The sequence below is a fragment of the Dendropsophus ebraccatus genome, chromosome 5 (genome assembly GCF_027789765.1).
Source record: "Dendropsophus ebraccatus isolate aDenEbr1 chromosome 5, aDenEbr1.pat, whole genome shotgun sequence".
NCBI classification, from domain to species: Eukaryota; Metazoa; Chordata; class Amphibia; order Anura; family Hylidae; genus Dendropsophus; species Dendropsophus ebraccatus.
The window spans coordinates 45,328,364-45,400,452 of record NC_091458.1 but is presented as its reverse complement, the minus strand read 5'-3'; the positions used below and the strand labels follow the sequence as shown (position 1 = coordinate 45,400,452).

At 43.2% G+C, this 72,089-nt stretch overlaps 1 long non-coding RNA gene across 1 annotated transcript; it reads right to left on the bottom strand.

Moving 5' to 3' along the window:
* Positions 1-12,205: 12,205 nt before the first annotated feature.
* LOC138793515 (uncharacterized) lies at positions 12,206-38,010 on the bottom strand. Its single transcript, XR_011363282.1, has 3 exons — positions 37,920-38,010; positions 29,016-29,127; positions 12,206-12,563 (listed from the first exon to the last, which is right to left on the bottom strand). It is a non-coding gene; the product is annotated as an uncharacterized lncRNA (long non-coding RNA).
* Between the last annotated feature and the right edge of the window lie 34,079 nt (positions 38,011-72,089).

Genomic DNA, 72,089 nt, shown 5'->3' with positions numbered 1-72,089 from the left:
AAGGCATTGTCCCAGTCTATGTTCACAAGGTCCTCTCTTAGTTTTTGGAAATTAGCCTTCCTGAAATTTAATATTTTTGTAGCCCCTCTGCTAATTATTTTATTGAAGGATAATTGAAAACTTACTATATTATGGTCACTATTACCTAGGTGACCCCCCACCTCTATTTTTGATATTCTGTCTGGCCTATTGGTTAAGATTAGGTCAAGGAGTGCCCCCCTTGATAAGTGTACATTTCCAATTCATATCGTAGAGACATCCACTGATCACGAGATATAGCTGGTAGAAGAGCGAGCTAAGCATGTTTGTTCCCTGCTCTGCACCCCCGCTCCATCCTAATAAGTCTATGGGTCTGTCTCCTGTTGCTCACACAAAAGTAGGGGGAAAAGCAGCTCTTGGCCATACACTTCTCCATTCTGAATATCTAGACTGCCACTTATGAAAACTTTTGACATGTCTCTAGTCTTTACCACATAATACAGAGTACAACAGCACCATAAGGATTTGTCCACTGGTAGTATAGAAGGGAGGATGCGTGCTGCACCACGGACAATCCCAAGTGTCAGCATAACGGCATACAAGAACAAAAGAGTCCAACAGCATCCATCAAAGTTCAGCAAACTCACAAAGGATCATTGCATGTCCAGGAACAGAAAGCAGCGTTTCAACCTGTTTGACCTTGATAAAGAGTTTTACAGGTCAAGGCTATGTGCACACTTAGTATTACACCAGCCGTTCCGTGACCCGGCCGGTCTTATTAAAGATCATCCTGGCTGGTACTGCAATACCGGCCGGATGATCTTTTGCGCCGCTGAGTTCTGATGCGGGTGCATCAGTGTGTGGCCGCATGAGAACTCTCCATGGCACACAATGGAGCGTGAGGCCTGAGCCGTTCTCTCCACTGTGTGCACTGACAGGGTTCAGACATGTCAGTTGTTTGCGTTACCGCTACTATGTGTATACGGCGCCGTATACGATCCGGCCTTAAGCTTATACGTAGTGTGCACTGTGCGGGCGTATATCGTATACTTTCAAGCGAACGCATCAACCTCAAAACTATGTGCGTATATTCGCAGTTCGCACTACGGCCGGAAACATACGCAGTGTGAACATAGCCTTACTATGCTCACACAACAATTTCCAAAAGCCGTCATTTCATACTCAAAATAATGGCTGTTATTTTGGGTACCAAATGACGGCCTTTATTTAACATAACTGTCAGGATTGTGCAGTAACCTGGTGTGAACTGGGCCTGCTGTTGCTTTTGTGTGACACGCCCCCTTGCTTCTCAGCTTTCTGGCAATGCAGGAGTTAAGCTGAGAAGCTGCTGGGCTTGATTATTGCAGCTGATTAGTCTGTGTGAAAGACTGGTTTCTCTGCCTGTCTGGAGCCGGGAGATCAGAGCGCCGATCCAATGAGGATTCGGACCGGGCTCTTGGTCAGCATAAAAGAAAGAAGAAATACCCTGGTCCCAGCTTCCCCTGTCTGTTCCTGCGATCCCCCTCTGCTTGCTGGACTTTGTTACCTGACCCCTGACTTTGACTCTTGGTTCTGACCTTGCCTGTTCGATGATCCCATATTGTGTTTGTTTGTCTGTCTTATTCTGTGAGCAGATATCCAGCGTAGGGAACGTCATCGTTGTTGCCCGTGTCTGCCAAGGGCTGGTTGAGGCAAGTAGGTAGGGACAGTTGCTGGGTTCAGCGTCAGGGCTCACTGTCGTGTCTGGTCACTACCTGCCCCATCCTGACAATAACATTGCAATGACGGCCATGGGTGCATTATAATGATGGCCACATTCAACACCCTTTTGGGTGTGGCTATTTTTAAACATCCATTGAATTTTGTTGAAAAGACTGTGAAAGAACAACCAAAAATAAAAAATAAAAAAAATCTGTGTGTACAACTTAAAATAACGGCGGTTGTTCGTTAAATAACATTAATATGAACATTAATATGACGGCAGCTGCAAACATTGGCAATTGTTTCCATAGACTTTAATGGAAATTACCGAAGACTGAAAACAACGACCATTATTTTTACTGTAAAACCCTGACATTAGACTTCACTAGACAACAGACATTCAGCTTCTATGTGGAGCAAGTCAACAGTATATAGACCACTAACATAGACCACTGTGTATATTGCATACTAACTAAAAGAACAAATGTGGATAAAAAGTTGTCCTACATTACATGAATAAGATATCATGAAGAAATGTATTTTACTGTCACATTGAGACTCCGCTCCCCCGCTGCTCATTATGTGCACATTGATAGCTCTTTATTGCAGTAAGTGAGGTGGATCGGGGGTAATGTGTTTAATGAAGATGGCCTTTCATTGATCTCTGTTAAAATGCAGTTTATGAGATTGAATAAGTTATGTGTACATTTTTCTAGTACATCACTGTCAAACAGTGCAGTCCCCAGACAAGTGAAAGGACAATCTTTCCTCTATGCGTACATGCTATTACTGAAGGAAAAGTGAGTGAGAATACAAATAGGTATGGGGATATTTCAATGGTGAAGGGATTTAGATATGGCTGGAGCATCTGCATCTGAAAAACCCATTACAAATTGAAGGCCTATCCACAGAAAACATAGTATGACATCCGTGTGCTTACTAGGATGTATGGACAGCGACTGTGTTAATGAGATATCCCCTTTAATATCATTAACACATTAACCATTGATATGAAGTTAGTCAATGACTATTTAACGGCTTTTACTGGGTCAATTTAAACAAGTCATCATTTTCCTATATTGAATTGCAACATGTTGTGGAATGGAACAACTGATGATACGTTTAAAGGAGAAGTCAGTCTAAATGTTTTATCAATTTATTGTATTGCCCGCCAAGAGTTATACGAATCACCAATATACACTTATTATGGGAAAAGCTTAAGTGTTTTTTTCCCTGCACTTACTACTACATCAAGGCTTCACTTCCTGGATAACATGGTGATGTCACTTCCTGGATAACCTGGTGATGTCACGACTAGGGATGAGCGAACCATCTGACTTTTGGTCCGACGGCATCTTTGCTCAATTACTATGCCTGCGATCCCGGGTGCATAGTTGCGCTCCCGGGAATCTGTGGGCAGGATCTTCCAGGGAATTCAAGATACATTCCCTGGATTTCCAGGGAATGTATCTTGAATTCCCTGGAAGATCCCGGACGCAGATTCCCGGGAGCGCAACTATGCACCCAGGATCGCAGGCATTGCACTGGAGTGAGCGGCTTTCGGACCGAAAGCCCGAAAGTTCCGCTCATCTTTAGTCACGACCCGACTCCCAGAGCTGTGCGGGCTGTGGCTGCTGGAGAGGATGATGGCAGGGGGACACTGAGGGACACAGGACACTGAGCATCCCTCTGCCATCATCCTCTCCAGCAGCCACAGCCCGCACAGCTCTGGAAGTTGGGTCGTGACATCACAATGTTATCCAGGAAGTGACATCACAATGTTATCCAGGAAGTGAAGCCTTGATGCAGTAGTAAGTGCAGGGAAAAAAGCACTTTATGTGCATTTCCCGTAATAAGTGTATATTGGTGATTTGTATAACTTTTGGGGGGCAATACAATACTTTAATACAAAATTTTCGCCAGACTTCTCCTTTAATAAGTGTATTGCAAGAAAAAGAAGGTAGGATATAAAGCTGATAATACCTAAACAGCAATGGATATGTTCTGAAAATATCCAGAGCCATTTCCTGCAGGTGCAGCCACTAAAACAGAGAGCTGGACAGTCAGCTGGCACATTGCCTCTAGCTCTGTCGGCTGACGTTCCAGATACTAACAGTGCATCTAATAGAACAGGTGACCACGTGGGAAAACAGAGTAGCCGGACAATACTGTAAGATCATTTATTAATCATCCAACCGAGGACATGCACCTGCTCCTCCACTTTTTGTTTCCTCTGTTATTAGCCTTATTAGACAGCAAGAAGATGCAAAGTGGTTCTTCGCAGGCTTACTGAATACAAATGATAAAATTGTCATCTTGTATTTATAAGTATAAATATTCATTTGGTATTCATATAATAATTGCAAGGTGTGAGAAAAGTGAGAAAGTGAGAAAAGTGTTAAACCTAATAAAACTCGTATAACTTCTATGATTAGCTGAGCATGGTCAATGGAAGAACAGAACAGGAATGGTGAAAGAAAGATGTGACAGCAGCAGTGCTGGGGGAGCAGGGGAGGTAAGTATGCAGGCATTTGTTGTTTCAGTGTTTTGTAGACATGGTGCACACAGCAGAGTCCGACGCTCATAGAGAATGAATGGGGAGTCCGATGCTCCGTCATTCTCTATGGGCATCGGACTCTCCTGTGACCGCGCACCGGGCTTCGGGAGCTGATATCTCCGTGACCCGACCGCCTCAGGAAGCGGGACCCTGCTCGATTAGGTAAGTAAAGGGGGCTCTAACGGGGGGTCGGGAGCCTGTCACCCCGGCACGGGGGGTGACAGGTATCCTTTAACATCCTGTTATCTTGGAACATAACCATGTTTTATTTATATTTTTATTTATAAGCAGTTTATAGCTTGTACAGTATTGATGCGCATGAGCTGTGAGGGCTGTGTACTAAACTATCAAATCTATTGTATCCCAAATCTATAGCATGCAAATAATACATTACGCTGTGTAATATAAATATACTGTGTGATAAGTTATGTAGTGGGAATAATTTGTGGGTCAAGTTGTACTTCTAGACATCTGTCCTTGTAGTCCAGTTCAGTAAGTTATGGTCCTGAGGTGAATTATTTCTTGTTGTTGGACACACCAATCTTGGACGATCTTCAGCGATAGAAAAATCCCATAACTTTTCACTCATGAGCGAAAGTAATTGACAAACCTTCAAAGACTTATAACATGAAGCTCAGAAGTTTATTTAAGGTCCCGTTTTAATCATGTTTTCTTTCTACTTCACTGGTATACCTCAGGATACTGCCAATGAGGCAAGTCTATGTATACTGTTTCCATTGGCTTTAACAAACTAAACTTCCCCATCTATTTCTCAAACATATGTACTGTTTTAATGTGGTGCTCAAGAACACACTGGGACATGATGAGTGCTATAACATGATCAATGACGCCAACACTGTAGCGTCAAACTGCATTCTTAACCCTAAAATTGTATTCCCATTGTCAGAGTTCTCTATTCTCCATTACTTGCATCCCACTGTCTGCTATAAGGCAAGGAACAAACTGATTTCCCAGCATTGTATACTGCAGGGTGGTTGTACTCTGGCAACATCTTATCAACCTCTCTTTCCACTTCAAGATTACATCCACTTAAAACCTGCAAGCCCTACCTCCCCCCCCCCCCCCCCCACGCACACACCCTGCAGCTTTAGTGAGCTTGTAGTGAGCAATAGGAAGTCTGAGCACAGGGCTACAGTACACAGATCTGTATGAACAGACAAATAAATAGTGTAAAAGGCTTCACAATGGGAATAGACGGCTGAAGCAGGACTCTTAAACAAACATTTTTGTTCCTCTAGGCATTTGACCATATGCTCTTGTTTTACATGCATGATGACAGTACCAGGAGGGGGTGTAAGGGAAGGCTGCCTTCACATCACTCAGTCTTTTATTTGTGTTTATGTTTACATGTAGGAAATCATTTTCCTGATTCTAACACTATAGAGGATTTCTGCTCTGTATGGCACCAGAGAGCCTGCACCTAGGGCAGCAGTGCTAAGAGGGGCGGCACTTAACCCTTTAAAGCGAATGTACCAATTCGCTTACTGAATTTTTATTTTTTTGTTACACTACCTTGTTGACACCGGAATGGAGATCCTGTTGGCACGGTCAAAAGCTAGGTTCGATTGAACTCAAACCTAGCCGGACCTTCCGTATTTCAATGCTGATGTCTTCACGGTCCGTGCAGAAGGAGGAGACATCCCAGGGACTGAATCCCGGAATTTCAGGTGGTCCCCGTGATGTCTTCTCCTTCCGCACGGACTGTGAAGACACCAGCAATTAAATACGGGAGGTCCATCTAGGTTCGAGCCACATCTCGGCCACATACCACGAGCCGAGGGCCGTACCGAGCTCAAAACAGGCACAGGCATGACTGACGTCTTATAAAAGTTTTAACATCTCAAGTCTACAGAAGAGACTTGAACAATCTTTTGTTACACTTTTCATGAATCTAAAATGTTTTTCCTGCTTTGTTTGATGATTTAAAAGCCATTGCATTTATATCTATAGAATAAAGTAGTCCATAAATGATGCAAACCACTGTGGAAATTCCTTGTATGGTTAAAAAAATATGAGAAAAAATGTCCGTTCATGGGAGAAAAATTCTAAAATGTAATGTAAATAAGCAGGATTAATAATATGGAAGCAATTTATGCTGTTGGCTACAAATGTTGGGGGTTCTTATAGGAAACAATTAGGAACATGTAATTACATTTGGGACCTATAAACATAATTTAACAGAACAACATAATTTGGTGTCCGGCCAGTTCTGCCCACCACATCTTAATGGGTATTCTGGACTAAATCCAAAGTTTCTTTGAGAGAGAGAGGACTATACTATACACAAATGTATGTGGATGTGTAAATGAAAATGTCTGTTTATGAAGGAACCACTGGTTCATGAGATCATTCTAACATTTGTGAAGGTAAACAGTACACAGTTTCAGTATAATATCTAAGCAATTGGTAACGCTTGAAATGTTTTGCTGTTTATGTTACAGTAAAGCACATAGGATGGGTTCCTGATTACGTTCCTATGCGGCAGCTGGGATACTTGTAACATCATTAATAATCTGCAGTTAACAAACGCTGTAAAACAAAGCAGAGTGGCATAAATACAACAAAAAGTCAGATCAACACAATAACCTTTAAAGTAATTGTCCCCATTGAAAAACTCCCATCCATATGCTCTGTTAGGCAGATAGTACTCCAACAGTGTCATACAGTGTACAGATAGGGACATTTACTATCCATTTGTGCATTTAAAGGGGTAATCCAGCAAAAATCTTTCTTTCAAATCAACTGGCTTCAGAAAGTTATGTAGATTTGTAATTTACTTCTATATAAAAATCTCAAGTATTCGAATACTAATCAGCTGCTGTATGTCCTGCAGGAAATGTTTTTTTTTTTTTTTTTTCAGTTTGACACAGTGCTGTCTGCTGACATCTCTGTCGGGGACAGCAACTGTCCAAAGCTAGAGAGGTTTTCTATGGAGATTTGCTACTGCTCTGGGTAGTCCCTGTTTCTGACAGAGGTGGCAGCAGAGAGCACTGTGTCAGACTGGAAAGAATACACACAAAGAATAATACATTATTATGGGAGCAGTCATTTTGCCTTAGCTGCTTTTAACAGCATTTATTAATATTATTTACAGGAAGCCATATAGATAAATATACATTTAACATCTCCAGATCCCAGGGGCATAGTTAATGTCTCTTGGGCCCTGGTGGAAGGGGTCAACTTGCCCCCCCCACCCTTCCTCGACCAAGCGATGCTATTGGTATATCTCAAGACTGATATTACCAATAATACCAGTATATAAGAAATATTATCACCCTACATACATACATACATACATACATGTTACTAACCAAATCCTGTATACTGAGACCAAATTTGTCAATAATATCAATATACAAGAGGGAACTATTACCACCACACAACAACCATAACCACCATATTGTTACTGACCAAATCCAGTATACTAAATTCATGAAAACACAGTACCAGATTACAAGTAACAAATATTACCACCACATACTGACTAACACCGCCACATACTGCCTAACACCGCCACATCCTAACACCACCGCCGCTACTGAATAATCCACTGTACACATATCACTATCACCTCATCCAGTCATATAGAGGTAGCCCAACTCTACACAGGCTCTATACACCATATACATTACAGTGCAGTTATATTTAGTGACTCACAGGGGACGTCTTCTCTAATCGAGTTCCCTTTTCATTGTCTTTTTGATCCGTCCTGGACCTAGATGGCCCCCCAAGGTTATCCCCCTTATAGATGGCCCCCTTGTGTTGTCCCCCTTATAGATACCCCCGTGTTGCCCCCCCTTATAGATGGCCCCCATGTTATCCCCCTTATAGATGGCCCCCCCAGCTGACACGTGGCTCCAGGCTCTGTCCCATCCCCGGCAGCACACACACCAGTGAGCTCTGTGTGCGCCGGGGAAGTACTTCCAGTACAGAGGGCGCTTGATATTGATGCTCCTTGTGCCGGAAGTACTTCCCCGGTGCACACAGAGCTAACTGGTGTGTACTGCCGGGGATGGGACAGAGCCGGGAGCTGAGGGCGGCACGTCAGCCAGGGGCACGCATCAGTAGGGGCCAGCCTCTTGTGCTCGCAAGCAAACCACTGCTTGCGGTCACAAGAGGAAGTGGGAGGGGGACAGTGCAGTGGCAAGGGGGGGCTTCCACTGCCAGATCCTATTTATTTTGTTAGACACATTGGTAAGTGTAACATGCCCCGATTCTCCCTGCACTACAGCATCGCCTGGGTCCAGCTCCTACATGCCACCACCACCACCCTGTTTGCTCCTTTGCTGCTCATTACGTTGGTCCTGCTTCAGTCTGCACGACTCCCAGCATCAGCTTTTTTCTTCCAGCCACTGCTGCAATGTCATCTGTTTCCACTGTCATTCTCTACCTGTAACACCACACAGCACTGTATTCTCTACCTGTAACACCACACAGCACACTGTATTCTCTATCTGTAACACCACACAGCACACTGTATTCTATACCTGTAACACCACACAGCACGCTGTATTCTCTACCTGTAACACCACACAGCACGCTGTATTCTCTACCTGTAACACCACACAGCACACTGTATTCTCTACCTGTAACACCACACAGCACTGTATTCTCTACCTGTAACACCACACAGCACGCTGTATTCTCTATCTGTAACACCACACAGCACACTGTATTCTATACCTGTAACACCACACAGCACGCTGTATTCTCTACCTGTAACACCACACAGCACGCTGTATTCTCTACCTGTAACACCACAAAGCACGCTGTATTCTCTACCTGTAACACCACACAGCACTGTATTCTCTACCTGTAACACCACACAGCACGCTGTATTCTCTATCTGTAACACCACACAGCACACTGTATTCTATACCTGTAACACCACACAGCACGCTGTATTCTCTACCTGTAACACCACACAGCACGCTGTATTCTCTACCTGTAACACCACAAAGCACGCTGTATTCTCTACCTGTAACACCACACAGCACACTGTATTCTCTACCTGTAACACCAAGCAGCACACAGTATTCTCTACCTGTAACACCACACAGCACACTGTATTCTCCACCTGTAACACCACACAGCACACTGTATTCTCTTCCTGTAACACCACACAGCACACTGTATTCTCTACCTGTAACACCACACAGCACACTGTATTCTCTACCTGTAACACCACACAGCACACTGTATTCTCTACCTGTAACACCACACAGCACACTGTATTCTCTCCCTGTAACACCACACAGCACTGTATTCTCTACCTGTAACACCACACAGCATACTGTATTCTCAAACTGTAACACCACACAGCGCCCTGTATTCTGTACCTGTAATGCTGATATTGGAATAAAGTAAAGAACTTTTTGAATTTTTTTTCTTTTCATTTCCACGCACATATTATGATCAAGCATCTGTAATCTTTGAAGTTGAGCCCCACAATAAGGCTCTGATCCTCTCAGCCGTTTAGCATCATTTACTTGTGTTACTGCATCATTTTTGTGAATACGCTGCAGTACTGCAATGACACTCCAACATGTGTGAACACAGCTCTAATTTTACTGCACACTTCTGCACAATTAGAGAAATCAGTGCAACAGCTGCTTCTGGCCGGTCAGAGATGGTGGATCACTCGGGATTGGGTTAACCAGCCAAGCCTCCTGTGAGATCACGCCCTGCCCCCTGTCTGCATCATCAGCCTGATCTCAGCAAACACACACAATGTAAGACAGAGACATGGAAGATTTGTCTCCTAAGGGGGGATAGCAGAAGGAGCAGGAGACAATGTGGATTTGCACAGGGGCCATTTTCACTTCCTGGATTTCTATCAGCTACCAGTGTGGCAGAACCGTACAGGTACGGTAATACATTGTATAGACACATATATTTAACTTTTAATGTACTTTTAACCCCTTAAGGACGGAGCCAATTTCGATTTTTGCGTTTTAGTTTTTTCCTCCTTGTGCTTAAAAGGCCATAGCACTTGCATTTTTCCACCTATATACCTACATGAGCCCTTATTTTTTGCACCACTAATTGTACCGGCTGAATTTTTCATAAAGTACACTCCAGAAAAAAAATAAATTTGTGGTGAAATTGAAAAAAAAAAAAACGCATTTTGTTTATTTGTGGGTTTTTTGTTTTTACGCCATTCGCCCTGGGGTAAAACTGACTTGTTATATATGTTATATATGTATTACAACGATATATAACATGTACTGTATAACTTTTCTTTTATCTGATGGCCTGTAAAAAATTCAAACCTGTCAGGAACCGGTGACACCAGACACACAGAGACAGTGAGCCCTAAGCTCAGCCCCGCCCACTGACTCTACCTACTTGCCCCCCTAGGCTAAACCCTAGGGCAGCAACTGGGCGGCGGTCCCTGTACTGGCTTGGTGGGACAAAAAGACAAGACAGACAGACAAAACACAATAAAGAATGGTCGACAGTCCGGGTCACAACAATCGGGCAGCGCAGTACAAAAACACAATCCAAAAAGCAAGGTCAATAAACAGGCAATATGGTCAGGGGCAGGCAGCAAGCAGGGATAGTCAGAATACAAGGCAAAGTGGACAGAATAAACACAGAGCTAAACAGAGGCAGAAGCAGGCTGAGACAAGCTCAATAACCAGCAATGATATCCAAGACTGAGGTAGTTATATAGGAGGCCAGGGTTCTGATCCAGAACATAATTGGACCATCCCCCTGATCTCCAAGCACAGACAGCTGAGAACAACACAGATCCACTGGCAGGAAGACCTGTCAGTCACAGCAGAACCAAAACACAGATTAACCCTGACATGGCCAGACAGAGCCGAACAGCACGAGCCGAGGGGCGCATAATGCTCTGCAGAGATACCATCCTGACAAAACCATTGTAAACAAATATATATTCCTTAAAATCGCTCAATTCCCAGGCTTATAGTGCTTTTATCCTTTGGTCTATGGGGCTGTGTGAGGTGTAATTTTTTGCGCCATGTTGTTTACTTTCTATCGGTATCTTGACTGCGCATATACGACTTTTTGATCGCTTTTTATTACAATTTTTCTGGATTTGATGCGACCAAAACTGCACAATTTACGCCGTTTATAGTACGAGATCAGGAATGTGATTAATTAATAATTTGGGTGATTACGCACGCGGCAATACCAAACATGTTTATTTATTTATTTATTTTTATTTATAACCTGGGAAAAGGGGGTGATTCAGACTTTCATCGCCGCGCGGTCCCGTTCTGAACGCCCTTACCGACAATAGGGCGTAAATATACGCCCTTTGTCGTTAAGGGGTTAATAGAAATCAAGTTTTTCTTATCCAGGGTTCCCCTTTAAAGTCTCTCTGTTCGCTCCTCCTTGCCTGAGTGTTGTTGGATCCTTGCAAAAGTTTTTTGCTGCATTTCTCCTGATAGTCCTATATCCTGACCTGTGTCTGTATCCTTTTTCTCTCCTGTTGCCAACTCTGATTGCCTGACCTGCCTCTGAAGCCACTTGCTCTAATCCATCACCTGTCTGGTACATTTTCTCCTCATCCCTGGTACTGACTCACTCTCAATGATGACCTGGCCTGCTGACTATGATTACTCAGCCTGTCCCACCTGTCCCACAGGTACCATGATTGTGGAGTGACCAGGTGCCCCCTAGATGCAGAAATCCAGCTTTCACATCTTGGAGTGGGATAATAGGTTAAGACCTGTCTGTTTGCTATACTTGTGTTACTTTTTCCCATGGCTGTTATAGATGTTGCCCATCTGTGTTCTTAAATAAATATAGTAATAAGAACTGCTTGATGTGTTTATTCAAGTTCTTTGTATAACGTTACAAATTCTTCATTTAAGTGTACAAAAAGATACATAGAGGCGACAGACTTCACAAAATGTTACATCGGGGCTCGTCTGCACAATGTCAGCGACTTGCTAGTCGGCACATAATCCTACCTTGCAGTAATAATAGGCTGTCTTCCTAAAGATGCTAAGTACAGATGTACAGTACTGCTTTGAAGTGGCATCAACTGAGTGTCAGGAAATTTCACTTCAAGTTCTATGAAGTGTGTTATAGTGAATGCTTCAATTAATGGTACATTCTTAATGAAATTGTCAGGTAAAAATATTTGACAACTGAGTTAAAATTGCCCTATTTGTAGCACAGTATACCTACCGTAAGATTTACTCCTGCGAACGACACAAAGCATAAAACTTCCATTTACAAAAGTCGATTCTGTATTTGACACCCTGCGGTTGCTTTTGTGGATGATCTATTCATTTTCATTATAACCTCAGAATTAGACTTGAAATTTCTGAAACATTTGGAAAAGAAAAACAAAATAAAATTTGAAAGTAAATTATAGTAATATATATTATCCAAATGATTAACTACACCAGTTTTTTTCCCTTGGTCCACCAAGACACTAATATTCTCAGGCTTATCACCCACCTATAATCTGCTGTATAAACTCAACAATAAATCACTCTCTAAAGTAAATATGTAGGCACCCCCAAACTCCACCCATACTGCTGGTACCGCTGCATTGCCGTGGTGATTCCATGTGCAGTCCCGGGGTCCAAATAGCTTCTGGTACCATCCTTTTCATAAAAACAATCTTGTAATCAGGAGGAGCAGTGTCTATGGCGTGGTGGGGCCTACATCTGTGCCCTAGGCCTACAGCGCCCCTCTCTTCTTTGTGCCCACCCCAGGGGCGTAGCTAATAAGAAGAAGGACAGGCAGCAAGGAGAGAGAGATGCTGCAGGCCTAGGGCATGGACACCTCATTGACAACACTCCACCGAATTAAAAGATTGTTTTTATGAAAAGGATGGCACCAGAAGCTATTTGGACCCTTGGATCGCACAGGGAATGACTGCAGTAATGCAACAGTATTGGTGGTGGTGGTGGAGTGAGGGGTCAGAGGTGTCTACAGATCTGTTTTTAAAAAGATTCTAAACATAGAGGTTTTTTTTTTTTTTTTTTTTTTTTTTAAATGACAGAAGGGAAAAGCAGGATGGAAAAAAAACATACTCATTCCTCCAATCTGCCCAGTGGAAGTGTCCAAGTGCCCAGGGGCGCAGCTAGGATTTATAGGGCCCCACAAATCTGTGTGTGTGTGGGGGGGGGGGGTTGCGGCCGCTGTTGGAGAGCTGTCTTGAGTCTGGGTATCTTGCCAGCTTGCACAATCCTCGGCTCCACCTCCTCCAGCGAGGGATTGTCCCATTGAGCGAAGGTGCTGCTTGTTGAAGCCCGACATTGTCTCTGTTTGGGGGAAGGAGGCAGAGCGGAGGATATTGCCAGTGGCTGCCATGGGGCTGTTGTTGTTGTTGTCAGAGTGCCGGTAGGGCTGACAGTAGCTAGTATCAAGGAGACAGGTCACAAGTGTTGCCAAGGGGCCCCGGGCCCCATAGCAGCTGCGTGGTCTGCCTCCATGGTAGTTATGCTATTGTTAGTAACATCACCTTTCACTGCAGGGATCGGTACAGCCAATCACTGACCTGAAAGTGAAATAAATACCTTATTCTTTAGAAAAGAGACAGATGCGATACAACTTTTCCAAATGAGTCCGTATTCTGTAAGGCTATGTTCCCACTTTGGAAACATATTGGGAAAAGGTGGCAGCTAATAATGATCATGATCTTTATTAGCAGCCATCTACATAATGAGACGGCCTCCTTCCCCCAATATGTTCTAGGGGACATCCCCATAATCTGTCACTTACCACCAGAATGTTCTCTTTCTTCTCCTGCTTGGGGCAGGTGTTACCAATAACAAGAACATTTTCTCATAATGTCCATACTATAATTTACAATATTTTCAATACTGTGCAAATGTTTTAGGCAGCTGCACAGGAGGAATACTTAATAATAAATAAAATAGAAAATAAAAAAGTTGAAGTCAGCACCTCAGTTCAGAATAGTGTTAGTCCCACAATGTATTAGTCTATTCATTCGCACAAAGAGCATATATAAGTATACTCATAAATGGATAAACTCTACAAAACTCTTCAGCTTTGATAAAAACTTCATATATTTTCAGCATACTGTATTTGATTCTACACATGACACATTCATCCTGGGCTCCTCACAGTATATAGAACATCACAGACCATGAGAAGATGTTGTGCGTTTTGTGCTAAACTTTACCATCCAGTTATCGTACGCTGCTGCCATGAGCTTCCACACTGAAATGGGAAAAATCTCCATATGGGACTGAACATCTGTTCTACATTTTAATATGAGATGCACAGTGACATTTGACCATAGAACAGTATTTACAGATGTCCTCGTATGTGCCACATGTGCAAATAAACAGCTAGCATCCTATATGCAGCTTTTACTTCCTTACTATTTATAAGAAAGCCATGTATAAATGTGATCTGTGATAGGAGTTGTATAGTGGAGGAATCCAAATTGTCCTGATGAAATATCTAATCCGCAGCCTAATATATTACAATCTTGTGTTTCATAACACTGAAGATTCATCCCATTACTGAGCCTAACTATAGCTCATATCCTTACCAAGGTAACTCATTCTCTGTATATCTAGCCACTGATATGGTTATTGCACATCTGGCTCTTAAAAACAGTTGATATTGCCAAGGTTAGCTGTGGCTTAAGTTGGACATACACTTTAAGGCCATGTTCACACAACGCAAATGACGATCATCCGGCTGGTACTAGCACCGTCCATTTCACGCTGTGTGAACATGGCCTAAGGCTAGGTTCATACTATTTAAAAACAACGACTGTATTTTATAAAAACGACAATTGGTGCCAAATAATGACCAATCTTTCCACAATGGCTGTTGTTGGGATATTTGCCCATTGTTTTTACATAGTGTGAACATAGCCTCAATAACATTTGGCTGGCAGTTATCTTTCCGATCCCCCCCATACACACAAATGGGAAGATAAGACGCCTAACCCTACTCTCTATTATCTGTTGGGGGAGAGTCAGGAGGCCCCCATACCCTTAAGACAGTCTGGTAAACTCAGCAAAGTCTGTGGATTCAACCACCTTTAGGGTTCTATTCCATGGAGCAATAATCGGCCGAATCGGCCCCATTCGGCCGATTATCGCAGCCGATGATCGTGATTGGTAGCCCTTGCGGGCAGGATCCTCTTCCCCATGTCTGTCATCTGCCTTCATGTAATGTGTTTTGATCTTATATTGTTCTTGTTTGTTACCCCTGTCGCCTGTATAGCGCTCTGGAATTAAGTGCCCTTTATAAATAAATTAATAATAATAATCGGCTGATCGTTTTATAGAGATGAGCGAACCGGGTTCCAGTTCGAGTCTATCCGAACCCGAACGATCGGCATTTGATTAGCTGGGGCTGTTGAAGTTGGATAAAGCTCTAAGGTTGTCTGAAAAACATGGATACAGCCAATGACTATATCCATGTTTTTCACATAGCCTTAGGGCTTTATCCAAGTTCAGCAGCCACCGCTGATCAAATGCCGAAAGTTCGGGTTCGGATGGACTCGAGCATGCTCGAGGTTCTGTCACGGCCGCGGCGGCGTCCTGTGTTCCGGGCCGCCGCCGCGACCTCCTCCTGCCCCATGCAGCCGCCGGGGTCTTTGTGCAGGGACCCGGCGCTGCTGCTAGTTCGGCCCCTGGGGGCGCCTCACCTCTCCTCCGCTCCTGTCTCCGTCTGTGCCGGCCGGCGCGCGTGTCCCCGCCTCCTAGGGCGCGCGCGCGCCGGCTGTCTCAGATTTAAAGGGCCAGTCCGCCCCTAATTGGTTAGTTGCACCAATCACTCCCTATATATTCCAGCCCTGCCCCACTACAGGTGTTGGAGCCTCTACATGTTTCCCATAGCGTTTGGCCCAGCCCCCTGTTGTTCCTGATTCCTATCCGCTACCTGGTCCCTAGTCCTTGTTCCTGGCTCGTGCTCCCCTGGTCCGCACCTAATTGGTTAGTTGCACCAATCACTCCCTATATATTCCAGCCCTGCCCCACTACAGGTGTTGGAGCCTCTACATGCTTCCCATAGCGTTTGGCCCAGCCCCCTGTTGTTCCTGATTCCTATCCGCTACCTGGTCCCAAGTCCTTGTTCCTGATACCTATCCGCTACAGACCTCTGCCAGCACTATCTCCTGCCTACTGCTCCTGCCACGCCTCGCCTGCCGTCACTAGCAACCAAGCCAGGGGTAGCGACCTGGGGGTCGCCTGCCGCAGCAAGACCATCCCGCCTTGCGGCGGGCTCTGGTGAATACCAGCGGCCCCTTAGACTCCGCTCCCTGGTGAGGTTAGTGCCATCGCTGGTGACGGTCCAGTGGATCCACTACTCCAGGCGTTACAGGTTCGCTCATCTCTATTAGCGAATGAATAGTGAACGATTAACGATAATTTTAGGTTGAGATCTAAATCAACGATCAATGACATACAAACGATTTTTTGATCGTTGCCTGCAATTACACGTGACGATTATCGTTTAAATATGAACAGTATAAAGATTTTTCGCACAATAATCGTCCCATGTAATAGGCCCAAACTTAAAATCATCGGGCACCAACCGCGCATCTCTGCGTGGAATAGCGATGCGCAGCGGGCGACTGACGATTTCACAAGCACCATGCTTTATCTAAACATGTTGCAGGTCTTCTCCTTTGCCTCTTTCTTCTTTCCAGTCCAGTCCAGCTCGTTTACATTATTGATCGGGCCCCCATCGGCCCGTGGAATAGGACCCTTAGTCTAACAGCTATACTTGTCCTAACGGCTATCTGTGTCAGCGGGTTGGAAAACAACTTTCTTCCTGAACATATTCTGAATTTTACTGACAGATTTATCAACTGTTTATGTTGGGTTGTTTTTTATCTTTTATAAAGTCCAACAAAGCTGCTCAGAAATCCTAAAATGGGTCATGTCCTTTGGTTTCCAGATGTCCCAACATCTTTGCTAAGGGTTTTCTTACTTAGCGGATCAACTTTAAAGTGGTCGGTTTTCACATTAGTGGTGTGTTTGGCACAGTGTGGTGCAAAATGGTGAAAGTAGATTCACAAAGTCAATCTGGTTAAATAACTCTCCTTCCTTGAACCATGTCAGGTAAATAATAACCATTGCATACTCGCAACCCCCACAAGACTTTTGGGGTTGCTCTGGCCTAGTAATCTACACTTCATAATGTGGCCCATTTTCCTAAAAATACAGACCAAAGGGTGCTCCAAAATTAGACCAGATAATGGCCTCCTTTCTCCCCCCTACCTGCTTTATTGACATCTGGAAGTACCAAGCAGGGACAGGTATGGGTGGGTGGGAATATGGAGCTCTACATACAGCTCTATGTTTTGGAAGCCCTGACGGATACATGAACGGTACCAGGTGTCTCCTTAAACCAGCAGCTATCAGTGTCATCAGTTTGGATTGTGAATTGCAGCTGACAGATCCCCTTTAAGGTGGTGATAGATCTTTCTTGGCAAACCTTTAATGGTAAAACATTCCATTAGATAAGACATGATAAATTAAAATCACTTAGACATGCCAAACACAATTTTAAAATGTCTGACATGATTTATATAATGAGGTAAAATCTATAAAGAAATCTCTTGTGCAGAATGCTTCATCCTTTCAGATATAGCCGGAGCAAGACAATAGTCATTTTGTTATTTCGGCCGATAAGAATCAATTCTTTTTAATTTAATGTAGTATTTTAAAATGTAAGCGTTGACCACAATTGCTTTTGGAGTAACACGCAGTGTGTTCTACAACGTTCTATTAAATGATAAGACATAACAACTGAAGTGAATGAATGTTTATTTTAGATATTGGTTTTGCACTATTTTATTCACCTTTTCAGTAATGGCATATTCTTAGATGGTCAAGATCCAACCAAGATCCCTAATGCCCTTTAACTGATATCACTTGAAAATAACCCAGTATTTCGAGGATGTGAGCTCTATTTCTATTGCAGTGTAAATCCCAATGTACCTGCATGCTTTCCGTTAACAAATGTTACATTTTAAGGATACCTATTCAATGTTCAATACCAAGGGTACGTTTATACTTTAATATATTTCTAATTGAGATATTACATGGCATGATATTGAGGAGGAAGCGAGCCCCGACCTGTCAGGCTAGTGTTCGCTTTCTCCTCGTTCCCTGCTCACTGCCTGTGCTATTAAACGCAGAGACAGTGAGCGGGAGGGGGCACATGGAGCTGCAGGAGGGGCTGCCCATGGAAGTCAGCAGAGGTCTGTTGCGTTGAGTGATGCAAAGCAAATCGCCACTGTAATAATCATGGTTTTTCAACATGTTTAAAGACCACGATCAGCCAACATCATGCATGTCGGCTGATTGTGATCTTTAACATGCGCTATTACACCAAACGATTATTGGCAAGTAGTCGGCCAAGTATGGCTGGTAATCGTTTGGTGTAATAGGGCCTTAAATGTGGCCTGTGTGGCAATTTTAAATCTAAAGGTATAAGGTGTATGAGGGTAAGGCACAGTGAAAAATTACTTCCTGACCACTTTGCTCTGGGAGAGATAGGCCACAGCCAGAGCTCCCTGGCTGCGGCTCCCAGCAGAGAACACAGAAACGCTTAGCTGTGCTGAACATTGTTGTGTGTGTGTGTGGGGGGGGGGGGGGGGAGTCACAAATCCTTCTGCCTCTTTATGTATTTCCAGACAAATTAAAGAGATCAGGGGAGCTGCGTTACAGTAGGTGAGTCCATACCATGATCAGGATAAGACTTATTGGCTACACGGCTGATAGGCTGCATTAGGCAAACCACATCAGAGGGCAAATAGGAATCAAGATGGCAGATAATCTGTGCATACCACATCAACTTAAATAGCTATACACAAGGCATACACAAGAGCCTCTACATTATTCTCTAATAACCTTCATAAGCAAGATAAATAATAACAATAAAAATCCTGCGCTACTTCTTTAAAGTGATACTGTCACCCCCCCCCCCCCCCCCTGCTCTTGAATTCATTAATCAGTTAAGAGTATCACCTAGGCGTGGCTCCACACCAGTTGGGCCCCATCTCCTGGCTGAAGAGGGGGCCCAAATGTCACCAAGATCCACCTAGGGGACACTGTCCACCGATGAAATTAAGCAATTATAGAGCAGAAAGAAGACACAGAGAAGTGTTATACGGGTACAGTATATATTGAATGTGCAGCATCTAAGTTTGTGGATGGTTTGGAGAACCGCACATAGAGTAAGGGGGGGGGGGGGGTGACAATATCACTTTAAAACTTGTCTCCAGGAAAAATTGTATCCAGAGAGCAGTTTCTCTTTAACCTTATCACCTACTGTATATCATTGCTCAAGTGGGATTATCCGTACAAGCATTTGCTTGTTTATATTTGCTATGCTACGCTAAACCTTAAACCTTTGCTATAATTTTTCTTCATTTTAGCGCGATCGCCTCGCAAGGAAACTGTAAAGTGGAAATGCGTTACAGTATGTCGGGTGCTAATTACACTGCCAGGATTAATTGTAGGCTGTGATTACATACAGAGGCCCTGCATTTTATTGTGACTATTGCTCAAATATTGTTGTATTGTTTACAGTCACGTTACTTTGTGTTTTCTCAATAAAAAGTGACATTTATGGCAGCTGTTGAGACAACGCCCCATCACTGTCATTCACAATATGCACCACTTAGAAGTGAACATAATTGTAGGTTGATATCAAGTAGCTATAATATAATTACTGTATCTTTTATCCCTCAGAGATACAATTATCTCCCCAGCAGTGTTTGGTTTCGAGATCCAAGCTGACATCTACATATTTAATGCTATTTCCAAACACAGAACTCTATTGTACTAGAAACAGAAGTCTACCTAGAGAAGATAGATCACATGCATTGCTTCTACTTTATCGCTCATACGGTACCTACTGTGCAATTAAGCGTAGCAGTAATTGTAGCCAATATGAATCAAATTACTTGAAGCAAAATGTCCCTTGAGTTGTGTTAACCATGTTTTTCATTAGCGCAATTTCAATATTAATATTTCAAGTGAGATCTAATTATGGTTTCATAGAAAGTGCATGCGATCGGCGGCGGTTTAGAAAATAAAGCGCTGGCCAGACAGGGCTGTACTTTATTAAGGGTTTTCTTTCTGAGAAGTGTGAAGTAACCATAGCGCTGACATTTCCGGATGATAATGAGCAGAACACGACTGATTTTCAGCTCTTCAGACTGATGGAAATGTGAGGCTGCTAATAAAAGTGCTGATTAGTCACATCGGTTTTCAGCACAAACCTTTTACAGCTTTGTTTCAAGTGGAGCTTAACTTCGGCGCAACATAATGTAATTATAAAGAGCAATGGAAAAAGAAAGGTTCTCGCAATATATTTTAGTTTTCTATTTATAAATTGTAGTTATAGTCCATATCCAAAGCAAGAAAAAAATTCAGGTAAGGCAAGAGGAAGACTGACTGGCTTCCCCATGGGGGCTCTGATTATGTAACAGTTACCCAAGGTTTCCTGCTCTAATTGGGTGACTTTTGTCCACTTTAAGTCTATACCACGGAAGATGTTTTTGCCCTTTGGAGACAAATGTTGTCCTAATGTACACTTCTGACAGAAGGCAAAAAACAAGATATAAGAGAAGCCTAAAAACCTTCAGTAGTTGTCAAGCAAACTTTCAACATGAAATTCAACATGACTTATCTGTCTCTGCCTGGAAATCATCAGGTTGAAGAGAGTCAGGAGGCCCCATACACTTTTGCAGACCTCACTCCTCAAGAAAGACAGGCTCAACAGGCATGGCCAACTCCAATGGAATGCTTGAGTATACAGCTTATAAAAAAACAACAACTTTTATTTAAAAAGTATATTAAAACAATAAAACTAGGATACAGCACAACGCGTTTCCAGGTTGGACAGGTGCATCTGATGAAAAGGCTTTACCTGATAAAGAGGCCAGTCCGGCCTTGAAATGCGTTGTGCTGTATCTTTGTTTTATTGTTTTAATATACTTTTTGAATTAAAGGTTTTTTTTTTATAAGCTATATACTCAAGCATTCTATTGGAGTTGGCCGTCAGTTGAACCTGTCTTTCTGGAGGAGTGGAGGTCGGCATCTGTCTATATGCCCCGGTGTAGGTATACAAGAAAGGCTGCGCATCAGTGTTTTTTTCTGTACGCTTGGAGAGTTGTGCCTCAGTCTTGCACAACCACATCAGGTGGGAATCCACTGTTAAACACTGTTTAATTCCCCACTGTTAAACTTGTTCCACCTCTGTTTTTATGATCCTGCACCATGGAACGCTGTCTTCTCTGTGTTTTCCATACACTTTTGACACTTTTGAGGGGTAAACCAATCAAAAACAAAACAAAGTAGAAACATTTCTCTTGCTTGGATTTTTACTTGAATTCTCAGACTTAAAGGAGTGGTTCAGGCAAGGGCTTTTTTTTATATGTGCCCGGGGAAGGGGTGTTAAAAAATAATGAAACACACTTACCTCCCAGGCTCCTGCAGTGCTGACGGTATCTCACCTGCTCCATTTCCCTGTGCAGTGTCTGGCCTCAGCCACTAAGTGGCTGGGCGGGCCTGTAATGTCACAACAATAGACCCCCGGGTCTGTTGTTGTGACATTACAGGTCCGCCCAGCCAATCAGTGGCTGAGGCCGGACACTGCACAACAGGACAGAGAAGGTGGGATACTGGCACTGCTTCAAGAGCCAGGGAGGTAAATATGCTTTTTTTTTTATACCCCATCCCCAGGCATGTATCAAAAAATGCCCTTGCCTGGAGGACCTCTTTAAGCTGGCCATATAGTTTAGATAGCTATCTCTCCCATTCCTTAAATATACATGTATTCTAAAGGAAAAGAGGGGAGAAAACCACTGCAAGACACTCTGGCAGCAGCTTATCTACCCAAGAACTAATGGACTGGGCATGTTGAAACCCAATATGCTTGACTCTTCCCTAGCTTGACATCTGTCATTGGGGAAAAGTCAGGAGGCCCCTTAGACACATTAGATTGTCAGCTGATTCCACCAAGATCTGAACAACCTTATTGTGTAAGAACAACTTAAGGCTTTGTTCACATTGTCAACTTATTTTCAATTTATAACAGAAACAACAATACAATTCCAATTATGTCCTATGCAAAAGAGTCTGTGGAGCCTCATTTAGAAGTCTTGAAACTCAGGACTAGCCAGATATCCCTCCAGGGAAGGGCCCAGCCAAGGGGTGGCCCCCTGGGAAATACAAACATTTTAAATATGTCACATGACAGACACCAATTGCATTTGATGGACCTGCCAACCTATAATGGTGTCCGTCTGTTCTGTGGTCTTTACAAAGTGCTATTTTTTTTTTAAATGAGAGGGAATCAAATGTATTCTCTGAAGCAGTCAACTGAGGCTAAAAGTCAATTACCAGATTTTTTCCCCCTGTTTCTGATATAGTTATGTGACAAGGGCAAACAACAAAAAGATAAAGTGAGACAAGAACCCAGACTGAAAAAAAAAAAAAAATTGAACATATTTGAGTACAAGATGTTCTCCACCAAAAATCAGAAATATGACTTTGGATGAAATTGGGTCACGATGATGAAATATTAGATTGTCTCACACCAAGGTTTTTATCCAATTACTAAAAAACCCTATTGGTGAGACTTTAAAATAATATAGAGCAACCCATAGACAAGATCATATTACTGCTATACTCTGCTATTCACAGGGTTAAAGGGACTTTGTACCCACAATCTGACCCCCCCCCCCAAACCACTTGTACCTTTGGATAGCTGCTTTTAATCCAAGATCTATCCTGCGGTCCGTTCGGCAGGTGATTCAGTTATTGTCCTTAAAAACAAGTCCTGTGTCAAATTGGCGTGGCCTAGAGCATCTGTGCCCTAGGCTTGTACCGCCTCTGCATCCCTCCTCTTCGCCCTCCTCATCATTAGGAATGCCACTGGGAAGACTAAATACTGCATAGGTGCCTTAACGATCCAGCTCATGTGCAGTGTTAACACAGGTAATGAATAGAAGACATTGTTCTAGGGGCATTCCTAATGATGAAGAGGGCGGGAAGGAGGGATGGAGGGGTGTCACAATCCTAGGACATGGGTACTCTAGGCCACGCCAATTTGACACAGGGCTGCAAGTTTAAAAGTTGTTTTTTTAGGACAATAATTGCATCACCTGCCGAACGGGCCCCAGGACAGATTTTGGATTACAAGCAGCTATCAGAAGGTACAAGCAGTTTGGGGGGGGGGGTCAAATTGTGGGTACAGAGTCACTTTAAGCTGAACAACTGCACCAAACCTGTTCAATGAAAGAAAGAAGTTGTCACCACAACCAATGTGCTTCATATTGCGATGTAGCTGCAACTAGGTGTTCTGTGTGCTGGCCATAGACCTTCCTATCCTAAATGGTCACTGTTGTTTCAGCATATCCATAGTACAAGTAAATGCAAGAGATTTTGTATATTTCTTATGAGAGAAAATGCTTCTTTCTCCTCTTACCAGGCATCTTTCCTGCTTTCCCTTCCAAAATTCACTATGAAAAACAGGTACATTCTGTTTTATGGTTATAAGGATGAGGTAGCAGCTCACCGAGCCCATTAGTTGCATATTCCCCATAAAAGTCTATAGAAAGGGGAGGAGCTAGGAGGGAGATGGAAAGGGGAGAGAGGCAGAAGCAAACAGAGACTGTAAAGAGTATACAACTTTACTGTAACTGTTTGATTCCAACCCAGCACAGCTAACACTGCTCAGTACAGCACTATAATGCACCTTATGGTTCCATGCAGCTACTGTATGTAAGGGTGTACTATAGATAGTAGTAGATAGAACTGCAGAATCTTCTTTTCCGTGTGTGTGTTTGTGTGTATGTTTTTTGTGCAGTATATAGGGGACAACTAAGTACACTTTAAAGTGCCAGATCAGGATGGTGCTATCAACTGTAAGGGATGAAACCTCTCAACTTTATTTTGCCTTCAATACAATTTCCAATCCCAGGAGTTCCAGAGTGAAAGAAAAAAGTCCTGGTAGACCCCCCCACTGCCCCCCACTGCTTGCTTGCTCTTTTACCGTGTAATAGGGCTGCCTCTAGACTGCCTGGAAACCATGGATGCAGCCATAGGCCATGGGCTGTATTCTTATTTTCCAGGACTCTCTAGGGCTGCATCCAACCTCTTCAGCCACCTGTAATCAAATGCCAAGTATTGGGGTTCAGACGAGCTGCAAGAGCAGCAATATATCAAGCATTTTTAATGTCTGAGGTACTTTTTTAAAGTTTTAATATTCTATGTGTGTTTTTTTTCTCTTAAGGAAAAATGATAGTAACCCCAGATTAGTGTCCTCTACATACAATGGGGATATGGAGGACAGTGCTTGGAATTATGTGTATATGATGCCAGTATACAAAGAAGTAGGAAGCTTGCCAAAGAACCTAATTAAACTCTTCCATTTAAATGCATTATTTGTCTTTTAATCAGGTTCCCTCATGTATTTCATTAATGGTATTACAGGCTTGATTGGTGCCTGCAGATTTATTGAGTGATCAGATTAATAGAATTAGCATAAGCCATGATATGTCACATTGGCAGCAGAAGTTAGCGCTTAACTACATATAAGTATCCAGAATGTGTTTGGTGTTGTCAACAATATTATTAGAGGGGGACTTCTCCCAGCTTGTCCTTACAATTGGTTGCATTCTAAACTCTCAGACCGGACTGGACCCAGTTTACTCCTGTTTGCAATTTACACCTGTGTCTAGACGTGTGTCTGGATCACTCACATAGCACCACTGCTGCGCCACTGGACACTTTCAACAAGTGTAACCAGGGAGTCAAAGACTTCGCATTTTGTGCAGACACCTAAACACTAGAGATGATCGAACATCGGGAAATCTTAGGTTCGATCGAACTTGAATATTTTCGAATGTGCAACATTTGATTCCCGATGCCTTCCTGATCCGTGTGGAAGGAGAAGACAACCCGAGTTCTGGAATTCTGGGATACAGCCAATTACTAGAGATGAGTTAACTGCCCGGACTTTTGGTCCGAAAGCAGTTTGCTCTCTCATCATGTCGCATAGTTGCGATCCTGCGAATATGTGGCCAGGATATTCCAGGGAATCGCTGTTGAATTCCCTGGAATATCCTGGCTGCATATTTGCGGGATCGCAACTATGCGGCCGGGATCAAAGGCATGATAATAGAGCGCAGATGCCATCGGACCAACGGTCCGATGGTCCGCTCATCCCTACCAATTACCTAGGCTGTATCCCGGAATTCCAGGCGGTACTCAGGCCTCCTCCTTCCCTATGGACCGGAAAGGCATCGTGAATCAAATGCTGCATGTACGAAAATGTTCGAGTTCGATCGAACCTAAGATTTCCCGATGTTCGATCATCTCTACTAAAGACAAAGCAATGAGGTTCCACATGAGGATTTACAGGACATACATTGAAAAAAAAGGTTGAACTGATTAAAAATACAGGTTTTCTGCTCACAATTGTCCAGATACTTAGTCATATTTTATATGAATCGTGTCTTTTTAATTATATTTGATAAACATGTTTTTTATGAATTGCTGAGGTGCTGACTTTTTTTCTTGTGGATTTTTGCATAAATCCTAATAGACTTTGTCCAAGGCAGTACTACCCTCAGCTGCCCTGACTACTCCATATATTCCCATAAAGGACAACTATGTAACTCCTACATGGAGCATCATCAGGTGCAGGGAAATGAACTGCAATACCAGGCGCAATCACTACCAAAAATAAAGGAGTTGTGTCTGATAAATAATGAAGGTTACACAGTGTTATTGCTTATATGCTCCATGTAGGAGTGAAACTAGTTCTTTAGGCAATGTGTTTTTAGTTTCCTACCTTGCAGCTTATATTATGTAGCCTAGGGAGTCTACAGCTCACCTAGCACATGTGATTTTCAGTCATGTACAGTGACCTATATGACCCCATACTGTTCAGCTGCTATTGATAGAGGGATTTTAACATTTCTTTCACATTTTGGTTGAGATCACTTTATTATTAATTCATTATATTAATTTGGACTATAATAAACGTTATGTATTAATTATACAGAGATAATCAGAATCTTGTGGGCTTTTGGCCATACGCGCCGTTGTTATTGGTATTAGGCTGGGTTCACACTGCGCTTTTGCAATCCGTTTTTTTCATCCGTTTTTTGCAAAAAACGGATGAAAACGGATGGAAAAAATGGATATATTAGTGTGCATCCGTTTTGATGCGTTTTTCTATTGACTTCCATTGTAAAAAAAAAACAGATCAAAATGGATCCGCTTTTTTTAAACGGACACAAAAGTAGTGTCAGCTACGTTTTTGTGTCCGTCAAGAAAAACGGATCCCTTTTTGATCCGTTTTTTTTTTACAATGGAAGACAATGGAAAAACAGATCAAAACGGATGGACACAAATGTATCCGTTTTTTTCATCCGTTTTTTGCAAAAACCGGATTGCAAAAACGCAGTGTGAACCTAGCCTTACAGTTCAGTCCCATCCATTCCAGCTGCTCTGCGATGCTCCTCATTTGATCTGATATTAAAGGCCTATCCTAAGGATCAGCCATTAATCTTATATCTCTACTCCAAAACAGCCGTGCTGCCCGTTGGTATTATGCTTTCACCTCCCTAGGTCAACCATGTTGCCATTTACCCCCTTTAACAGTTAAGGTATTGTATATGCTGCCATCATGTATCTAGATGAAAAATATGCCTTGACCTGGAGCCCAGGTTCCTCACTACCTACAGTACAGAGTCCAGGTTCCTCACTGCCTACAGTATACAGACCAGGTGCCTCACTGCCTACAGTATACAGCCCAGGTGCCTCACCACCCACAGTACAGAGATAAGGTTCATCACGGCCTACAGTACAGAGCCCAGGTTCCTCACTGCCTAGAGTAAAGAGCCCAGGTGCCTCACTGCCTATAGTATACAGCCTAGGGGCCTCACTGCCTGTAGTAAACAGACCAGGTGCCTCACTGCCTACAGTATACAGCCGAGGTGCCTCACTGCCTACAGTATACAGCCGAGGTGCCTCACTGCCTATAGTATATAGCCTAGGGGCCTCACTGCCATTAGTAAACAGACCAGGTGCCTCACGGCCTACAGTATACAGCCCAGGTGCCTCACCACCCACAGTACAGAGCTAAGGTTCCTCACGGCCTACAGTATACAGCCCAGGTGCCTCACCACCCACAGTACAGAGCTAAGGTTCCTCACGGCCTACAGTATAGAGCCCAGGTGCCTCACCACCCACAGTACAGAGCTAAGGTTCCTCACGGCCTACAGTACAGAGCCCAGGCGCTTCACCACCCACAGTACAGAGCTTAGGTTCCTCACGGCCTACAGTACAGAGCCCAGGCGCCTCACTGCCTACAGTATACAGCCCAGGTGCCTCACCACCCACAGTACAGAGCTTAGGTTCCTCACGGCCTACAGTACAGAGCCCAGGCGCCTCACCACCCACAGTACAGAGCTTAGGTTCCTCACTACCTACAGTATACAGGCCAGGTGCCTCACTGCCTACAGTATACAGCTCAGGTGCCTCACTGCCTACAGTATACAGCCCAGGTGCCTCACCACCCACAGTACAGAGCTAAGGTTCCTCACGGCCTACAGTACAGAGCCCAGGCGCCTCACCACCCACAGTACAGAGCTTAGGTTCCTCACTACCTACAGTATACAGGCCAAGTGCCTCACTGCCTACAATATACAGCCCAGGCGCCTCACCACCCACAGTACAGAGCTTAGGTTCCTCACTACCTACAGTATACAGCCCAGGCACCTCACTGCCCACAGTATACAGCCCAGGCGCCTCACTGCCTACAGTATACAGCCCAGGTGCCTCACTGCCTACAGTATACAGCCCAGGTGCCTCACTGCCTACAGTATACAGCCCAGGTGCCTCACTGCCTACAATATACAGCCCAGGCGCCTCACCACCCACAGTACAGAGCTTAGGTTCCTCACTACCTACAGTAGACAGCCCAGGCACCTCACTGCCCACAGTATACAGCCCAGGTGCCTCACTGCCTACAGTATACAGGCCAAGTGCCTCACTGCCTACAATATACAGCCCAGGCGCCTCACCACCCACAGTACAGAGCTTAGGTTCCTCACTACCTACAGTATACAGCCCAGGCACCTCACTGCCCACAGTATACAGCCCAGGTGCCTCACTGCCTACAGTTAACAGCCCAGGTGCCTCACTGCCTACAGTATACAGCCCAGGTGCCTCACTACCTACAGTATACAGCCCAGGTGCCTCACTGCCTACAGTCAGGGCCGGACTGGGACTTAAAATCAGCTCTGGCACTCAAACCTCAGCAGCCCACATAATATATCCTCCCCAATATATGATAGATAGCAGTGTACATGCTGTAGCAAATTCTGCTCCTTACTCACTTACTTACTCACTACTTCATTAAATATATGAACCCTACCATCAACACATAAAAAACAACATAATCTGCTGTGGATTTGTTGTTGCATATTTATGTATTTCAGCTGCACCAAATCCACAATGTATCTGTGTGGTCCATACCAGGTACAAAGGTGTAGATCCCAGAATACAAATGCGGGGACAGGACCTTTAGTCTAGTATATACTTTTATAATCATCCTTTTCATTACCAGCTAAAGTGTCACAGAGGCGGAGACAAGCCACAGCTGTACCTCCCCCCGTGCCTTCCTGCTCTGACTGATTTACATACACGGCGATGCTGCGGATGTCGCTGTGACACTTGAGCTGGTAATAAAAAGGATGATTATGAAAGGAGTGCTTATAGTGCAATTACGTCCAGTGACTTACAGGAGGTGTCTTCTCTGCATGAATTGCAAGTGACGTTTTTGCTGGATTTGTTCTCTTTTTCTTGCTCGGCTATCATGAAGACTTCTGCGGCCGTGACTCCTCTCTGCAAGATCTACCAGACAAACAATTTAAGATCCGTGCTCCAGCATCATCCCAAAGTGTATTTCTTCACACAGTAACCTTGCTCCCTTTTGACCCCCTTATAAGCAGTTAGGCCCAGTCTGTGTCTCTAAATAGTAGTCCCGCCCTTCTGCACCCCTATATAGTATTATAGTATTAGGTCCCCTCTGTACCCCATATAGTAATAGGAGTCTTCTGTGCTGTGTCTCCATATAGTAATAAAACATTTTCCCCTATAGTAGTAAGGCCCCTTCTGTGCCCCATATACCCTCTCTGTGCTCCAATAGATTACAGGCCTCCTCTCTATCCCCACATAGTATTGGACCACTCTCTGCATGAAGCATAGGCCCCACTGTATTGGACCTCTCTGGGCCTCCGTATAGTATAGCCAAGGCTTTTAATGATATATTAAAAGCTGCATAGCCCTTCAACTAATTTCATTTTGCAAAGAGCGTCATCAGGAAGAAGGCTTATTTCATTTGCTCCCCTGCTTCTGATGACACTTATTTAATTTGCCCCCCCTGCTCCTGATGACACTTATTTAATTTGCCCCCCTGCTCCTGATGACACTTATTTAATTTGCCCCCCTGCTCCTGATTACACTTATTTCATTTGCCCCCCTTCCTCCTGATGACGCTTATCTCATTCGCCCCCCTTCCTCCTGATGACGCTTATGCCATTTGCCCCCCTCCTCCCGATGACGCTTATGTAATTTGATGACGCTCCTTGAGGAGAGGTTATCCAGAATTAGATAAACATGTCCGCTTTCTCCCAAAAACAGCACCACATTTGTCCTCAGTTTGGGTGCGGTACTGCAGCTTAGATCCAGGGAAGTGAATGGAGCTGAATTGTAATACCACACACAACCTGAGGACAGGGGTGGTGATGTTTTTCTAATCCTGGATAATCCTTTTAATTTTACAGTAATGGTTATAATTAGAGATGAGTGAGCCTGGCCGAGGTTTGGCTTCATACAAACCTGAGCCATCGGCCTTTGAATTCCGCTGTCTTCTCGTTCCTTGCGGCAGGTGGAGATGGCACAAGTCCCGCCTGGAAAACAGAGATACAGACTATGATCTAGGCTGTATTCCTGCTTAAAAATGCAACTTGTGCTATCTCTATGGAGCGGGAAGACAGCGGGATTCAAGGGCCAATGGTTCAGGTTTGTATGAAGCCAAACCTCGGCCAGGCTCACTCATCTCTAATTATCACCTTAAAGTCACTACATGTCTGCATAGGCAGCCATTTTAATATCAAGTTTAATTGAATGCAATAAACTGTAAAGGACCATTTAGGACTTTTTGAGCAGCTACTGTATGGCTTAAAAAAGTGTGTGTGAACATAGCCTGACAAAAGTCCAACACCTCGTACTGGTCTATTATAATTCACAGCTTTACAAGAGATCCATAATGCAAGACACCATTGTTACCAACAAATGCAGTATGTGATGGTGATGGCGTCTTGTATCAGGGATTTACTATAAAGTTGTGAATATTAATTCACTGGAAGAAAGTGCTGGACTTTTGTCTATGGAATAATTTAGTCACATTTGAATACAGATTATTGCAGTGGTGTAAGTGCTGTAGGATGTGCTGGTCACCTGCATCCACACATCACGCATTCTATACATACATCATAAACACACAACACACACTGTGCATGCATACATATAAATATACACACACACACACACACACACACTGTGCATACATACATAAATACATACATACAGACATGCACACACATTGTGCATACATACATATATCATATATACACACACAAACACACTGTGCATACATACATACATACATACATGAACACACATTGTGCCTACATACATATCTCATATATACACACACACACACACACACACACTAGAGATGTGCGGAGCGTCGGACTTTTGGTCTGACAGGATCTGCGCTCGATCGTGATGCCTGTGATCCCGGGTGCATAGTTGCGCTCCCTGGAATATGCGGCCAGGATATTCCAGGGAATTCCAGATCCATTTCCTGGAATATCCTGGCAGCATATTCCCAGGATCGCAACTATGCACCCGGGATCACAGGCATCACGATCGAGCGAACTGCTATTGGACCAAAAGTCCGCACATCTCTAACACACACACTGTGCATACATGCATACATTTACACATACAGACAGACATACACACACCGTGCATATATATATATATATATATATATATATATATATATACAGACACACTGGGGGAGATTTATCAAACATGGTGTAAAGTGAAACTGGCTGAGTTGCCCCCGGCAACCAATCAGATCCCACCTTTCATTCCTCACAGACTCTTTGGAAAATGAAAGGTGGCATCTGATTGGTTGCTAGGGGCAACTGAGCCAGTTTCACTGTACACTATGTTTGATAACTTTCCCCCATTATGCATGCATACATACATACACACACACTGTGCATACATACATACATACATACATACAGACACATTGTGCATGTATATGTATATATATATATATATATATATATATATATATATACACACACACACACTGTGCATACATATATACATACATACAGACACATTGTGCATATATATATATATATATATATATATATATATATACACACACACACACACACACACACACTGTGCATACATATATACATACAGATACATTGTGCATGTATACATATATACATACATACACACACACACTGTGCATACATATATACAGACACATTGTGCATGTATACATATATATACACACACACACACTGTGCATACATATATACATACATACAGACAGACACATTGTGCATGTATATACATATTGTAGGGATCTTCCCGGGGGATGGTGTGTTAGGACACAGTTCAGGCAGCAAACTTGGACTTAAAAACAGCTTTGGTGTTTATTTGTAGCATAAACGGTCCAGCAACGTAAATACAGCAACACCGTGCAGTGAGAATAAACAAAACAAAAAGTCCTGCCCGTCTGGGCGCTTACTAATACAACAGGTTACCTCTCTGTCACTTCACTTGGCAGGTAATATTGCAGGGTGTGCATAAGCCCCAGCTCCCAGCGAACACACCATGCAGGCTGTTCACTCCTGTCTGAGAGACTCCCCTGCACACTGAGCTCACCTTTTGCCTTCTCAGGCTGATTGGGATCAGAGCTCACCTGATCCCAAAACCCATACTGGATCGAGGGGGAGGGAATGGCAGATCCCACTACCAACCTATCCACCATTCCAGTAAATCCAGGCCCGGTAAAAATAAATAATAACTCAGCAGCATAGCACTGCTGAGCAACAGATCCCTCCTGGACTTACCACCTCACACTACGCATCAGCCTAGGTGAGATGTACACCCCCTCGAACACATCTCCAGTGACATGTCCACATATCCCCCCCCTCTTCTTCAGACCGGAGGGCTGAGCGTTTTGTCCCCACAGGCAGTGTACCCTTGATAGGGCGTCAGCATTCGCCTGTAATTTCCCTGGCCGGTGTTCTACAGTGAAATTGAAGTTTTGTAGGGACAGAAACCATCTAGTCACCCTTGCGTTTTTTTCTTTGTTAAGCTTCATCCATGTTAGGGGGGCATGGTCTGTCACTAACTTGAATCTCCTGCCTAGCAAGTAGTACTTCAGGGATTCGAGGGCCCACTTCACTGCCAGACACTCTCGCTCAACTATGGCATAGTTTTTCTCGGCCGGGGATAGCTTCCTACTTAAGTACATCACCGGGTGCTCCTCGCCATTCACGACCTGTGAGAGGACGGCACCTAACCCTGTGTTAGAGGCATCTGTCTGTACTAGAAACTCTCGCCTAAAGTCAGGGGTAACTAGCACAGGTTGTTGGCACAGGGCAGACTTAAGGCTTTGAAAAGCCTTCTCGGCCTCTGGAGTCCATGTCACCATTGCGGACTTCGCACCCTTTGTCAGGTCAGTTAGTGGGGCTGCAACTGAAGCAAAATTCGGCACAAACCTTCGGTAATAGCCCGTAATACCCAGGAAAGCTCTGACCTGTTTCTTTGTGAGGGGTTTGGGCCAATTCTGTATTGCCTCAATTTTATTTAGTTGTGGTTTCACTAACCCCCTCCCAATAATGTAGCCCAAGTATTTGGCCTCCTCTAAGGCTAGTGCACACTTCTCTGCATTGATGGTTAACCCCGCATCACTTATGGCATCTAACACCGCCTGGACCTTACAGAGGTGACTTTCCCAATCCGGGCTAAAAATGACCACATCATCGAGGTAGGCAGCGGAGTAGTCACGATGTGGTCGCAGAATCAAGTCCATCAACCTCTGAAAAGTGGCAGGGGCTCCATGTAACCCGAATGGCATCACTACGTATTGGAAGAGCCCATCAGGGGTGGAGAATGCAGTCTTCTCTCTAGCCTTAGGAGTGAGTGGGATCTGCCAGTAGCCCTTAGTGAGATCGAGGGTAGTTATGTACCTGGCATTACCCATCCTTTCTATCAACTCATCTACCCTGGGCATGGGGTAGGCATCGAACTTGGAGATCTCATTTAACTTTCTAAAATCATTACAGAACCTCCAAGTTCCATTGGGCTTTGGGATTAACACAATCGGGCTGGACCACTCGCTCTGAGACACCTCAATGACTCCTAGGTCAAGCATACGTTTTACCTCGGATGATACCGCCTCCCTCCGTGCTTCTGGTATCCTATAGGGCTTAAGGTTTACTCTGCTTCTAGGCTCAGTTTCAATATGATGACTAATGAGATGCGTACGCCCTGGTAGGTCAGAAAACTTGTTTTTATTTTTCTGCAGGAACTCCTTAGCTTCCTGCTTCTGGGATACTGACAGGGTGTCACCAATCCTGACCGGAGGGATTGGTGGTGACAGATGACCAACAGGATTTGTCGCCACCAAGGATTCCCTGTCTTTCCAGGGCTTGATCAAGTTTATGTGATAAACTTGGAAAGTCTTCCTTCTACCTGGTTGGTGTACCTTGTAGTTTACCTCACTGACTTTCTCTACAATTTCATAGGGACCCTGCCACTTTGCTAAGAATTTGCTTTCTACCGTGGGAACAAGAATGAGTACCCGGTCACCTGGGCTAAATGTCCTGATTCTTGCAGAACGATTGTAAATTCTGCTTTGGCCCTCTTGCGCCCTCTGGAGGTGTTCCCTTACTAGGGGCATTACAGTGGCTATACGGTCCTGCATTTGTGCTACATGCTCTATAACACTCTTGTATGGGGTGGACTCACTTTCCCATGTCTCTTTCGCTATATCCAACAAACCCCTAGGGTGACGACCATAGACTAATTCGAAGGGAGAGAACCCTGTGGACGCTTGGGGTACTTCCCTAATAGAAAACATCAGGTAAGGTAGTAAGTGATCCCAATCCCGACCATCTTTTTCCACTACTTTCTTTAACATATGTTTCAGGGTTTTATTAAACCTCTCCACTAACCCGTCTGTCTGTGGGTGATATACAGAGGTTCGTAGGTGTGAGATTTTAAACAGTTTGCATAGCTCTTTCATTACCTTTGACACAAATGGGGTACCTTGGTCGGTCAAGATTTCCTTGGGGATCCCCACCCTGGAAAACATATAAAACAATTCCCGTGCAATTGTTTTAGAGGCAGTGTTTCTTAGGGGTACAGCCTCAGGATAGCGGGTCGCGTAGTCCAACACAACTAGAATGTACTGGTGTCCCCTAGCCGACTTTACAATGGGGCCCACCAAGTCCATTGCGATCCGGTCAAAAGGTACCTCTATGATGGGGAGTGGGACCAAAGGACTGCGAAAATGCGACACTGGAGCGCTAAGCTGACATGTGGGGCACGACTCACAGTATTTTTTTATGTCAGCATAAATCGCAGGCCAATAAAACCTCTGGAGGACTCTCTCCTGTGTTTTATCTGTCCCCAAGTGGCCCCCAAGGACATGATTATGGGCCATGTCGAGTACCTGACGCCGGTACGACTTAGGCACCAGAAGCTGTTCCACCACCTCATCATTAATCCTAGTGACTCTATAGTAGAGATCATTAGTCATAGAAAAATGTGGAAATTTTTTCTCAGCTTCTGGCTCCTGAGGTACCCCATTCATAACAGTGACCTGCTCTCTAGCATTTTTGAGAGTGGGGTCCTGTAATTGTGCAGTACCAAAATTATCCCTAGACACCTCTAAGTCTGGAACATTCTGCGCAGTGGGAGGAGCCTCTTCCTCACCAGCCAGGACCTGCAAAGGAAAAGCATCATTTTCATCCTGTACATTTTTATCATTTACCGTGGGTAATGCAATAGACTTAGGGGTCTCCTCACTCCTTTCAGGGGATTGTTGTTTTCCCCATAGAGCCCAGAACAAAGGAAAATCACGCCCCAATATCACATTATGCATAAGGTTTTTAACCACACCCACTTCATATTGTACAGCGCCTAGTTCAGTCCCGACATTAGCCCGCACTATAGGGTAAACCTTTGTATCGCCATGTATGCACACCACACGCATATGTCTTTTTGGCACAAAGTCCCCAGTCACCAGGCTGGCATGCACCAGGGTGACAAGGCTTCCTGAGTCCAGCAACGCCTTAACAGGAAAGTCATTTACAGTAATGTTGCAGACTTGTGGTTCAGTCTCTAGTCCAGTGACTGCAACAAAAGACGGCTCCGCAAATAGCGACTGACGCCGGCTAGCGTCACACTCCATGGGCTCAGTGGTAAGAGGGCAATGGGCAGACATATGTCCCGTCTCATGGCATCTCCAGCACTGGATAGGGCCTGGTCTCCTTGGCAGGGAGTCCTTTTTAGGGCCACTTAGCCACCGGGGACCACCACCAGTCTTTTGCCCCTGGGACACCTCCTGAGCGCTCTTCCCTCTATCAGCACCCCTCCACACTCCCCCAATAGATGGAAGTCTCTTACCAGCTGAAGGCACAGGTCTGGCACTCCGGGGAGGTGACGGTGCTGCAGGAACATCACGGAGGTAGTCCTCGGTCGCCTGGAACCTCTCCACAAGGCTGACGAGTTCGTCGGCACTCCTAGGGTCGCCTTGTCCCACCAAGCGTTGCAGATCAGCAGGAAGTGCGCGGAGGTAGCGATCCATCACGACCCTCTCTAGGATCTGTGCAGGAGTAGAGGTGTCTGGCTCCAACCACTTTCTTGCCAAATGAATCAGGTCGTACATCTGGGACCTCGCTGACTTGTCCAGACTGTAGCTCCAGTTGCGGACCCTCCGGGCACGGACAGCAGCAGTAACTCCTAGTCGGGCGAGTATCTCGGCTTTTAGCCGAGGATAGTCCTTGACCTCTTGCTCACTGAGGTCATAATAGGCCTTTTGAGGTTCGCCTGTTAAATAAGGGGCAATCACTTCTGCCCACTCAGTGGAGGGTAGCTTTTCTCGCTCAGCCACACGCTCAAAGACAGTTAAATAGGCCTCAACATCGTCATCAGCAGTCATCTTTTGCAGCGCACGCTGCACGGCTCTTCTCACAGACAAAGTCTCTGGCGCGGCTGCTGCCACCAGCTGGGGATTAGCACCTGCAGACGCCTCCTGCTTTGCTATCAGGTGCTCAATAAGTCTCTGTTGTTGAGCCATCGCTTGTTCGTGGCGCAGATTAGCGGCTGCCTGATCCTGTTTAGCGGCTGCCTGAGCCTGTTGTTGTGCGGCCAATGCTTGCTCATGGCGTAGGTTAGCGTCTGTCAGAGCCTGTTGTTGCTGCATATTAGCCTGCTGCTGTTGCAGACTCACTTGCATTAATTGCTTCATCATCTCCTCCATGTTGCTTGACTGTTTTTGGAGTGAAGCCGCAGCCTTCACCCAGGACATAAGCAGCTGTAGCCAAGTTGATGCACACCGTTGCCCCTAGCAACCATTTTGCCCGCTCCGCAGCACCAATTGTAGGGATCTTCCCGGGGGATGGTGTGTTAGGACACAGTTCAGGCAGCAAACTTGGACTTAAAAACAGCTTTGGTGTTTATTTGTAGCATAAACGGTCCAGCAACGTAAATACAGCAACACCGTGCAGTGAGAATAAACAAAACAAAAAGTCCTGCCCGTCTGGGCGCTTACTAATACAACAGGTTACCTCTCTGTCACTTCACTTGGCAGGTAATATTGCAGGGTGTGCATAAGCCCCAGCTCCCAGCGAACACACCATGCAGGCTGTTCACTCCTGTCTGAGAGACTCCCCTGCACACTGAGCTCACCTTTTGCCTTCTCAGGCTGATTGGGATCAGAGCTCACCTGATCCCAAAACCCATACTGGATCGAGGGGGAGGGAATGGCAGATCCCACTACCAACCTATCCACCATTCCAGTAAATCCAGGCCCGGTAAAAATAAATAATAACTCAGCAGCATAGCACTGCTGAGCAACAGATCCCTCCTGGACTTACCACCTCACACTACGCATCAGCCTAGGTGAGATGTACACCCCCTCGAACACATCTCCAGTGACATGTCCACAATATATATAAATATACACACACACACTGTGCATACATATATACATACATACATACAGACAGACACATTGTGCATGTATATATATATATATATATATATATATATATATACACACACACACACACACTGTGCATACATATATACATACATACAGACACACACACACTGTACATACATGAATCCTATATACACACATATATACTGTACATACATGTATCATATATACACACACACTATACATACATACAGAAATCCTTTCCTCACACAATACACATACAGGGCACATTACATACTAAGACACACTATATACACACTATCACTTTGGACACACACACACCAAACAACAAGAAACAATCACTTACTGTCCATAAATCTGAGCTGCTGACAGGCCCTCTCTTCCTCACAGTCAGCATGGTGCTCCCCTGCCCCTCCGACTGCAGGAAGGAGATGATGACGTCACTGTGCGGGCTCAGGAGACTTGGTTGCCTGGTTACACAGCAGGGGGAGAGGACAGGCTCCAGCTGTAGCTTGGTGGGAAGGACAGGTTTCTCCTCACCAAGCAGTGCTCTTTAAAGGGGTTGTCCGGCGATAAAAAATTATTCACAGAATAACACACATTACAAAGTTATACAACTTTGTAATGTATGTTATGTCTGTGAATGGCCCCCTTCCCCGTGTTTCCCCCCACCCACGCTAGACCCGGAAGTGTGGTGCATTATACTCACCGCATGTCGTGTCGTCCACGGTCTCCGATCGTCAGCAGTGACGTCTTCTTCGTGAGTCCGGCGGATCTTCCCGAGTGCCGGCAACCCTCTGCAGCGTCATCCGAAGCTCAGCCGCGATTGGCTGAGCATAACTGTGCTCAGCCAATCGCGGCTGAGCGGCTGATGACGCGGCCACGTCATCAGCTGCTCAGCCGCGATTGGCTGAGCACAGTTATGCTCAGCCAATCGCGGCTGAGCTTCGGATGACGCTGCAGAGGGCGGCCGGCACTCGGGAAGATCCGCCGGACTCACGAAGAAGACGTCACTGCTGACGATCGGAGACCGTGGTCGGCACGTGAGAGGTAATGTATAGCGCACCACACTTCCGGGTACACGGGTGGGGGTGGTGGGACACGGGGAAGGGGGCCATTCACAGACATAACATACATTACAAAGTTGTATAACTTTGTAATGTGTGTTATTCTGTGAATAATTTTTTATCGCCGGACAACCCCTTTAATAGCAGCAAGGGCCCCCTCTGTGTCAGCAGCAGCCACTCTGTGCTGTAGGGGGCAGCAGCTGCTTCTCCTCTCTCCTCCAGGAAGCGGATCCTCTGCGGCAGGAAATGATGTCATCTGGCAGGTTGAAGAGTAGGTTGAAGCTGACGGTGCCTGTGCGGCACCTCCACTACACATGGGAGGGGGAGGGGGAGGGGGAATGTGCCGGCCCTGACCAATCCGGCAGAGGCTGAGGGAACAGCGCAGAGGCCAGCAGCGCTGCTCTCTCAGCCACTGCAGGGGCCGATGTAAGTGTGCAGGGGGACCAGCGGCCCCTCTGATTGGTAATCAGGCAGCCCAGCGGGCATTTGCCCGGCCTGCCAGATTACCAATCCGGGCCTGCCTACAGTATACAGCCCAGGTGCCTCACTGCCTACAGTATACAGCCCAGGTGCCTCACCACCCACAGTACAGAGCTAAGGTTCCTCACGGCCTACAGTACAGAGCCCAGGTGCCTCACTGCTCACAGTACAGAGCCCAGGTGCCTCACTGCTCACAGTACAGAGCTAAGGTTCCTCACGGCCTACAGTACAGAGCCCAGGTGCCTCACTGCTCACAGTACAGAGCCCAGGTGCCTCACTGCTCACAGTACAGAGCTAAGGTTCCTCACGGCCTACAGTACAGAGCCCAGGCGCCTCACCACCCACAGTACAGAGCTTAGGTTCCTCACTGCCTACAGTATACAGCCCAGGTGCCTCACTGCCTACAGTATACAGCCCAGGTGCCTCACTGCCTACAGTATACAGCCCAGGTGCCTCACCACCCATAGTACAGAGCTCAGGTTTCTCACTGCTCACAATACAGAGCATAAGTTCCAGACTCCCCAGTTTACAAACTACAGAGGCTTGACGTAAAGTTAGGCAATGTGTAGAAGAAAACAAGAAAACAAGTATGAGTTATGGCATACAAGTAAAAGCAGCTTTAATTTTTACCAACTTACAGATAAAAAAAAATAATTTTGTTTCACAATTTGCACAAAGCATACAGTATATCCTGAAGCTGCTACAGCGGATGAAATAAATCTTTGTATCTTTTAAACAGAAAACATGAGATGCGGATGGGTGGCGTGGTTTATAGCATACACAGTTATGGCCATAAAAAATGTCAGGTTGAATTAAATATATTGCTGGTATTACAGATGCGGAGTCTTTTATTGGACTATATATCTTGCTCCTGGTTTCTGGCACTTCCAGATATAAAACAGCATGTTTTTTACTTGCAGCAAATAAAACTTAAATGAACAACTAACATCTTCCATGTGGCTTCTCAGCGAGGGCAACATCACTTTTGTCTTTCACTGTAAAAAGTTATGTCATAGTTACAATAGACATTTGATATATCTGAACACAATAACACTTATCTAAAGCTTCAAGGTCCCTGTCATACTGAAAACCTCTGCTTTGTCTGATGTATTGTAGAGAAATGTCAAATGTAGTTAGTATTTGTCCCATCATGTGGCCTGTACTGTTCTAGGTACCAGACGGTCTTCTTTTAGGTATTATATTTCTATGTGATATGTTAGGCTGGGTTCACACTACAATTTTGCAATCCAATTTTTCAACAGTTTTTTTTTTAACGTATACAAAATAAGACCAATTACGGAAAAAGTGAATGGGAAAACGGATCAAAACAGATGCCCACAATTGCATTCATTTTCCATCATTTTTTTTTTTTAACGGATGAAAAAAAACAGATTGCAAAAACATAGGGGGACATGTATCATCCGGATGATTTTCGGCGGAAAGTGCCGATTTGCTTATTTTTTTATTTGCAAATGGCCGATTTGCGAATAAAATATTCGCAAATCTGCACTTTCTGCCGAGTACGCCGGGGGCGAGGATGGGGGGGTGTAGGGGGCGGAACGGAGGGCGCGGACTCAGAGTCCGCGCGATTCACCATCCGTTCCGCCAAAAGATACGCCGAAAACCTACTCCAGTCCTCAGCTGGCGTAGGTTTTCGGCGGTGCGCACCAGAGCGCACAGGATTTATGTATAGGCAGTCCGCCTCTACATAAATCCCCGTAGCGCCGGAGATGCAGAGACATTTATAAGTCCAGCGTAAAAAACGCCGGACTTAATAAATGTCCCCCATAGTGTGAACCTGGCCTTAGGTATATTTTTTATGATAATTAAAATGCGCGGTCTGTTTATGCATTTTTTATTGCATCTATTTGAGTGCTTAATGTGGACCAGCACTCTATGTCGAGTACCTTGCATTGCAGTTGCATTGGCAGGGGTCTGATTATTGTCCTCTGCTATCTGTGGCCACTGATATTAATTAGTTGTTCACACACCGTTTTTCTATTTTCTATTGTTTTTACTATTAAATTCAATAGTATTTTCAATTAAGCCGCATCCAAAGGCCAGTAAGTAACCCTAAACTAGAATAATGTACAAATACCAGTCATTGCACAAGGGGAGGCCAGACAGCTAAATAACTTCTGTTATTTTAGATTTAAAATGATGGACATCATTTTAGATGGAGCTAAAAAAACGTTGTGTGAACACCCTTAACCCTTTGAGGACCAGGCCCAAAATGACCCAGTGCACCGCGCAAATTTTGATCTTAGTGTTTTCTTTTTTCCCTCCTCCCCTTCTAAGAGCTCTAGCACTCTCAGTTTTCTATCTACAAGCCATGTAAGTGCTTGTTTTTTACAGGAATAGTTGTACTGTGTAATGGCGTCATTCATTCTACCATAACATGTATGATGGAATCCCAAATATATTATTTATGAAGATATAAATAGGTGAAATCGTAAAAAAGAATGCAATATGGTAACGTTTGGGGGGTTCCTGTGTCTACCTAATGCACTATATGGTAAAAGTGACATGATACTATTATTCTATAGGTCAGTCCGAACACAACCATATGCAGGTTACACAGATTCTCTAATGTTATATATATTTTTTTTTATGAAATCCTTTTTTTGGGCAATTAATTATTAATAAAATGGGCCTATTGTGACGCTTATAACAGTTTTATTTTTTCACCTACGGGGCTGTATGGGGTGTCATTTTTTCCACCATGATCTCTAGTTTTTAATAATACCATATTTGTGAAGATCGGACGTTTTGATCACTTTTTATTGATTTTTTAAAAATATATATTATGTAACATAAAATCGGTAATCCGCGCACTTTTTTCCCTCTTTTCGTGTACGCCGTTCACCGATCACAATGACGCTTGTTATATTTTAATAGATCGGACAATTATGCACGCTACGGTATATTATATGTTTATCTATTTATTTTTATATGTTTTATTTATATAATGGGAAATGGGGGGTGATTTCAACTTTCATTGGAGGAGGGGTTTTGGGGTAGTGTAATGGTGTTTTTAACTTTTTTTTTTTTACACATTTGAAGTCCCTTTGGGGGACTTGTACATACACTAGTGTGATTACACACACTGATCATTGCTATGCCATAGGCATAGCATTGATCAGTGTTATCGGCGATCTGCTCATTGAGCCTGCCTGTGCAGGCTCAGTGTAGCAGATCGCCGATCAGACCGCACGGAGGCAGGTGAGAGACCTCCGGCGGTCCGTTTCACCAATCGGGACCCCTGCAGTCACACTGCGGGGGTCCCGATCGGTAAGTGACAGGGGACTCCCCCTGTCACTCACAATTAAACGCGCCGTGGCGTTTAAGGAGTTAATGACACGCGGCAGCGCGATCGCTGCAGCGTGTCATTACCGGTGAGGTCCCGGCTGCTCACTGCAGCCGGTCCCCACCTCCTATGAAGCGCGCTCCGCTCCAGAGCGCGCTTCATAGCGGGAGAACCGCCCAGGACGTACAGTTACGTCCAGGGTCGTCTGGTGACAGACTTCCATGACGTAACTCTACGTCCTGGGTCGTCTAGGGGTTATTCATTGATACATTGTTATGTAAAGTTGCCCCTCCATTGCCAAGATATCTGTGTTTTATTAAAACTGAAACATAAAGCCCAAAGGTCGTTCCTCTGAGCTGCAAAAGCCCAGTATGGTTCAACCCCTTAACTGTCTTAGAAGGTCCCTGGTGCTTGTCAAACCTACAGTACTTTGATTAACAGCCTATTTACTGTCCCATCTCCTAAACCCCGGCTTGAAATTCCATGGAGGCGCTTTTCACCAAACACCCGGTGCATGTGCTACAGATCTTCCATAAAAGAATGTGCTGTAATCTCTCCCTCCCTGTTGCCTCTATAGATGAGTATCAGGCATGTTGTGCAAAGAGAGAGACAGCAAATAGTCTGTCAAAGTACTGTAGGTGTGGTCAAGCGGGCAGAGGAGCATCCTAAGACCAAGAAGCGTCGGAACCACACTGGGTTCTTGCACCTCAGGGGAACACCCTGTGGGCTTTATGACCTAATTTGCATTTATCGGCTAATTTATGTAAGAAAGGTACTGATGGATTCAGAATGAGTAGCTATCCTGAGCCATGTGCTTGGTTTACAGTATAACTATGCTGTCAGCATGAAATCTAGTTCCCATCAGAAACACCTCCAACTCTTTGTCTGCACCGCTGTGCCGCGTTTATTGATCTCTGTGTTTGAAGTCTGTGGATTAATGCAGTCTTCTCACAATCTTGTATGTTTTAATGAAGTTATATCCTCATCACTATAATAATAATTTACTGTATTTATATGGTATCAATATATTTAGCAGCACTGTACAGAACCTCTCATTACACAAATTGGTGTCTGTCCCTATTGGGGCTCACAATTAGTATATTAGATTGCTGAAAACATTCTATATGTTTATACAGTTGCACATTATATGCTATAATTGCCCATGTTGTGAAGGAGGAATGTGGGTGGCACAATTCATTAGTTATATATGATTTCTTGCTGTGCAGAACTATGCTGTATCAGTGTTTATCGTGGAGCTTTTTAGATGATATTCGTTTTTCTCAAAAATCAGGTTACCAGAAGAGCCCATACTGTGTGTTCTGTGAGGTTCCTGTGTATTTGTCCCAAACATGCTGTTATGAAATATCTTGCGGCTTCGACAGTAACATATTTACTACACATAATTCTTTCTGAATAATACATACACTTTAATTAAAGTCTGGGTCATAGACATCTTGCTGTGCAGCATACTGTTACTGTATGTGTTTAGTAAGTGCAGTATATAGCAGTCCAATTTACAAGGGGAAAACAGCCCTGCCACTGTGACATTTGTCCCACTGAGAGCTGTTCTGGGTTTAATAAATCTAATAACTTCCATGGGATGGTGATGACATGATCCGTCACCAGCAGTCACCAGGTCACCAGCAGTAATACAGTAAGTGGTACTGCCGCATTCTGTATTATGTACACAGCGGTCAATGTGTTATATATTGTTGTCCTGTAGCTCCATGAGCATGTAGCTACTAATTATACAGGCTGAATATAATTATCCATGGGCTGTGTTCACACTAAGTTAAAAAAGTGTCTGCTTTTTCTTTTGAGATTAATGTTCCTACCGCATTTTAATTGATGTTGATGGAATGCATTGAAGTCAATGCAAAGATAGCCGCCCAATACACATAGGGGGACATTTACTAAGGAGTAGAGATGAGCAAACCGGGTTCGGGTTAGAGTCGATCCGAACCCGAGCGTTCGGTATTTGATTAGCTGGGGCTGCTGAACTTGGATAAAGCTCTAAGGTTGTCTGGAAAACGTGGATACAGCCAATGACTATATCCATGTTTTCCACATAGCCTTAGGGCTTTATCCAAGTTCAGCGGCCACCGCTAATCAAATGCCGAAAGTTCGGGTTCGGATCGACTCGAGCATGCTCGAGGTTCACTCATCTTTACTAAGGAGTCTAATTTTTGTGATTCTTAATGAGGATTGGTGTATATTTTACTCCAATATCTTGTGGCTGAGTTAATAAAATGCAGCACTGCCATAGAGAATGTATCTAAGTAAAAAGTCCCCAGAAAAGTTGCTGAAAAAGGAAAATTTTTGCAAGCAATGGTACTGACCAGACGTAGGCCTGCACCTATTTGTGTGACTTTTTAAAAAGTTGCAAATGATAAATTGGGTGCTAATCCCAGATTATGTGAACTTTTGGTTTAATATTCAGAATAGGCAGATTAAAAAATAAATTGCATCTAAAAAATATTTGCCTGTCAAATACTGGTTCATAAATAGAACTTAGCGAACAATGCAATTATTCACCTAAAAATAGGTGGAAAGCCCTTGATAAATTTCCCCCATAGTGTGTGCGGATGTCAAATTAATGGTTATGCCAATTATTCACGGACGTTTTATGCACACAATGGATGTTATTTTTAATTTATAGTTGTTTACACACTTTTTTTTACAGTCTTTACCTTCAAAAAAGAACCACATCCAAAAGGGCCTGAACTAGAATAATGTACCAACAGCTGTCATTGTAATGACGGATGCCCAAAACGCGGAATGAATGATGTCATTCTGAACTCAAAAGACATTTTGACTTTTTTTTTTAATTAAAAAACGGAAAGCAAAAAACGGAAAGAAAAAAGCCCCACCCATAGGACACTGTTAACCAACAATAACATGCATTTTTAAGGGGAGAGACCACCAAGAAATCCTTTATACATTAAGATTAAGTTATGTCCAGAATGTAAGCTTAAAGGGAACCCGTCACCCCCCCGTGCCGGGGGGACAGGCTCCCGACCCCCTGCTAGAGCCCCCTCCGTCACGGTCCGGTGACGAAGATTTCAGCGCCCGAAGCCCGCCGCAAACGCTCCTGAGTCCGATGCCCATAGAGAATGAATGGTGAGTCCGACGCTCCATTCATTCTCTATGAGCATCGGACCCATCTCAGGAGCGCGCGTGCCGGGCTTCGGGCACTGAAATCTCAGTCACCGGACCGTATTAAGAAGCGGGACCCGGCGCAATCAGGTAAGTATAGGGGGCTCTAGCGGGGGTCGGGAGCCTGTCACCCCGTCACGGGGGGTGACAGGTCCTTTTTAGGTATGGTGCTGAGAACTCCTTATAATGAAAGGGGGGACAATATTACTTTAATGCTTACTAAACACGATGGTCATCAAGGGCACAAATCAAGGGCACTTAAAAAATAATAATAAATAATAATAATAATAATAATAATAATAATTCTCCATTCAGGAAATAGTTAAACATAAATTCAGTGCAAAGATGTTGATAGTCTTTAAGTTTTCATTACAAAAGGTAAAATATTTTGCATTACCTGTACTTTATTTTACTGACATTTTCTTGCACAATAGAGAAAAAAATGAAAAATCACAGTATGAAAGGAAAAGGGAGCAGTTCAAACTGAAGAGGTGACAACTTATTGGAACTGTCAACAATCAGACTATTCCATGTTCTGTGCACACGGCCTTTTAGAAGTAGCAGGTTTAATCTCTGTGATATGGGAAGCATGCTGTCTATGGAATAGAGCTGAGATAATGATTGCTATAGTGAAAAGGTCATTACTGAGCAAACTCATAGAAATCACTCTGAAAATCCTCCTATAGAGAAGGGAATTGATATTGTCCATTTATTCCAGAAACGGTGACCATTTCTATTTGGCAATTTCTTGCGGAAATTGCTCTGTAATAAACTAATGATATCAGTGCATTGCACTATTATTACAGCCTTTCAAGGCTTGTGCAAATGTCACTACATTATTTAGTGATTTCTGTAAAATGTAGAGAGGGAGCCCCTGTTTACATTTATAGACACCTAGGGGGAGATTTATCAAACTGGTGTAAAGTAGAATTGTCTTAGTTGCCCCTATCAACCAATCAGATTCCACCTTTCATTTTTTAAAGAATCTGTGAGGAATCAAAAGTGGCATCTGATTGGTTGCTAGGGGCAACTAAGACAATTCTACTTTACACCAGTTTGATAAATCTCCCCCATGTGTTTTATTAAAAGAATTTATGCAGCTTTCCAACCTTTTTTTCTCAAACTAATGTAAAAATAAGTAACTTTGCTTATAGTCCTGGTTAACCAAAGGAGGGCATGAGATACAGGCATGTAGGTTAAAGTGTTAATAAAAAAGAACATGGAAAGAACTCCCGCTGTGTCCTTACAGCTTTTGCCTTCTGAGATGGTTTCTGAAGTGACAGGCTGATCAGCCAATCACTGGTCAGGCAATGTTCTGTCTCGGTCAGTGATTGGCTGAGGGCACTTCAGAGACTGACTCAGAAGTTCCAGTGGCAGCTGCGGAGAGAAGCTAGAAGAACATCACCAATGATATACTGTATATACAGCCCTTGCTGCGCGATAATCGAAGATCGGCACTCACTTACATTAGTCATCAAGCCATGGAATACGCCCCTGAGAGTAGATAGAATCACTCTGCTCATTTGTATGTAGTTTTCCTCTCAGCAAAGACCTCCGCTATTATAATAATATTGAATCACACCAAAGTAATGGAACATTGCAGACCAAAGTCTTTCTTCATCTATGAACTTTTCTAGTTATTTCTTTAACCTTTATGTATAGTATATGACACTTTGTACAAAAATGTAAAAAAAAAAAAGAGCTTTTCCACAGCCCGGTAATCAGAACGCTAATTACCAATCATCGTTTGGTGTAAGGCGATCAACCGAGAAAGGAAGACTCATTCAGGGGCCAATCACATTGGCCTCATGTAAGTGCGACCGACTTTGATGAAATTACTGGACTAGAATGATGCAGCAATTATTCATGTGGCCCGAAACTATTGATTGAGCCTTGTAAGATCTTCAGATGAGGGTTAAACGAAAGCTGAAGTATGGTTGGTTGCTATGGCTAAATCACATTTTTTTATATATTCCCTGTATTTGTCTATTATGAGATGTCATTGTAATGGCACCAACTAAGCAGAATGGTAAAGTCTTTACCATAGTGTTCACACAGATACCCAGACTTTTGTTTTGCAGCTTTAAATAAAGTGAGAACTACAGTACTTACAGATAGTAACTCCGTCAGTAAGAAGCACCATTTTGCCATTTTCAGCCATGATCAGGTGACCACGCCACTCTCTTTCCCAGTGTTAACAGAAAAATGGAACAGCGCTCCATAGCATAAATCAGACAGAACAACGGGTAGAAGTAATGGCTAGAAAGACTCTCACCTGATTGTTTTGTTAAAACCTAGAGGCACAACACTCATAACACACAACACAAGATAGCATAAATGATGAACCGCAGCCACTCCTCAGGACTTTCCACAGCGGGATAGATACAGACAAAAAACACCTCCACTCCACCTCGTGGTCGTATAGGGCGCAGGCCCAAAGGAGAACACCGGTAGGTGTATCGTATCAAAAAGGATTTATTAAAGTTGTTTATTATTTATTAAGTTGCGACACAGTGCGCTTCCAAACCAATCCGGTTTCTCTCTCAAGTGTCATGGACAGGTGATAAAAAGCCACCAAAAAGACCTACAGATCCCAAGTTAGTAATAAATTGTAAGCAGAAAAAAAAATATAGCGGTCAAAATATGGCAATGCTAAGAATTATTTTCAATTTCTTTAAACTTTACAAAAACTATATAAATTAGATATTTGTGTCCTCTACTGTCCAATAGTCTCAAGATGATTTATGGTGCACACACTGTATAGTAAACAGCAGTAATCCCAACATTGTGTGCACAATGTTTTTCCATAGACTTTATTAGATCACATTATTAGATTAAACCCTTTATGACTTATGGTGCGTTTACACAGACAGATTTATCTGACAGATCTTGGAAGCCAAAACCAGGAACAGACTATAAACAGAGAACAGGTTATAAAGGAAACACTGAGATTTCTCCTCTTTTCAATCAATTCCCTGGCTTGGCTTAAAAAATCTGTCAGATAAATCTGTCTGTGTAAACGCAGCATTATGCTAAGTTTACACGAGGCGATTATTGGCCCGATCGTACGATTAACCATTTTGAAGTAACGGTACGATATATCGTACGGAAAACTCGTTTTGCGATCGTACACCCGCAGCCTGGCCCGCCCGCAGCCCGCCCCCCCGCTCAACCGCAGCCCCCTGCGCCGCCCTAATCGCCAACCCCTGCCGCCGCCCCGATCGCCACCCCCGCCGCCGCTCCGATCGACACCTCCGCCACTCCAACCGCCACCCCCGCTGCTCTGATCGCCCCCCGCCGCCGCTCCGATCCCCCCCCCGCCGCCGCTCCGATCGCCCCCACCGCCGCCGCTCCGATCGCCCCCACCGCCGCCGCTCCGATCGCCCCCACCGCAGCGGCCAAGAACATACGTTACCTGCTCCGCGCAGCAGGTCTTCGGACATCCCCGGCTCCCCTCTTCAGCGCACTGATTGGCTGAAGAGATGAGCCGGGAATGAGCACTGATTGGCTGAAGGGGAGCCGTTTGAAATTCCCGGCTCATCTCTTCAGCCAATCAATGCAATGCAGCACTGATTGGCTGAAGGGGAGCCTTTTGAAATTCCCGGCTCCCCTCTTCAGCCAATCAGTGCTGCCGTGCATTGGTCATACAGCTACTTGTCATTAATCCCTTAAAGGGGTAGTGCACCCAAAAATATTTTCTTTCAAATCAACTGCTGCCATGAAGTGCCAGAGATTTGTAATTTACTTCTATTAAAAAATCTCAAGCCTTCCAGTACTTATCAGCTGCTGTATGCCCAGCAGGAAGTTGTATTATTTCCAGTCTGGAGAGCAGGAGAGGTTTTCTATGGGGATTTGCTCCTTCTCTGGACAGTTCTTGACATGGACAGAGGAGGCAACAGAGAGCACTGTGTCAAACAGGAAAGAAAACACCACTTCCTGCTGGGCATACAGCAGCTGATAAGTACTGGAAGGCTTGAGATTTTTTAATAGAAGTAAATTACAAATCTCTGGCACTTCATGGCAGCAGTTGATTTGAAAGAAAACATTTTTTGGTGCACTACCCCTTTAAATGCTGCAATGCATGGCAATTATGTCAGTGACAGGATAAGTCAGTGAGAGAATAGGCTAAAGGGGTCCCAATCACTTACACTGACAGACGGGAATAAAACACTTACCTCCGTCCTATCTGATCGGTGATCCGTGCATAGAGTCTGCTCTCAGGCAGACTCTATGCACAGATTGCTGATAGTACTGATCCGTGATATGCTATGCTATGCAATGGCATAGCATTGATCACTATATGCAATCTAATGATTGCATATTTAACTGAAAAAAACGGAAAAATATTTTTAAAAACCCTATTAGTCTGGTCTTTGGCTGCTGATACCAGAGCGGGCCCGGGTCAATCTATTAAAATGTAGAAAGTTTCCAGGGTGAATACAAAAATGCAGACATCACACGTACCTGACGGGTCTCTGTCTGTAGGCCCTTAGTGCTTAGTGCTCTGTAACCCAGGGGAAAGAAGGGACTTAAATGGAGAACTAAATGTTGACCCCAGTAACACCATATAAACTTACTGGGATTGACTAATCCTGGAGAAACACTATTGGATTAAGATAGCCAGCCCTACATAATAGGTTTTTTTCATAAATCATATAATTTTTTATACTACAGGCTTTAAAGTGTTAAACAACTAATAGCTAATAAATAGACATTTGTATTTCTATACTTTTACTGGAGATCATTGATCAGTGTCAGTTCTTTTTATTTCTCCGGAGATGACATTTTGACCTTTCACAGTTTATTTGTGTAAATTTTTTCTGTATGCACCACAATAACTCTTCACTGGAACAGTTTCTCAAGCTGTAAAATGAACATGCTGAGGAGCAGAATGGTTCTATGTCCTAAAATTAATCATGATATCACTATAGAAACAGCTAATAAAGTTGCACAGTACAATTTATCACTTTGTTTATTTTAATATTTGTGTTATTGCTTCCACAGTTTACAACTGAACAATTGAGCAAGCCATGCTCTGGCCAAAGAGAGAAGATCCCTAGGCTAGGCCCTTAGATCAGTTAGTTTATTTAACTGCAGCAGTGTACAGGGGTGTGTACAGCTGCTGGCCAATCAGCATTCATCTTCACTAGGCCAATCAGTGCAGAGCAGAGGGACAACTGAGATCAATTCCTGCATTTGGTCTCTTTTTTGCTGTTACTAAAGACCAAATGGCCTTAGTGTTGGAGCCTCAGCTGCAGTATGTCCAGTAAGTGAGACACCTAGTGGCCGAATGTATAGCATTGTATTTAATATAAAAAAAAAAACAGGCAAAGTAAATTACAAATATGTAGTATATCACCTTCCCTGCTGATTTAAAATGTATTGGCAATGGCAGTGCCTATTTAACCATGGTGAATGTTTCTGATGACATAGGTGCGTTATTTTTTTAAATTTATTCTTCCTTGTTTAAATATGGGAGCTTCATGCTTGTTGAAGATTCCTCTAGTGCTGATATTTTTAGGGTTATAAAGTTTATAATGGAATAGCTAAAGAATTGACTTTTTTTATCACCTTTTTTAAAATGAAATGTTAGGCTACAAACCCACTTGGCGGGTCTGCAGCGAGTCCCCTCGCTGCGTATTTGCAGCGAGACTCGCTGCAGATCCCGGCCCTATACTTTTAATGGCAGACAAACAGTTTGTCTGCAGCCCACCCCATTAACCCCTCGGCCACCGGAGCTGATACTTCACCTGATCCCGGCTCCGGCGGTTCCCGATGTCTTCAGCAAGCCGGAGCGGGGACCAGGTGAAGTATATGCTCCAGCCAGCCGCCCGCAGCCCCGGCCGCTCGATCACCCCCCGGCAGCACCGATCGCCCCCCTGCAGCCCCGGCCGCCCGATCGCCCACCCACAGCACCGATCGCAAGCCCCCCCAATCGCCCCCCCGCAGCACCGATCGCTCGCACGCCCTCCCAATAGCCCCCTGCAGCAGCGATCGCTCGCACGCCCCCCTGCAGCCCCGGCCGCCCGATCGCCCCCCCGATGGGGGCTGCAGGGGGGCGATCGGTGCTGCCGGGGGGCGATCGAGCGGCCGGGGCTGCGGGGGGCGATTGGGGGGGCGTGCAAGCGATCGGTGCTGCGGGGGGGCGTGCGATCGGTGCTGCGGGGGGGCGTGCGATCGGTGCTGCGGGGGGGCGATCAGGCGTCCGGGGCTGCGGGCGGCTGGCTGAAGCATATACTTCACCTGGTCCCCGCTCCGGCTTGCTGAAGACATTGGGCGGCCGGGGGGTTAATGGGGTGGGCTGCAGACAAACTCGCAGCAGGGATGTACATCCCTGCTGCGTGTTTGTCTGCAATTAAAAGTATAGGGCCGGGATCTGCAGCGAATCTCGCTGCAAATACGCAGCAAGGGGACTCGCTGCAGACCTGCCAAGTGGGTTTGTAGCCTTAGGGTGCGTTCACACCTACAGGATCTGCAGCAGATCTGCAGCAGATTTGATGCTGTGTTCAGTTATTTAAATGAAATCTGCTGCAGAAAATCAGCTGCAGATCCTGTAGGTGTGAACGCACCATTAATGGGATTTTGGCCTTTTGTAATTTCATTTTTAAATTTATTAGCAAGCATCTGCCCAGCTTTATTTTCCTGCCAGTAATAGGGCATCTTATTCCTTCTAAGGATGTATTAGCATTTATAATGTAGGAAATTATTTTATTTTTTTTATTCTAGGAGAGTTTTAGAGGGAGGTTGAGCCTATTAGAACCTTCTGTATGTTTCATATTGGATAAAAGCTCTTGATTTTTTTTTCTTAGAGGTTAAAGCTAATTTTGTAAAATATCCTCTAAGGGTGGTTTTGGGTAAGTGCCATGTGTTAAGGATGGAGGAATCAAGGGGGTTGTTAATGTTAAAGAATACTTTAGTCTTTTTTTTAACTCTATCACAATGATCATTATTATATAATATTAATAAGTCATTTAATATCCATGGATATTTGAGTCATTATTTTTTTTCATAGTTATGGAAACTGGTACATGGTCCAGACAGGCAAAAACTCTAATTTTTCTAAAAAAATCTATCCTTAAATATACCCTATGGGGCACATTTATCAAATAAGCCATGGAATGGGCATCAGTTTGTTTGCATAACGACCTTTTTCATGGCATATTGCCCGCTCACCTGATGGGTGGGAGGAGGGGGGGCGGCATTTCTCCTGTGCTGAATTTATTATGATTTACATTGGGAAACAGGCTTAAATCATGGCCCCAGAAGAGTTGTAAATTTATGTGCTTACCGTTTAGCAGGCACAGGTCTTGTCGGATTTACTAAGAGGAGTGAATGGGGGCGGGCCATAATTTAAGACTGGCATATGAGTACACCAGTCATAATAAATGTCCCCCTATAAGCATGTGAAACAGAAGTATAGAAAGTTATCGTCCTGGCTTGTAGTGGGACAGTGCAGCCCCGGGAAGCAAGCCAAGCAGGAAGTCGGCAGCCCCAGAAATCACAAAATATAGCAATCTCATGAACGCTAGAGACACAAATCATGAGTGCCCTTGGTCCATTTTAATGTGCCAGGCAGGGAAAGCATTGAGTGCCATTGCCAGGCCTGAATTTCCAGGCATCTTTACTCTCATATGGGCCATCCAGCCAAGCTAACACTGGGGCTAGTTTCTTGGCCAATACAACCACACTCCCGACGCAGATCAGACTGTCAGGTAAGTTTGTGACAGTCACAAAATGATAAAAAGTGCCAAAACCAGTGTTCATATGGATGTTTCCCATGGACATATGGGTGGAGCAAATGAGAGACACCCATGCATCCGCAGGCATACGGGGCAAACACAAAGGATTCTCCTGTTCCACATAATAAATCCATCCAATTTTATTCTATGCTTGTTAAAGGTAAAAACCGACGCATTTTAGATATTCATTGCATCCTTATTCATGGCTAAAATACATACATACTCAGACATTAATATTGATTTGTGTATGGGATAATCCACTATGGGATAAACAGCTTATATGTGTAGAAGGTCACCATATTTTTCTTCTTATTAAATATATTTGCATGCATCTATTTTAGCCACCAATAAAGATGCCACAGATCTCGAAAATTACGTTGGTTTTGACTTTTAAGAATATTAAATAAAATCGGATGAATATTGAATTGTATGTATTTAATACAATATGTATGTATGAATGTAATTTAGGATAATTTTATATGTGGAACTAGAGAATTTGTTGTCATTAGTCATGGACATCCTCTAGGATATTTTCTATAGATTATAGATATTTATATTTTTTCATTAGCTTTATAAGGGACTTTATGTAACTATAGGCACATTACTTTTCTGACGTCACTACATATAAGAGCGCCATATTTCTCAATTTGTCAATTAGAATATGTTAAGTGAATGTTTCAAATATCTGCCCTTATGTTTGTTGGAGGATACAATGAAAAAATGCTTTGCTTTCTATGTTAACTATCGTAACTAGAAAGGGCTGGGCCCCGTAGAAAACTTTGATTGGGCCCTCCCCATCCCACTGTCACTAATACTCGTATTTGTTAGCCCTAAGCCAAGTAGATAGAATATGTTAGGCATCTCCCCAGGTATCCCCCCCCAGTAGATAGTGCTCCCAGGGGAGACGTCTCTCCCCTAATGTCCCCCATGGTAGATCTCTCCACTAATGTCCCCCATAGTAGGCATCTCCCCTGGTATCCCTTCGTAGATAGTTTCCCCCAAAATAGGAATCTCTCCTAGTACCCTACCCACCAGTACATGGTGTCACCCATGGTAGGCATCTCTCTGGGTCGTATTATGACACCTCAGGAGGCCCAGTGTATTGCAGGGGTGGGTCCCCTGATGTGTTGGGCCCCGTAGCAGCTGCTATAGCTGCTAAGGTGGTAGTTACGCCCCTGGGTTCAAAATAATATCATAAACTACTTATCGGAAACTATTTAAATCTGTTGGAACAATATGGCCAACTGCATCACAATGCAGTAACAATGTCTTTAAACCTATATCTCCATACACTGCATAGTGGCAGGCCTTGGTTACTGCAGCTCAGCTGCTGTTCACTTGTATGGGAGCTGAGCTGCAGTTATGTGCCCCACTACTACACATTGTATGGAGCCCTCTACTTTTGGCCCTATTGAATGTGAGGTATGGATGATGAACAGCTGAGCTATTTGAACTAGGGATGAGCGAACCGAACCGTTACGAACTTTGCAAAAGGTTCGGTTCGGTATCGAACCGAACTTTCAAAAGGTTTGTGACGAAGTTCGTTAAAACTGCAACGGCGTCGCGAAACTGTATTGTTTTCACAGAATGGAAGAGGATATAAGGAATTATTACTCCTATAATCCCTTTTATCCTTTTATTATGTGAATATCAAGGTGTGTGACGTCACTACAGGAACAGGAAGTGCCTGAGCGTCCATGCTCTTTCTCATTGTGTGTCTAGACTGCAGAGAGAGAGGAGCTCCGTGCTAGTTAGGGAGGGAAAGCACATAGATAGGCAAACAAGTAGATAGCTACAGGGAGGTAGAGAGAGGGAGAGAGAGATAGGAAGTAAAAAACTTGTGAGATCCAGAAAATAGTCAAACACTGATATATCACAAAATATCTTTATTACATGCTCGAAATAGTATAAAGCACAGCAGAGGCTGTGTGACCACTAATCACAATCATTTATGCCAACAGCAACCTTAGTATAAGAGGGAGTGCAGGCAGGACGCCCACAATTTATTCTTTAACGTCAAGCCAGATGTTCGTCTCCCTGGCCAGGCTCAACAGGGCCCTCTTGGCCTCTTGGTGGTGGAGTCATGGTGCGTGCCTCCGTCAGATGAGGTTCTTTATTCTCTTTATCCGATGAGGCCTCTGCTGTTTGTTGAGCTTCTTCATCTCTGCTGACAAATGAACAGTGGACAAAATCTGTTATTACAAACATGTTAGCAACATTGTAACAATTCTCAAAAACCAATATGCATCCAATGCAGGATTTTACTTAGGCTTTTTGTGTCCTTTTTTATCCAGTATGTCCAATGTGTTAGCCAGGGGCGTAACTACCACTACCACTGCAGCTCAGACCAGGAAGCAGCAGCCAGACCGGAGAACAGACGGCGCAATCCGGGACACCGGGGAACCGGGGAGGTAAGTGACCGGTGGCTTCTATATCCACCCCCTCCCCGGCCGTACACTGAAAATACCTATAGCCCAGAGCACCCCTTTAATCACAAAAAAACTGTGTGACACAATATGTTTGTTTTTTTTTTTACAAAGGTGTCCTATGGATGACTATGCAACAACATGAGATATAGATATAGAAAAACGTATGCATTTGTGTACATCCATTTTGATCCGTTATCCATTGACTTCTATTATAGAAAAAACTGATTTTGGTTTTTTTAACATACACAAAAAGGCAGTAGACCTCATTTCTGTGTACGTAAAAAAAAAAGACGGATCCATTTTTTTAATAATGGAAGTTAATGGAAAAACGGATGCACACAAATGCATACGTTTTTCCACCCCTTTTTTGCAAAAAAACGGATTAAAAAAACAGATTGCAAAAACATAGTGTGAAATCAGCCCTACACACAAAGGCATCAGACGAAATATTTATTTTCACTTGTTCTTAAATAAACTCTTTACTTGTGTAAAAAAGAGGACAGCGGACTTATGTGCTAGAATCACACTAAAATACATTGCAGCAGGGTTACATTTTCATATTTTATTATAGTCCGGCGGTTCTATCATATTCAATAGCTCCATAATAAAAGCAATAGATTTCTTCCATGTGCTGTGAACAGATACATTTAATGTTCTACTCCACTTGTGTGTTTTCATTACAATTACTGTACAATATTATGTGATGGAAATAATAAGAAGAGATACCTGATAACAGACAGAGCGGCACAGGCTTAATTCTATATAGAGCAGTCATTGTCTGGAGATACCGCACTTAAGCAGCTCATTCCATTTTATATGTAAATAGCTTCAGCAAAATGAGCTTAGCTTCGGTTGCAGAGGGAATCATCATGTCAATGAGTATATAGCCATAATGTGAAGACTGGAAGAATACTGCCTTTTACTCATATTGTAATTTTCTATTAAATTATTTAAATGGACTTAAATTGGCCTTGTAAAGGAACAGTATTTATTTTACACACTCGTGGATACTCAATGTATACCTAGCTACATATCCCTGCCATGTAAATGCTGCCCTAATTTATTAAACCCATTTGTTACACATGAGAAATATAATGATTAGGATTTACAGAAGTGGCAATGGTCTTAAATAGCTGAGCCACATACTGTATGTATTCAATTCTTTGTTACATAATATGCTTTTTATGCTACGTGCCTTGGGTACTTTTTTTTCAGTAAAGAGAAGTTGAAACTTTCAACCTTAATAACTTCTCCTAACTTATGTTTGACATTGTCAGTTCATGTACTGTACGGTGAGTGGGCTGAAAAATTCTAATAGAAGTATCTTTCCATAAATAAATTTATGATTCTTCTAGTTTACCAGCCCACTCTCATCCACCATTGCAAAATTCACAGCTCAGATCTGCGAAAAAGTATTTGCACTTCACCCGACTTCTTATATTAATGCTAAATTGTCACTTTCATTTGTCACATAATCCAGCTAATTATAAGGTTATAAAGGTTTCACTGATGTCCCAGAGCCAAAGCAACAGCGGTGTAACCCTTTTCTGACCGGTAAATTTAAAGTGTACCTGTCGTTATAACTTTCAAGATCTAAATCAACAGTTGGTGTGATATAAAGCAAGTTTGCAATATACATTCTTTTTTTTTTTTATCTTGCTGTAAAACAAATCTGTACTTACCAGAAATCCAGGTCCAGTCTCTTGAAGGCAGATTTTTGGACTTGTGCTGGTTAAAAAAAACAGACTAAACACTGGAATTCCGTCCAGTACGGCTCAATGTGTCCATCAGTCACATGACTGCCTTCTCTCTCTGAGCGCTCAGCTGGCCTGGGATACACAGGACGTTCAGTTTTTTTTTCCTGTTTTTGAGGGGAAAAAAGTCAGAAAACAGGAAGTGCCGTGTTTTCCAAGATAATAAAAAAAATTAATATAAATTGCAAACTTGCTTTATATCACATCTACTGTTGATTTAGATTTTGAAAGTTATAACAACAGTGACACTTAAAAGGTACTTTTGGCAAGAAAACAAAGGGTTAAAAGTTAGAGGGAGTTAGAGGCTATGTTCACACCATGTTTTTCAACAGCCATTATTTTAGATTGAAAACAATAGCCATTGCTTTAAGTCTAAAATAACAGGCATTGTTTAGCATACTTTAGCAGCTCATTGCAATAATAGACATTGGTTCATTATTCAGGTTTAGGGTTAAAGATGGCTCCTTTTAACACCCTTTTGGATATGGCTATTAGGAAGTTAAATAGAATTTATGTTAAATACAGTGGAATGATGGCCAAAAAATAAAACTATGTGTGAACTAAAATATCAGCTGCTGCTAGCAAAATAACAGCCATGAATTAATGTCATGAACAATAATTTGACAGCCGATGCGAACAACGGACGTTATTCTATACATGGCAGCCATAGACTTAAATGTTCAATGGGAATCATTGAACAATGAAAACGGACATTGTAAAAAAAAAAAATAGCGGACATTATTTTAGCTAAAAAGACATTATTTAAACATAGCCAATGAACACCTTCTGGAAATAATGGCTGTTAACACAATTTAAAGTGCAGCAGTGGCCGCACTTTGCATTGAAGTGAATGGCTAATTGATTTGCGCCACACCCAAAGGTGCCTGGAAGTCTTTGTTAAAAAAAAGAGCCTTCCTGCAGCCGATAGGAACATCCTTAATGCAGCCCGGCGGCCAGTTTAAAAGCGTCTGTTGCATAGCAACAGATGCTGTTAAACACTGTGTGAACATAGCCTAAAGGAGAGGTCCAGTGGGGGTGTGTGAAAAATCTTTTCGGGCAGGGAGTGAGGGAAACATAACAAGTCACTGACTTGCTGATCAAGGCATCCGTCAATGGGTCGTGAAGTAGCAGCAGAGGAGATATGCAGACAGTGGCCGGGGCCCAGAAGCGGGTTGCGCTGGCACTGGGACAGGTAAATATACCTTCTTTATTATGTTCCCCCCACCCCCAGACCAAAATAATGTTTTGCCCCCTGCCAGACTTCTCCTTTAAGGAAAAAGCTTAATCTACTGAGAGATGCTATGTTTTTTTCTTCACATTGGTTATACTTCCCTGATGTTAACTTTTATTGCATACAGTATTTGTAACTGAGTGTTACCTGGTCTTCACAGTAAATGTGAATTTAAACATGTAGAGTCTTTAGTATTGCTGATTTTCATTGCAGAAAAAAAAATTATCCAACACTCATATCACCCATGTGAAAAGTAACCCTTGCTAATCTCATTGTCATTTATGTCTATAAAAAGAAACGTATTTGGCATAAATGAGAAACATGGCTTGAGGTGTCAAACATGACTGCACCTCACTATACTGAACTCACGGATGAGATCCTTGACTAATAGGAAATATTTTGTAATCGCATTGGGGCTAACATAGGGAATGGCTGGTAATTTACATTTCAAGGGAGCACTCCTGACTTAACCCTTAGAGGACCGGGCCAATTTCAATTTTTGCGTTTTCGTTTTTCCCTCCTTGTGCTTAAAAGGCCATAGCACTTGTATTTTTTCACCTAGAAACCCACATGTGCCCTTATTTTTTGCGCCACTAATTGTACTTTGCAATGACAGGCTGCATTTTTTCATAAAGTACACTGCAAAACCAATAAAAAAATTCAAAGTGTGGTGAAATTTAAAAAAAACAAACGCATTTCTTTTATTTGGGGGGTATTCATTTTTACGACGTTCGCCCTGGGGTAAAACTGACTTGTTATATATGTTCCTCAAGTGGTTATGATTACAACGATATATAACATGTATAACTTTTCTTCTATCTGATGGCCTATAAAAAATTTAAACCATTGTTAACAAAAATATGTTCCTTAATATCGCTCCATTCCCAGGCTTATAGCGCTTTTATCCTTTGGTCTATGGGTCTGTGTGAGGTGTAATTTTTTGCGCCATGATGCGTTCTTTCTATCAGTACCTTGATTGCGCATATGTGACTTTTTGATCGCTTTTATTACAATTTTTCTGGATTTGATGCGACCAAAAATGCGCAATTTAGCACTTTGGGATTTTTTTGCGCTTACACCATTTACCGTGCGAGATCAGGAATGTGATTAATTAATAGTTCAGGCGATAATGCACGCGGCGATACCAAACATGTTTATTTATTTATTTGTTTATTTTTATTTATAACATGGGAAAAGGGGGGTGATTCTGACTTTTATTAGGGGAGGGGGCTTTTTACTAATAACATCACTTTTATTTTAACTTTAACACTTATACTAGAAGCCCCCTGGGGGACTTCTGGTATAAGTGCACTGATCTCTCATTCAGATCTGTGCTGCATAGATATGCAGCATAGATCGATTAGATAGGCACATCGATTGCTTCCAGCTGCTGCAGCCGGAAGCAATCGAGTGCCGAGCCGGGATAAGCGCCATTACGGCACTGACCCCGGAAGGACAACGTCCCGGAGGAGCGATCCTCCCCACTAGACACCAGGGAATGGCTGCATTCGGTAATCGGATGCAGCTGTCAACTTTGACAGCTGCATCCGATTACTGTATTAGCGGGAACGGCGATTGGACCGTGCCCGCTTATACCTGCGGTCCTGGGCTACAAGCGGCACCCGAGACCACGGTGGTTAAGAGCGCGGCCGCCGCGCGGCCCCGCTCTGAACGCGGTGAGGTGGCCCTGGACGTATGGGTACGTCCAGGGTCGCCTAAGGGTTAAAAGGCCTATCATTTGAATCATGTTTTTAAGTTAATCATATCTTTTTATTAAATGTTTGTGCTGGTTTTCTAATTTATTATTATACTAATCTATATTATAAAATAATCCTAAAATGTTTAAGTTTTCAGTATTAAGCTGAGACTTTCTGTCCTGTATGATTCACTTTCCAGCAGTGATCTCCTTATCATCACATATAGAAGAACAATGCTAAGGGCCCCCCCCCCCAATTAATGGGGGCACACAGAATTGCAGCCCCCCCCCCCCCCCTGTGTTATAGGTATAGTTGTATAGGGCATACTTGGTCTGTACCATTACCTGTGTCGTTCTCCCCCCCTTTCTCTCTCCTCACAGGTGGTTCGGTCCGGTTCTGGAAGATTTGTCTCACAGCTAATGGTTTCAGCTGATTGGCCCAACAGTCGAGCGGGAATTGGAGCTCTGTGCAGTGATCAGCTGTGATTGGCTGTTGAAGAAAGTGCAGGAAGACAGATTTGAATTTAAGCAGAGACGCAGCAGTGTTGGCTCAGTCGGCGCTGATCCCTGAAAGAAGAAGCTCCCACCCACCTGCCTTGTACCTTGTGCCCTTTGAGAATAGTCATAGACTTCACTATTGGGTGTAATCGTCTATCCTGGGCTGGATAGTGACTGTTAAATGGACAATGATGTGTTATTGGTTATTTATTTATTCATATTATACTATTTTTTGTAAACCCTTTATTAGATAAGTTGCTTTTTTTTTTGGGGGGGGGGGGGGGGGCTTGCACTTCCGTGAAAGATGACACCAGTAGATTGATAACACACCATTCACTATACCTGAAGCGTATGGGCCAGCCTCTCTGTTTTTTTTTTTAGAATGAGCTCTGCACAGGTCGCAAGCATGCTTGAAAACCATTTCCATTCATGTGAAAAGAGTCTAGCCCAGACTATTGTGTCTATTTTTATGGGGCTTTCTATAAAGGATATCACTAAGTGCTCTTAAAACAGCTAAATGGCCATCCCCATAATATTGTACAAAAAGGTAAATTGAGAAAATTAGAATGCCAATACTCATAACTGGATCCTATACAAATGTATGTGTATACAAATTATATAGGTGGAACAAGCACAACACTTGAGCTGTTATTCTAAAATAATGTGCCAATGTCTTATAATGGTTAAAATGCAGTACTGGTTCAAGACCATTCTTATTTACCTGGTTTACGAAGAAAAAGAAAACTCTTCTTAATAAGCTAGGATAGAAAGGACATTTCTTTAACATTGATAGATTAGTTTTGCTAGTTACATACTATTGCTACATATGCCTACGCCACATTGGGAAGGAGCATTTTATTGACCCATTGAAAGGTAGTTAATGGGGTACTGTACTAAAGTGGTGAAGTCACTCATCTACTCACTGACGGGGATCTGTATCTAAGAAGACAAGGGACATTAAAAGTGAAGTGCCTTTAGTGAATGGCTTGGAGTGCTTTTTAGACTGACCTTTAACATGATTTGATTACTTAAGAGCATGCGAGCTGATAGAAGCATTAAGAACCAGGTATGCATTTACTAGTAGCCTGATATGACATCACTTCAACTGCCTTTTTATTCTAGTTGAATGTCGATTTATTTCAAGCCACCATATTTCGTGCACGTGGTTTGAAATTTAAGATTTGTTCAGGTTCACTTAAAGTGTCACTGTCGTTATAATATAGCATATATATTATAGCAGGGGATGTGAAATAAAGCAAGTTTGTAAAATACATTCATTATTTATTTTGTTTTTAGTTATCATGCTGTAAAACAAAGCTATACTTACTTGTATCCAGGTCCAGTCTCCTGAAGGCAGCTTTTTAGTCTTGTGCTGGTTAAAAAAAAGAGACTAAACACAGGAAATCCTGACCAGTACAGTGAGTCACTTAATCAGTCACATGACTGCCTTCTCTCTGTGAGCGCACAGGTGACCTGGGAAACACAGGAAGTGCTGTGTTTTCCATGATAGCTAAAAAAATTTATGTAAATTGCAAACTTGCTTTTTATCACATCGACTGTTGATTTAGATTTTGAAAGTTATAACATTGATGGACACATTGAGCCGTGACTCTCTATACTGGATAGGACTTCATGTGTTTAGTCTGTTTTTTTCAACCAGCACAAGTAAGAAAATCTGCTTTCAGGAGACTGGACCGGGACACTTTAAGAGATAGAGATTTACCAATCAAGGCTAGAAAGGCAGGCAGAAGCCACCGGGGACGCCCCAATGGTCTAGGCATGAAAGTTATTATATTCTTATGTGAAATGTTCCTGCTGTATAACAGTCTCATTTTACAATGTGTGTCCATCATATACAGTCCATCTTATGGACAGATGCTACTTAGGACCCACATTAAAAAGATTTATACAGTGTAGTATATGCTTTTACTGGATCCAGCTTAAAAGAATAGCATGGCCATCTGCGCTATTCTATTCAGCAAACCCTGATACTACCTGAATGGAGCCCTAAATGACACATGCTTGGCTTCTTTTGTGCACGCTGGGAGATGTCTATTGATCCGTTTGCTAGGACTTAGTCTAGCACTAACATTGAGCGGACACTGCGGGATGCTGCTTAACACATTGTGAAAACGACCATTGTAGTAAAGCAAGGTCAAGGGTATAAGTGAAGTAGGTGTAAATGTAATACTCCTTAGAAATTTGAATGACGTTCCTTGTACAGTGGTGACAGAAATGTTAACATATGTGTTTTGCTTTAGTAAAGAGCGTGTTAATAATGGTAAATACAGACTGAAGCGAATTAGTACAAAAACTGCCAAGCTAATGGCTTCTTCCATAGTGCAAACAATACGGGAACATGCCAGGTGCTCGCAGTAATGAGCAGAATATTTAATTGAGCGCAGTTTATTAGAAAGCAAAAACCGCCATCAAACAGGCAAAAGACACACATGAACTATTTATAACTATTGACTCATTATACCGCCATTTACTTACCACGCATAGACAATGTCTCAGTGATGCAAACGTGGATCATTGCAATGCCTGTTTATTCTGCCAAAGTCTAATTGATATATATTTACTTGGAAAGCCATTATATGACTAACTAGTTTGATTACATGTAAGGGGGTAATGTGGTTTCCCCTCCGGCAGGTAAAGAGGGTGCGTTCCAATTTAAAAGCCTGAGTGATTTTCGGAGAGACTGCTCATCTGATTACGATTGTTGCTGTCTTGTACAGTGTGTATTATGTGATTTCTATGTATATATTAAGTTGTGAAAATATTATATTATATACTATATGTGCACCATGGAATCCTTTGTTGTTAGGCCTGGTGGGCCATGATACCTCGCTGCAAGAATGGTTGGTTTCTTGGCTGTCAGCTAACTAGAGGATCAAGCCTTGGTTTATACAGAACATTGAGATAAATTGAAATATATTGTTTTACTTCATTTATTTTTCAAATTAATTTTGAATTAATTATAAAATTAATTAATTACCTAACACTAGAAGTTTGTTCTAAGCAGCTACTACTCTTTCAGTAAAGAAATATTTTCTCATGTTGTTTTTGATCTTTCCCCCAACTAACCTCATATTGTGTTTTTTTTTAATAATAACATGTTCCTCTTGAACCTTATTTAACCCTTAACATATTTAAATGTTTCAATTATGTCCCCTCTTTACCTTCTTTCCGCCAGTCTATACAGATTTAGATCCTTAACTCCTTAAGGACCGGGCTAATTTTCGTTTTTGCGTTTTTGTTTTTTCCTCCTTGTGCTTAAAAGGCCAAAGCACTTGCATTTTTTCACCTACAGACCCACATAAGCCCTTATTTTTTTGCGTCACTAATTGTACTTTGCCATGACAGGCTAAATTTTTCCATAAAATATTCTGCGAAAACAGCAAAAAATTATATGCGTGGTGAAATTGAAAAGAAAAAAAAACGCAATTCTTTTTCTTTGGGGGGGGGGCGCTTCATTTTTACGCCGCGTGTCCTATGGAAAAACTGACATGATGCATCATTTTTATTTTATTTGATGGCTTGTAAAAATGCGCTTTTATCCTTTAGTCTATGAGGCTGTGTGAGGTGTAATTTTTTGCGCCATGATTTGTTCTTTCTATCGGTACAATGATTGCGCATATGCGACTTTTTGTTCGCTTTTTATTACAATTTTGCGCAATTTTCCACTTTGGGATTTTTTGCGCTTACGCATTTCACCGTACAAGATCAGAAATGGGGCAAATTAATAGATTGGGCGATTACGCATGCGGCGATACCCAACATGTTTGTTTGTTTATTTATTTATTTATTTTTATTTATAAAATGGAAAAAGAGGGGTGATTCAAACTTTTATTAGGGGACGGGATTTTTTTAATAATAAAAACAATTTATTTTATCTTTACTAACAGTAATTAGAAGCCCCCTGGGGGACATCTATATACACAGCACTGATCTCCCATTGAGATCAATGCTGTGTATATAATAGAGCAATGATCCATCAGATCATGGCTCTATTATAACGGTCTGCTGCAGACCATCTAAATAGATTGCCAAGCCAGGATCAGCATCATTCCAACGCTGAGCCCCGGCCGGCTCCTTAGAACGGATCTCCCCTCTACGATCGCATCGCGGGGGGGGGGAGATCCCCCACTGGACACCAGGGACAGGGGGCACACATACTCTTCAAATGCAGTTGTCAGCTTTGACAGCTGCATTTTAATAGTTAATTAGCCGGCCGCAGCGGCTAATACCTGCGGTCCCTGGCTGCACATAGCAACCAGTGACCACGGGCTGCAGAGAGGGCTCACGCCGGGAGCCCTCTCTGTTTACCCTTAGCCGCATGACGGGTATGCCCGTCATGCGTCGTTAAGGGGGTACTCCAACATAAAACTAACTTGCCCCCTATCCACACTATAGTGTAAAAGTAAGAGATTGCAGGAGGTCCTGGCATTCTCCATATCAGCCCATGGCTTTCTCCATCGGCTCGATTCATTCTCTATGGAGTCGCTGGAGAGAGCCGAGTACGGCACTCGGCTCTGACCGATGGCATAGGGAGTGAATAGAGCTGTTTGTCAAGTCCTGTAGCAGCAGCTTTATTCAAAACAAAGGAGCTGCGGCCTGATATAAGGTACGGAGGTCAGACCCCCGAGAAATTTCTTCTTTGTCCCCTATCCTGTGGATAGGGGACAAGGTAGTTTTATGGTGGAATACCCCTTTAAATCTTTCCTGATATGTTTTATGCTTCAGACCTTCCACTACTTTTGTAGCCCATCTTTGCACCCAATCTATTTTATCAATATCTTTTTGTAGGTGAGGTCTCCAGAACTGGACACAGTATTCCAGATGTGGTCTCACTAGATCTCTATACAGGGGGATCACAATCTCCTTCTTCCTATTGGTTACACCTCTAGCTTTAAAGCCCAGCATACTATTTGCTTTCCCAACCAACTGGCTGCACCATTGATTCATTTTAAGGCTGTCAGAAATCACTACTCTTAAATAGTGTTGATCGAACTGTTCGGGAAAAGTTTAGCTCGAGTCGAACATCTCGATTTTCTCGAACTTGAACTGAACCGAACTTTTTACTGTTCGTTCGAGTTAGTGTTCGAGTTCAAGTTCGAGCGCCTTTTTGCCGGCCAATCAGTGCAGACCACATAGAAGTGTCAGAAACGTAATTGCTGAGGTGTAGGGGTCTCATTCGCTGCTAAAATCACATGACCATCTCATATATATATCACTGTGATGTGTTCTGGGCGCCAATTTCTGCTCATTCATTGTGCTGTACAGACTGCTCTTTGTCTGTCTGTCTGCTTGCATGCTGCTATTTAGCTTAGTTAGTTAGTTAGTTAGTTAGTGGGGTGTGTAGCAAGCTAAGGGACTTAGGGACAAGCTTAGGGACTTAGGGACAAACTCAGGAACTTAGGGAGAAGCGTAGACTCAGGGTGGTATTCCACGGGCCGATGGGGGCCCGATCAATAATGTAAACGAGTGCCGGTCAGCTATAATTGTTTAGCAAAGGCTGCAGGGACATCGTTACCGATGTCCTTGCAGCCCTTGTTTAGCATACATTACCTACTATGCTGCAGGGCTTCTCCTGCACTCCTTCTCCCCAAGTCCCGCATGCAGCAGCAGCTTCTGAGCGGCCTGTCTGAGCTGACAGGCCGCTCAGCCAATTACTGGCTGTGGTGGTCCCGGCCAGTGATTGGCTGAGTATACTCTTATACTGACTACTATACAGGATGCTAGGAAATCTGGGTGACCTCCATTATACTGACTACTATACCAGATGATGGGAAAGCTGAGTGACCTCCATATACTGACTACTATACAAGACGCTAGGAAAGCTGGGTGACCACCATTTTACTGACTACTATACAAGATGTTAGGAAAGCTGGCTGACTTCCATTATACTGACTACTATACAAGAGGCTAAGGAAGCTGGGTGACCTGCATTATACTGACTACTATACAAGATGCTAGGAAAGCTGGGTGACCTCCATTACACTGACTACTATACAACATACTAGGAAAGCTGAGTGACCTACAATTGGTGTCACTGCCGCCTTAACTCTGCTACATTACTACCGCCTCAACTCTGCTACATCACTGCCGCCTCAGCTCTGCTACGTCAATGCCGCCTCAACTCTGCTACATCACTGCTGACTCAACTCTGCTACGTCACTACCTTACTACCTCAACACTGCTACGTCACTACCTTACTACCTCAACTCTGCTTCATCACTACTTTACTACCTTAGCTCTGCTATGTCACTATCTCAATTCTGCTACCTCAGTTATCCATTGAAAGAAATGAAGTTTTACTCTCTTACATTTTTTTCTGTCATTCTTAGAGACAGATTTTCTTCACTAAGTTGTTACATGTATTCAGTTTATTCTTCTGGATGGCAATTCCCGCTTCTCCTCACCTGTATAGGTATAGAAATTAACCCGAACATCTCCCATTGACTATAATGGAGTTTGAGTTTTAGTTGAACCTCAAACCGAACACCAGTACTGTTTGAGGTTCGACTCGAACTCAAACATTTTTCTGTTCGCTCATCACTACTCTTAAATCCTTTTCTTCTAAAGTCTCGGAAGAACAGCTCTGAAGACTAGCACATCAATAGACTCCCAAGGCCCAGGTGGAGAAGGTCCCCTTTGAAGCTTATTTGGAGCTAGAACAATTCTTATGGATAAATTCACAAAAGATAAAAATGTAATTTGCACTGAAATGAAATTGGATATACATTCTGTATAGAAGATGATAGCCTTTGGTATCTTTTCCTTTGCTGGGCCCAAAGCGCACTCATTCTGTTGTCATGGACACAATAATAAGTCACATAAATGCTGAGTACACAATGACCACAAACAGCCAGGCTGTGGGAACAGATTCTACTTATACAGTACGTTTCAATTATTGGCTTTAGTTCACAAAATAAAGTGTTGTCCTTCATGGAACCTGATAGATAACACTGAAATAACACATAATTAGCTCAGTTATTTTCTATGGAGAAAGCTACAAAGCACAAAAATGTCAATGTTTTTGTTGCACATCTCCATGATAAGTTTCAGTCATTTGTTAACAAGGTGAACCATAGTGAGTGCGCATACAGATAACATGTACACGTGGTACAGTGTATATATGTGGACTTACATAGACTTTAATTAACTATTGAGGGTGTAACTAAATTAACTCTGTAACTAAATACCTAAACACAGCATCAAATCTGCTGTGGATTCTGTACGTGTAAACGCACACTTACATGTCTTAGAAAAATGCCAAAGGTACTGATTGGTCACAGTTTAGTTTTTCAGACACCAATTATTAGAAATAGCTGGAAGAAGTGCTTGGCTAACCCTGACTTGCTGCCTTTTCCATCTCCCTGCAGGCAATGGTCTCCATAGACAGCAAGAATGAGATCACATTGAGCTGGGGAGTGAAGCTAAACACTTCTCCCGACTTTATTTAAAGGAGAAGTCCGGTGTATTATAAAATCCTGCAGCCTGCAGCATATATATATATACCAAAAAATCGATGCAGGTCCGCGGTAACCACGCCAATCGGATGCACAGTCCTCTAGGGGTTCGGCTCCCAACCCCAGTTTTATACAAACGAACAGAAGGTGGAGGACAGCATCATCTTCAATCAAGTGTTAGATATTTATTGTGCCAATTTGCATAGTACAGTGCAACGTTTCAGCTCATATAACCTGAGCCTTTTTCAAGCATAAAAGGGTTGTACATAGCGCCATTTTATATAACAAAACACCAATCACAAATCATTAAAAGCGGCCAATCATAGCATAGAATAGGCGGTACCTGTCATAATTTATACATATATCGCACAAGATCATATAATAAATACTTCATAATGTTCATGCCTTATCTGAGGTCCATCCGGACTCTTCATAATTGTCCCTACTACTCTCCGATCGCACCGGCAACACGATACCATGCCATCGTCTCCGCCACGCCGGCCGCGGTGTTCGGCTTGTAAACAAGTTCACAGAGGTTGCGCACTAGAGGCTTTGTGATAGGACATCCGACAGCATCACCATTACGTCATCCTTGCTTCAGCCAATAATCTGTAAGATCACCATGTATCAGGCTTTTGTCATGGGGATTTCGAATACCTTTGACGGGTAAAGATATTAGCCAAACACTCGTTTTACGCCCGCCAACCAATCATGGCAGTCCTTCTCCTGCACGTGACGGATCATCATCGTTGTCATGGATATCAAGACGCTTCCACGCTTCAATCACCTGCTCATCACCGCGGACGCTTCCATCGTCACTGAGAACAAGACGCCCACTTGGTATAGTTCCTCGGTCCACAATATCCGCTGGTTCAAAGTCCATTGATTACACGGATTAGAGTGCGATGTCTCTAGTGGATCAATCAAGATACTGCACAACATATCTCCCCATTTAGCTGTTGTAATCGATTATATCACACGTCTTCCCTCATATAAAAGGATAGGATAATAGAATAACAGTTCACCTTCCTTGATTTTATAATTTCACATTGCTTCCGCAACCCTGTGGCTGTAACAGCCGAACATACCGACAGGTCATGCATGGTCAGCGATTAGGATGTGTATCTTCGCCGGTTATAGATCAGGAGACACAGAAACCAGATTGATCTAAAAACAACAAAGTATAAACATTTATATAATACAAATAAAACCCAATGTGTAGACAGGAAGGACAGACGACATGAGACCCTTAATCAAATACATTTAAATTCAGTTCTAAGTTCATACCTTTGGGCCATACACAGTCCAGCATATTTATCCACTTAGCTTCTTTTTGCTTCAACAATCTTTCCCTATCTCCGCCTCTTCTAAGTGGAGGCACACTATCAATAATCCTAAATTTGAATTGGCTGACTGCATGACCTGCTTCTACAAAATGTTTTGCTACCGGATGCTCAATTTTCTTCAAACGTATTGTACTTTTATGATTATTCATTCGCAATTTAACCTCAGTTGTTGTTTCCCCTACATAATACAGTCCACAAGGGCACTGTATCATGTAGACCACATATATAGAATTGCATGTATAATGTTTTTTTACATAATATTTTTTACCACTGTGGGGATGCTGAAACATATCACCCTTTACCAAATTCCCACAGTAACTGAAATGGAGACATGAAAAGTTACCCATTTTTAATGGTGCTAATGTACGTTGTGTGTCTATTTTCTTTGAACCAATATCAGAGTGTACCAGAATATCCTTTATACTTTTACTCTTTTTATATGCCATAACTGGTGGTTGTAAAAACTCAGGGACCTTATCTCCTAGTCCATCCCTCAGAATGGACCAGTTTCCCCTCAGTATCTGTGAAATGCGGCCACTGTAAGCATTATATATAGAGACAAAGGGGATCCTATCACTACTGCGTGACCTACTCCTAGGTGATAATGTGTATTCCCTTGTGGTGTTTCTCAATTTCTGTCTATGTTTCTCCAAGACATATTCCGGGTACCCCCTATCTCTAAATTTTTGGCAGATTGTCTCTACATTTCTATCCATATGTGAATCCTTACTCGTAATCCTGCGTATTCGCAATAATTGACTCCACGGAAGCGACTTTACCATGGATTGTGGATGATTGCTTGTATACAGAAGAAGATTATTCCTGTCCGTTTCTTTTACATATAAATCTGTTTGCAATTTACCGTCGGACACATACACCAATGTGTCCAAAAACTGTAATTCTTTTTTGGACATCACCATTGTAAATTTGAGGCCATCATGTAAATTATTAATGTATTCAAAAAATTTGTTTAAGGATTCCTCCGAGCCCTCCCAGATGGCAAATATGTCATCTATATACCGATACCAGCACCAGATGTGTACCATGTGCCGGGACCCGTAAATGTGCTCTTCCTCGAGGGACGCCATGTACAAGTTGGCATATGGATAGAAATGTAGAGACAATCTGCCAAAAATTTAGAGATGGGGGAACCCGGAATGTGTCTTGGAGAAACATAGACAGAAATTGAGAAACACCACAAGGGAATACACATTATCACCTAGGAGTAGGTCACGCAGTAGTGATAGGATCCCCTTTGTCTCTGTATATAATGCTTACAGTGGCCGCATTTCACAGATACTGAGGGGAAACTGGTCCATTCTGAGGGATGGACTAGGAGATAAGGTCCCTGAGTTTTTACAACCACCAGTTATGGCATATAAAAAGAGTAAAAGTATAAAGGATATTCTGGTACACTCTGATATTGGTTCAAAGAAAATAGACACACAACGTACATTAGCACCAGTAAAAATGGGTAACTTTCCATGTCTCCATTGCAGTAACTGTGGGAATTTGGTAAAGGGTGATATGTTTCAGCATCCTCACAGTGGTAAAAAATATTATGTAAAAAAACATTATACATGCAATTCTAAATATGTGGTCTACATGATACAGTGCCCTTGTGGACTGTATTATGTAGGGGAAACAACAACTGAGGTTAAATTGCGAATGAATAATCATTAAAGTACAATACGTTTGAAGAAAATTGAGCATCCGGTAGCAAAACATTTTGTAGAAGCAGGTCATGCAGTCAGCCAATTCAAATTTAGGATTATTGATAGTGTGCCTCCACTTAGAAGAGGCGGAGATAGGGAAAGATTGTTGAAGCAAAAAGAAGCTAAGTGGATAAATATGCTGGACTGTGTATGGCCCAAAGGTATGAACTTTGAATTTAAATGTATTTGATTAAGGGTCTCATGTCGTCTGCCCTTCCTGTCTACACATTGGGTTTTATTGGTATTATATTAATTTTTATACTTTGTTGTTTTTAGATCAAACTGGTTTCTGTGTCTCCTGATCTATAACCGGCGAAGATACACATTCTTATCGCTGACCATGCATGACCTGCCGGTATGTTCGGCTGTTACAGCCACAGGGTTGCGGAAGCAATGTGAAATTATAAAATCAAGGAAGGTGAACTGTTATTCTATTATCCTATCCTATTATATGAGGGAAGACGTGTGATATAATCGATTACAACAGCTAAATGGGGAGATATGTTGTGCAGTATCTTGATTGATCCACTAGAGACATCGCACTCTAATCCGTGTAATCAATGGACTTTGAACCAGCGGATATTGTGGACCGAGGAACTATACCAAGTGGGCGTCTTGTTCTC